Below are 72,089 nucleotides of genomic sequence, written 5' to 3'. Positions count from 1 at the left end.
CATCCATCCAAATACAAACAATTTTATCCACATTACATTCATCTACGCATAAATACATATAAGTTTAACATCATAAATAAAAAAGGAAAAAAATTAGCAACAATTTTCTTTTTGTGTCTTTCATCTGAAAAAAAAAATTTTAAACCAACAAAACTTTATAATTCAGAATCATGAAGAATTGCATAAACTTCTTCCAAAAAAGTGGACACTTTTTAAAAATAAAACTGATCATTAAAATAAAACTAATGCAAGCAAATAATGTAAAAAAGTGTTTCAATTCAAGTTAATAGAAACAACAATAAAAATTAAAGCTTTGTAAAAAGGGGCATGTGTTAAAAGGGATACATTCTTGTTTCTTACCATGTGATTGGGCTACATTATTACAGCAATTGGATTTGGGTTCGGGATCAGGTTTAGGTTTGGGTTTTCAAGTTTAGGTTTAGGTTTAGGTTAGGGAGTTGAGATTAGGATTAGGTGTAGGTCTAGGTTTAAGGATTTGATAATACATTTAGGTTATAGGTTTAGGTTTAGGTTTTAGGTTTTAGGTTATAGGTTTAGGTTTAGGATTAGGTTTTAGGTTATAGGTTATAAGTTTAGGTTATAGGTTATAGGTTATATGTTAAGGTTTAGGTTATAGGTTTTGGTTTAGGTTAAGGTTTAGGTTTAGGTTATAGGTTTAGGTTAAGGTTTAGGTTTTAGTTATAGGTTATAGTATATAGGTTAGAACTTTAGGAAATTGAGAATAGGTTAAGGTTAAGGTTTAGTATTAGGAAATCGGGTCCGGGTTCGGGATCGGGTTTAGGTTTGGGTTTTAAAGTTTAGGTTTAAGTTTAGGTTAGGGAGTTGACACTACCAAAAAAATGAGTAAAGGCTACGGACTATAGAGATCTATAGCTACGGCTTTAATCTGTAGCTAATTAGCTACGGATTTAATCCGTAGCTAAAACATACTTAATCTGTAGCTAAAACATACCTCCCCATGGGACCTTATTAGAGACTGACGATGCTTAAGGGGCTCCATGGGGCCCATTGCAATATATTTATCTTATCTAATCGGTCCATCAATTTTGAAATATTATTGCAGTACATGAGTCCAATAATTAGAAAGATCAAAAGTCTAAGTGGACCACACCATGAGAAAAATGAAGAAATAAATTTATATCGTTAATATTTGGTGTGGTCCACCTATATCTTAGATCTGACTCATTTTTTGGATAAACCCTAAAAATGAGCCGTTAAAATGAATGGACGAACTGGATAATTAACATACAGGATGGTGGGCCCCACGTGTCCTAAAATAAATCACCCCTAAAATCTCATCCGCGAACCTCTCCCGCGCACCCCATTTCACAAAAGCAGTTCCCTCGCGCTCCCCCATTTCACGAAAGCAATTCCCTCTCTCTCTCTCTTGCCCGCCCGCGACTCACACTCCCTCTCCTGCTCTCTCTCTCTCTCTCTCTCTCTCTCTCTCTCTCTCTCTCTCTCTCTCGCACTCAACCCTCTCTCGATCTCTCGCGTTCCTTCACCATCTCTTTATCTCTCAGCCCCATTTCCCTCTGTTGCCCAACCTCTCCGTCTCTCTCGCTAGGGTTTTCAAAACCCCCTTTCGCTGCAAAAAGGAGAAGAAGAAGGAGAAGGAGAAGAAGAACGGTTAGTCTCTCTCTCTCTGAGATGGATCAAAAATCCCAATGAAGTTTTAATTTATTGCAGCTGCCGATGGCCACTTATGATGTGGGGAGATCTGGACGGAGTAATAAAATGTACAAATATACTTCTTTGGGCGATGGGTTTCAGCGACTAGGTCACCGGATTTAATGGTGTGGTTTGTCGGAATTAATGGTGTTGGGGTCTTATGAGAGAATGGAGCATAGGCTTTTCACGGCTGGAGACTCTTCATGTAATAGGTATACTTTTCTTTCCTTGATTTATCTTCACCTTGTATTATTCATGGGTTAATTTGAGACTAGATAGACTGCTGCTCAAGTAATGATTTGAGTTTTGCCTGCACGGTTGGAATTTTGTAGGAATGTGGGTTGATTTGATTGATTTTTGTAAGACATGCGTCTCTTTTATGGTCTTTATGTAAATAAAATCCAGATGAATTTCAATCACACATTATTTGACATGGGAGCCATGTTAGATTAAGTCGGGGTTTCAGTTCATTTTGGGAAATGGAATGCATTTGTATTATTTGGCACATTCCCACTAGACAACAGAAACATGGATCCCATATCAGAAACTGCTAGTGATTGGAAATCAGAATCCTTCTGGATTTTGTCAACACAAACAGACCCTTCTATAGCCATCTATCTAGATCAATTGTAATTGGGAGTCGGAATTGTACATAATCTATTTATATATCATAAAATGAATGAGATTTGATGCGTTTATTTGAAATGGACCACTGACTTTTACTCCGTACATCTTAGGATTTTGGTTGAGCATGCTATGCAGGAAATGGGCCATGCTCTAATAGTACTGGTAACAAGGTGATAGCGTTTTGCTGATTGTTGCCTTCTGTTTTCACTCGATATTTGAGGGCATTGCAATTGTAGTTGCAGGTAAGATGAGATACATGCATAAAGATGCAACTTCCTTGCAAAGCATGCTAGCAGTTCAGAGAAAGTTTAATCAGTTTGTGAATTTTTTATGCTGTTTTGACACAATGTCAAAAGTGGTGTTTAGATATGAAACCCCTGCATCAATCTGAAATGAGGGTTTTGAGCCCTGTTTGGATACCACCTGCAATTGCCGATTGGTAGTCACCTATGATTTAGGTGACAAATTGATTAGACCCCAAAACCCAAATATATTTAGATATCTTTGTAGAGCTTTTATACAGTTTTGACATAAGTGCAAACATTCCCTGGAAAATGTACTAGAAATTACAAAAAAAGGGCTAACTTACTAAAAAGCAAGACCCATGGAGGAAGCAAATGAAAATGGGTCTAGACTAATGTGATAGTCCATGACCATTTATAAAATGGTGGTGAATCTTTGATTGTAGATGTGGGATAGTCGTAGTTTGTAGTTTTTTAGTTATAGGAATGCATGAAACATCTATGGAAACCTGTCTATCAACGCTAGTTTGTAGTTTTTCAGTGATTGGAATGCATGAAACATTGATGGAAACCTGTCTATCAACACATGGACATGCATATTTGCTCATTCAGGGCCTGTTTCAACGCATCCTCAAAAGGGGCATTTTGATGGCTAATTGCTGTTTTGAGCCAACCTCCATGGATTCATTTCTGCCAACTCTGTTGGGTCAAATGGGAGCTAAAAAAATCCACTCGCTGATTGGTTTTTGGCAAGTCGACAAGGTCGACCCAGGAAAAAAAAAGGCCACTTAGCAGACCAGGTGTACTTAAAATATCCATATAAGGTGACCCACCTATATAAGGTGACCCACCTTCTATCTCTCTAGTGTTTATAAACATGGTGATAGTGCTTGCACTGGTCTTGCTGGTTTGGAAAAGATATCAAAACCAAATATCCAAAGGCCAAGATGACAGGGTTTGGATCTCCTTGTGGAGCTTGCAAGTTCCTAAGAAGGAAGTGTTCTTAGGAACTTACATTTAAATCATTATCTCATCCAAAGGCCAAGATGACATGTTTGGAAAAATATGTTTCACTAAGTTAACTTACATTTACATCATTATCTCATTTTTTCCTTATATATTTCGATATTTATTCTTTAAATGTTTATGATTATGATTGGGTGGGTAGCTGAAAGCCCTACCAACTGTCATCCATGATTTGCCAGTAACTCCAAATGCTACCTCAATAACAGAAGAATAGTTCTCTTATATGTTTGAATATTTTCAAATCTTTCATGATTCCACAAGCAATTATTCATCCAGAAGCAATCATTTTTAAATATTTGATTTGTTAGCTAGTTTAGGCAGCCTTTATTGGGGAATGTAATGCATCATGAATGCCAAGAAGCTGGAGCTGGAGTATTCATGTATTTGAAGTGTTGCTTAAATGGTTCAAGAGAATCTATGTTAACCTTTGTCTTTGCAGAGAATTGGTTCCATTTCTAATTAATGATTTTTATAATCAAAAGGATGTTGCAGGAAATGAACCTAGAAGATGAAGCATTTTAATGGTTATTCATTGACTTTTTTACATCTTGGAAATGACTTAGAAGATGAAGCTGAGGAAGATGGTGCCAATGTTGATCTTGACTCATGAAGGAAGGGGAAGTGTGTCGTTCTATAAACATCTACAAGCCAAGTGAGTTTGGATTTCTTTTTTCATTGATTCAGTATCTCTTGGATTGCTTTATCTGGATTAGGCTACAGAGTTTCCCTTTTTGACACAGTGTCAAAAGGTTAATCTATTGGTTAATGTAATTTAGCAATTAGTAGTTTGTATTGTCTGGTGCAATGTGATTTTTGTATGGTCCATCATACCATCCATAACAGGGCCACTAGATGCATGGTGTACAGATCTCATCTTCTTCATGTGTGCCACTTTATGGGACTGTTCAGTATACATGGAAGGCCAATGGAAGCTACTAACACCATCCTCATTATAAAATCCTAATAGTGAGCTGCCATTAGAGAAACTCTGACATGTTCAAAAACTCAAGAACTTAGATTCGATGTTCAGCCGGGTCTTAAAGTGATTAGATCTTACTGTACATTTGATAACATGTATACTTATATGTTGTTGGTTTTGATGATGCTAATTATCCATGATATGTAAAAACAGATGGTGGTGAGAAAATAAACCCACACTCAAAGGGCTGGGATCATCTGATTTAGCCCACCCTTTTTTGTAGTCTTTGTGAGATGGCATGTAATAACCATGTTGCATGCCATGCCACCTAATTTGCGATTCCCTTAATTGAAAGTTTTGATTGTTCATTAATTCAAAAGGTCTCTCCATGGACATGGATTGGTTGGAATCTTCTATGGGTAGAGTGTCTAGTTTCTAGCAGCGGTCTAGATCTAGAGTGTCTAGTTACCACCATATGTACGGTCTGGATCAATGAAAGTTGGGCTTACATGGCCCTCATCTATAAAGATTACTGGTTTTTTCCCCTAACTTTATATGTTGAAGTAAATGACATGAATTGGTAGTGATTGTTTTTCTTTACATTGAATTCAACTATATTTTACCTATATGTAAATAGTAAATAGTGAAATTCCTGGATTCTCTACCATTTTGCTTGCTGCAGAGATCTGCTAAGATGACAGAGCCTTCTAAGCTTATTCATGTCCGAAACGTTGGCCATGAAATATCTGAGGTATTTCAAACCATCTCTTTGTATTTTGAGCGTTGAAACTCTAATTGCAATTTGTCTTCACAGTTGTTGCCTTTGTACCTGTTTCTGTTTTTCAGAGTGATCTGCTTCAGCTAGTGCATCCTTTTGGAGTTGTCACTAAGCTTGTGATGTTACGTGCCAAAGATCAGGTTTTCTTTCTGGGGTCCTAGTTGTTTGGAACTCTATAGTTATTACATGCATGCTTATGCTCCTAGACTGCCTGCATTTAGTTGTTTGATCTATATCAGCCAATTTGTCAGCCTCTTCTTCAGATGCAAGACATGGCTTCTGTCGTCAATGCAACCAGTTTTAGGTACTCAGACCCCAATGGACCTAATTGTACTGGGTTTTTGTATAGGTGTTTCATTTGTTTGTTGCTTGAGCCATTCTAGGTAACCAGTCCTAAATGGACCATAAAAAATAGATGGAAGATCTTTCAATCCAAATTTCAGGCTGGAGATATTTGTTGAACTGCCTAATGCAAGTGTTGGGGTCCTAGCCTCTGTTTGAACATGTATGATCATGGGAGTAGTAGCCTCAACTGTCTACTACAATCTTAAGCTAAGGCATCCCACTCTAGATATGCCCTTCATAGACAACGACTTGGCATTGCTTTTCCAACCGATGCCTATGCTTGGAATCAGTATTGGAGTCGCTTTCAATGTGGTTTTTCCTTCATCCAGTTTGAAGCAGTATTGGAGTCATGACTCTAACTCTCATCTGTTTCTTGCCTTTGAAACTTTACCAGTGGTGCAATGTTGTTTGGTGGAAATTCAGCCTTTGAAACTTGCCTCATTTTGTCACATTATTCAAATTGAGTGCATTTGCTTTGACCTGTTTATCTAGTTTCAGTTTATAGGCCACCGATCAAATGGTTAAGATTGTTTTCATCAGTGATATCCATTTTAACCTTTTGTGCATCTTTCTGTGAAAAGATTTTGGTCCATTTCTTCCCCCATCTATCCATAAGACACCAGTCACCTAGCACTTGATCGTACATATCCTCAAGATACTGGCATGACAACAACTCTCCTAAGATCTAGAATCTTACAATGCACTTCAATTGCTAAAGAAACAAATATTTAAAGCCTTTTTCACACTTTAAAACAATGGGTTTCCTTTAAATTTTCTCCAAGCTGACTACCGAAGGGAATTCTGTAAGCTAACAATGGTGAGCTCAAGATGAATCTCAGGCTTTCCATTTTCCTTTATTTTGTATTTGACCTTCCTTTTTTTGGCAATGAACATATTGCCATCTTGTCTTTAGAATTTCATCAGAGCTTTTACTTATGCGGAAGATGAGTTTGTGGTTGATAGAAATTAAATGTAAAAGTTGATTTTTGTTTTTCGTTATTTTTTTTCCTTTAAGATTTATGTTTCCTTAGAGGGTGTGGAGCAAGAGAAGGTGGAAACTGTTTTCAAGCCAATGTTTGTTGATATTAAATTCCATGGCATTCAAGGGAAGAATTACCATTATGCCATACTGAAGTTGAACAAGGAGATTGTGCCTGAGCAATGCAAGGTGGTTGTTAAGCCCAACTGAGTCAGTCACAGTCTAAAGCTTCAAAAGGGAATTGGCTTGATTCGCACTTAAAAGATGATAAGGTAAATGCCAGTTTTTCATTTCCTCTTTCTTATTGTAAACCAACAATATCTTTGCATCAATACCATGGAGTTTAATAAACTAAATGTGTACCAGGCGATGTTGGGTCATCGTTGAATCTTGAGGAGGCGATGCTTCTAAAAATGTCAACAGTGACTAGATTTGGTGTTATCTATTAATACCTTTAAAGTATATGGATCTCTAATAACTTCAACTTCCAAGAAGCATTTAATTTGGCAGGTGCTATTTGCTTTAAAGTATAGGTGGATGTTGTACATTCATGTATTGATTACTCAAGTATGACGGTTATGCGCATTCTTTCAGGTGGATGTTGCATGTGGGAGGGTTATTTCATATTTAAGCATCTGGTACGTCTCTTGTCAAGAATGCACATGTGTAGTTCATCAAACAATACATTATGTGATATCGTGTGCATGATATCTATGTTGTAATTTTCCTCATGTATTTTGCTTAAAATCTATGTTTATGCATGATTCTCATGCATTAACATGGATTTGGGCAAAAAGATCGAAATGAAAAATTTGAGAAAACAGAGGAGATTTTCTTATATAAAGTAAGTATTTGGGACCAAGTGGTTACGTATTTGCTCCATTAAATTTGCTCAAAATTAATGGAGCGCCGATGTGCGTCGGAGCTATCCGGATGAGTGGGGGTCCCTGGAAGGTGGGAACCGTTATGACCATGATGAAGCTGTCCATTTCCTATGGACAAGATTGAGGGGCCTGGCCATTTGGACAGTGCCATGTTTATGTATTTGATTGAAATTAATGGAGCAGACCGGATGTGCGTGAGCTATTCGGAAGAGCGGGTTCCCGGAAAGAGGGAACCGCTATTATGACCATGATGAAGCTATCCATTTTTATGGACGGCATTGGAGGGGCCTGGCATTTATGTCGGATGGCCGTATTTATATCTATATTTGCTTTGCAGGGACCATACCTTAACCTAAACTAAAACCTAAACTTGAACCTATACCTAAACTTGAAAACCCAAACATAAACCCCATCTCGAACCCAAACCCGATTTCCTAAACCTAAACCTTAACCTATTCTCAATTCCCTAAACCTATGTCTTATAACCTAAACCTAAACCTAAACCTAAACCTAAACCTTAATTTATACCTATAACCTATAACCTAAACCAAAACCCATGACCTAAAACCTTAACCTATAACCTAAACCTCAACCTTAACTTAAACCTATAACCTAAACCTGAACATATAACCTTAACCTAAAACCTAAAACCTAAACCTAAACCCATAACCTAAATGTATTCTCAATTCCCTAAACTTAAACCAACACCTAATCCTAATCTTAACTCCCTAACCTAAACCTATACCTAAACTTGAAAACCCAAACATAAACCCCATCCCGAACCCAAACCCGATTTCCTAAACGTAAACCTTAACCTATTCTCAATTCCCTAAACCTATGTCTTATAACCTAAACCTAAACCTAAACCTAAACCTAAACCTTAACTTATACCTATAACCTATAACCTAAACCAAAACCCATGACCTAAAACCTTAACCTATGACCCAAAACCTCAACCTTAACTTAAACCTATAACCTAAACCTGAACATATAACCTTAACCTAAAACCTAAACCTAAACTGATAACCTAAATGTATTCTCAATTCCCTAAACTTAAACCTACACCTAATCCTAATCTCAACTCCCTAACCTAAACCTATACCTAAACTTGAAAACCCTAAACCTTGACCTATAACCTAACCTAAACCTATACTTATAACCCCAAAACCTATTACCTAAACCCATTCTCAAATCCAAAACCTATAACCTAAACCTGAACCTATTATCAAATCCCAAGACCTATAACCTAAACCATAACCAAAACCTATAACCTAAAACCGAACCTATTCTCAAATCCCCAAAACCCAAACCGACACCTAAACCTAAACCTAAACCTAAACCTATAACCTAACCTCAACCTAGACGTAAACCTAAACCTATAGCCTAAACTCAAATCCCTAAACCTTAACCTAGACCTAGACGTAAACCTAAACCTATAGCCTAAACTCAAATCCCAAAACCTTAACCTATAACCTAACCTAAACCTATACTTATAACCTAAAACTATTCCCAAATCCTAAAACCTATTACCTAAACCTAAACCTAAACCTAAACCTATAACCTAAACTCAATTCCCTAAACCTCAACCTAAACTTAAACCTAAGCCTATAACCTAAACTCAATTCCCTAAACCTCAACCTAGACCTAATCCTAAACCTATAGCCTAAACTCAAATCCCTAAACCTTGACCTATAACCTAACCTAAACCTATACTTATAACCTAAAACTATTCCCAAATCCCAAAACCTATTACCTAAACCTAAACCTAAACCTAAACCTATAACCTAAACTCAATTCCCTAAACCTCAACCTAGACCTAAACCTAAACCTATAGCCTAAACTCAAATCCCTAAACCTTAACCTATAACCTAACCTAAACTTATACTTAAAACCTAAAACTATTCCCAAATCCCAAAACCTATTCCCTAAACCAAAACCAAAACCTATAACCTAAACCCGAACCCATTCTCAAATCCCAAGACCCAAACCTCAACCTAAACCTAAACCTAAACGTATAACCTAAACTCAATTCCCTAAACCTCAACCTAGACCTAATCCTAAACCTATAGCCTAAACTCAAATCCCTAAACCTTGACCTATAACCTAACCTAAACCTATACTTATAACCCCAAAACCTATTACCTAAACCCATTCTCAAATCCAAAACCTATAACCTAAACCTGAATCTATTATCAAATCCCAAGACCTATAACCTAAACCATAACCAAAACCTATAACCTAAACCCGAACCCATTCTCAAATCCCCAAAACCCAAACCGACACCTAAACCTAAACCTAAACCTAAACCTAAACCTATAACCTAACCTCAACCTAGACGTAAACCTAAACCTATAGCCTAAACTCAAATCCCTAAACCTTAACCTAGACCTAGACCTAAACCTAAACCTATAGCCTAAACTCAAATCCCAAAACCTTAACCTATAACCTAACCTAAACATATACTTATAACCTAAAACTATTCCCAAATCCCAAAACCTATTACTTAAACCTAAACCTAAACCTAAACTCAATTCCCTAAACCTCAACCTAAACTTAAACCTAAACCTATAACCTAAACTCAATTCCCTAAACCTCAACCTAGACCTAATCCTAAACCTATAGCCTAAACTCAAATCCCTAAACCTTGACCTATAACCTAACCTAAACCTATACTTATAACCTAAAACTATTCCCAAATCCCAAAACCTATTACCTAAACCTAAACCTAAACCTAAACCTATAACCTAAACTCAATTCCCTAAACCTTAACCTAGACCTAAACCTAAACCTATAGCCTAAACTCAAATCCCTAAACCTTAACCTATAACCTAACCTAAACTTATACTTAAAACCTAAAACTATTCCCAAATCCCAAAACCTATTCCCTAAACCAAAACCAAAACCCGAACCCATTCTCAAATCCCAAAACCCAAACCTCAACCTAAACCTAAACCTATAACCTAAACTCAATTCCCTAAACCTCAACCTAGACCTAATCCTAAACCTATAACCTAAACTCAAATCCCAAAACCTTAACCTATAACCTAACCTAAACCTATACTTATAACCTAAAACTATTCCCAAATCCCAAAACCTATTACCTAAACCTAAACCTAAACTTAAACCTATAACCTAAACTCAATTCCCTAAACCTCAACCTAAACCTAAACCTAAACCTATAACCTAAACTCAATTCCCTAAACCTCAACCTAGACCTAATCCTAAACCTATAGCCTAAACTCAAATCCCTAAACCTTGACCTATAACCTAACCTAAACCTATACTTATAACCTAAAACTATTCCCAAATCCCAAAACCTATTACCTAAACCGATTCTCAAAACAAAAACCAATAACCAAAACCAGAACCCATCATCAAATCCCAAGACCTATAACCTAAACCTTAACTTAAACCTATAACCTAAACCCGAACCCATTCTCAAATCCCTAAACCTATAACCTAAACCTAAACCTAAACCTATAACCTAATCTCAACCTATACCTAAACCTAAACCTATAGCCTAAACTCAAATCCCTAAACCTTAACCTAGACCTAGACCTAAACCTAAACATATAGCCTAAACTCAAATCCCAAAACCTTAACCTATAACCTAACCTAAACCTATACTTATAACCTAAAACTATTCCCAAATCCCAAAACCTATTACCTAAACCTAAAACTAAACCTAAACCTATAACCTAAACTCAATTCCCTAAACCTCAACCTAAACCTAAACCTAAACCTATAACCTAAACTCAATTCCCTAAACCTCAACCTAGACCTAATCCTAAACCTATAGCCTAAACTCAAATCCCTAAACCTTGACCTATAACCTAACCTAAACCTATACTTATAACCTAAAACTATTCCCAAATCCCAAAACCTATTACCTAAACCTAAACCTAAACCTAAACCTAAACCTATAACATAAACTCAATTCTCTAAACCTCAACCTAGACCTAAACCTAAACCTGTAGCCTAAACTCAAATCCCTAAACCTTAACCTATAACCTAACCTAAACTTATACTTAAAACCTAAAACTATTCCCAAATCTCAAAACCTACTCCCTAAACCAAAACCAAAACCTATAACCTAAACCCGAACCCATTCTCAAATCCCAAAACCCAAACCTCAACCTAAACCTAAACCTAAACCTATAACCTAAACTCAATTCCCTAAACCTCAACCTAGACCTAATCCTAAACCTATAACCTAAACTCAAATCCCAAAACCTTAACCTATAACCTAACCTAAACCTATACTTATAACCTAAAACTATTCCCAAATCCCAAAACCTATTACCTAAACCTAAACCTAAACCTAAACCTATAACCTAAACTCAATTCCCTAAACCTCAACCTAAACATAAACCTAAGCCTATAACCTAAACTCAATTCCCTAAACCTCAACCTAGACCTAATCCTAAACCTATAACCTAAACTCAAATCCCAAAACCTTAACCTATAACCTAACCTAAACCTATACTTATAACCTAAAACTATTCCCAAATCCCAAAACCTATTACCTAAACCTAAACCTAAACTTAAACCTATAACCTAAACTCAATTCCCTAAACCTCAACCTAAACCTAAACCTAAACCTATAACCTAAACTCAATTCCCTAAACCTCAACCTAGACCTAATCCTAAACCTATAGCCTAAACTCAAATCCCTAAACCTTGACCTATAACCTAACCTAAACCTATACTTATAACCTAAAACTATTCCCAAATCCCAAAACCTATTACCTAAACCGATTCTCAAATCCAAAACCTATAACCTAAACCTGAACCCATTATCAAATCCCAAGACCTATAACCTAAACCAAAACCAAAACCTATAACCTAAACCCGAACCCATTCTCAAATCCCCTAAACCCAAACTCTGACACCTAAACCTAAACCTATAACCTAATCTCAACCTAGACCTAAACCGAAACCTATAGCCTAAACTCAAATCCCTAAACCTTAACCTAGACCTAGACCTAAACCTAAACATATAGCCTAAACACAAATCCCAAAACCTTAACCTAAAACCACAACTAAACCTATACTTATAACCTAAAACTATTCCCAAATCCCAAAACCTATTACCTAAACCTAAAACTAAACCTAAACCTATAACCTAAACTCAATTCCCTAAACCTCAACCTAAACCTAAACCTAAACCTATAACCTAAACTCAATTCCCTAAACCTCAACCTAGACCTAATCCTAAACCTATAGCCTAAACTCAAATCCCTAAACCTTGACATATAACCTAACCTAAACCTATACTTATAACCTAAAACTATTCCCAAATCCCAAAACCTATTACCTAAACCTAAACCTAAACCTAAACCTATAACCTAAACTCAATTCTCTAAACCTCAACCTAGACCTAAACCTAAGCCTATAGCCTAAACTCAAATCCCTAAACCTTAACCTATAACCTAACCTAAACTTATACTTAAAACCTAAAACTATTTCCAAATCCCAAAACCTATTCCCTAAACCAAAACCAAAACCTATAACCTAAACCCGAACCCATTCTCAAATCCCAAAACCCAAACCTCAACCTAAACCTAAACCTAAACCTATAACCTAAACTCAATTCCCTAAACCTCAACCTTGACCTAATCCTAAACCTATAACCTAAACTTCAAATCCCAAAACCTTCACCTATAACCTAACCTACACCAAGACTTATAACCTAAAACTAGTCCCAACTCCCAAAAGCTATTACCTACACCTAAACCTAAACTTTCCACTATAACCTAAACTCAATTCCCTAAACCTTAACCTAAACCTAAACCTAAACCTATAACCTAAACTCAATTCCCTAAACCTCAACCTAGACTTAATCCTAAACCTATAACCTAAACTCAAATCCCAAAACCTTAACCTATAACCTAACCTAAACCTATACTTATAACCTAAAACTATTCCCAAATCCCAAAACCTATTACCTAAACCTAAACCTATAACCTAAACTCAATTCCCTAAACCTCAACCTAGACCTAATCCTAAACCTATAGCCTAAAATCAAATCCCTAAACCTTGACCTATAACCTAAACCTATCCCTATAACCTAACCTAAACCTATACTTATAACATATAACCTAACCTAAACCTTGACCTATCCCTATACCTAAACCTACACCTCATCCTAATCTCAACTCCCTAACCTAAACCTAAACTTGAAAGCCCAAACCTAAACCCGATCCCAAACCCGAACCCGATTTCCTAAACCTAAACCTTAACCTGTAATCAAGTTCCCAAAAGCTATAACCTATAACCTAAACCTTAACCTAAACCTAAACCAAAACTTATAACCTAAACCTTAACCTATAACCTAAACTTAATTATAACCTATAGCCTAACCTTAACCTAAACGTATAACCTAAACCTAAACCAAACCTAAACCTATAATCATATGGTGAGACCATTTCTTTTGTGTCAATTTCATTCCTCTTTGAGTTTTTTTTTTTTTTTAATTCATTAAGAAAAAAAAGTGGTTATGCGTGATGCACTTCTTTCACTGTCTTTCTTTTCTCTAATGGGCATTCTAATTTATGAATGACATGACTGTTTGTAGGATGATGGAATATACGAAGCTGCTGAAATTCGGTGAAGTCGAGCACATTTCTCTAATGAAGCCAAAGATCTGTATTTTCAGCATTATTGTATTTGTAACTGTAATTGATTGTAATTGTAATTAATTGAACGAAGGATTGTAATTGTAATTGAATGAATGAAGGATTGTAATTGTAATTGAATGAATGAATGATTGTAATTGAATGAATGAATGATTGTACAGGTGGTAATTGAATGAACAGGTGGTAATTGAATGAACAGTGATTTAATTTTTCAATGTACAAAATAGCTACGGATATTGACCGTAGCCACTAGTCAGACAGGTGTAGCCTTTTAAATTTTGACATATTGCTACGGACTTTCAGCTACAAAGAATATCCGTAGTTGTTTAAAGTTTTTGCTACAGATATAATTGCTATGGATTATATCTGTAGCTATTTAACATATAGCTACGGATTAAATCCGTAGCCAATAATCAGATAGGTGTAGCCTTTTAAATTTTGGCCTATTGCTACGGATTTTCAGCTACAAATAATATCTATAGCTGTTTATTTTTTTTGCTACAGGGGAAAAGGCTACGGATTAAATCCGTAGCCATATGTCTAAGGCTACGGATTTAATCCGTAGCCATAGGTTCCAGACCTATCGTTATGGTACCTACGACGACGGTCGTGTTACGGACTAGCTACGGACTTAATCCGTAGCCTTAGGCCTATGGCTACGGATTAAATCCGTAGCCTTTGCCCGTTTTTTTGGTAGTGTGAGATTAGGATTAGGTGTAGGTTTAGGTTTAAGGATTTGAGAATACATTTCAATTTTAGGTTTAGGTTTAAGTTTTAGGCTTAGGTTTAGGTTATAGGTTTAGGTTATAAGTGCAGGTAATAGGTTTAGGTTTAGGTTAGGTTATAGGTTAAGGTTTAGGGAATTGAGAATAGGTTAAGGTTTAGGTTTAGGAAATCGGGTTCGGGTTCAGCATTGGGTTTAGGTTTGGGTTTTCAAGTTTAGGTTTATGTTTAGGTTTAGGAAATCGGGTTCAGGTTCGGCATCGGGTTTAAGTTTGGGTTTTCAAGTTTAAGTTTAGGTTTAGGTTAGAGAGTTGAGATTAAGATTAGGTGTAGGTTTAGGTTTAGAGATTTGAGAATACATTTAGGTTATAGGTTTAGGTTTAGGTTTAGCTTATAAGCTATAGGTTTAGGGAATTGAGAATAGGTTAATGTTTAGGTTAAGGAAATCGGGTTCGGGTTTGGGATCAGGTTTAGGTTTGAGTTTTCAAGTTTAGGTTTGGGTTTAGGTTAGGGAGTTGAGATTAGGATTAGGTGTAGGTTTAGGTTTAGGGATTCGAGAATACATTTAGGTTTTAGGTTTAGGTTTAGGTTATAGGTTATTGGTTTAGGTTAAGGTTTAGGTTTAGGTTTAGGTTTAGGTTATAGGCTATAGGTTTAGCGAATTGAGAATAGGTTAAGGTTTAGGTTTAGGAAATCGGGTTCGGGTTTGGGATCGAGTTTAGGTTTGGATTTTGGAGTTTAGGTTTAGGTTTAGATTAGGGAGTTGAGATTAGGATTAGGTGTAGGTTTAGGTTTAGGGATTTGAGAATACATTAGGTTTTAGGTTTAGGTTTAAGTTATATATTATATAGGTTTAGGTTATAAGTTATAAGTTTAGGGAATTGAGAATAGGAAAAAGTTTAGGTTTAGGAAATCGGGTTCGGGTTCGAGATCGGGTTTAGGTTTGGGTTTTCAAGTTCAGTTTTAGGGTAGGGAGTTGAGATTAGGATTAGGTGTAGGTTTAGGTTTAGGTTTAGGGATTTGAGAATACATTTAGGTTTTAGGTTTAGGGATTGGTTATAGGTTATTGGTTTAGGTTTAGGTTTAGCTTAAGGTTTAAGTTTAGGTTTAGGTTATAAGCTATAGGTTTAGGGAATTGGGAATAGGTTAAGGTTTAGGTTTAGGAAATCGGGTTCGGGTTTGAGATCGGGTTTAGGTTTGGGTTTTCAAGTTTGGGTTTAGGTTTAGGTTAGGGAGTTGAGATTAGGATAAGGTGTAGGTTTATGTTTAGGGATTTGAGAATACATTAAGGTATAGGTTTAGGAAATCGAGTTCGGGTTTAGGATCGGGTTTAGGTTTGAGTTTTCAAGTTTAGGTTTAGATTTAAGTTAGGGAGTTGAGATTAGGATTAGGTGTAGGCTTAGGTTTAGGGATTTGAGAATACATTTAGGTTTTAGGTTTATATTTGAGTTAAGGTATAGGTTTAGGTTCCGGTTTAGGTTATAAGCAATAGGTTTACGGAATTGAGAATAGGTTAAGGTTTAGGTTTAGGAAATCGGGTTCGGGTTCGGGATCGGGTTTAGGTTTTGGTTTTCAAGTTTTGGTTTATGTTTAGGTTAGAGAGTTAAGATTAGGATTAGGTGTATGTTTAGGTTTAGGGATTTGAGAATACATTTAGGTTTTAGGTTTAGGTTTATGTTATAGGTTACAGGTTTAGGTTTAGGTTTAGGTTTAGGTTAAGGTTTAGGTTTAGGCTTAGGTTTAGGTTATAAGTTATATGTTTAGGGAATTGAGAATAGATTAAGATTTAGGTTTGGGAAATCGGGTTCGGGTTCGGGATCGGGTTTAGGTTTTGGTTTTCAAGTTTAGGTTTAGGTTTAGGTTAGGGAGTTAAGATTAGGATTAGGTGTAGGTTTTAGTTTAGGGATTTGAGAATACATTTAGGTTTTAGGTTTAGGTTTAGGTTATAGGTTATAGGTTTAGGTTTAGGTTAAGGTATAGGTTTAGGTTATAAGGAATAGGTTTAGGGAATTGAGAATAGGTTAAGGTTTTGGTTTAGGAAATCGGGTTCGGGTTCAGGATCAGGTTTAGGTTTGGATTTTCAAGTTTCGGTTTAGGTTTAGGTTAGGGAGTTGAGATTAGGATTAGGTGTAGGTTTAAGTTTAGGGAATTGGGAATACATTAAGGTTTAGGTTTAGGAAATCGTGTTCGAGTTCTGGATCGGATTTAGGTTTGAGTTTTTAAGTTTAGGTTTAGGTTAGGGAGTTGAGATTAGGATTAGGTGTAAGTTTAGATTTAGGGATTTGAGAAGACATTTAGGTTTTAGGTTTATGTTTAGGTTATAGGTTATAGGTTTAGGTTTAAGTTTAGGTTAAGGTATCGGTTTAGGTTTCGGTTTAGGTTATAAGCAATAGGTTTAGGGAATTGAGAATAGGTTAAGGTTTAGGTTTAGGAAATCGGGTTCAGGTTCGGGATCGGGTTTAGGTTTTGGTTTTCAAGTTTAGGTTTTGGTTTAGGTTAGGGAGTTGAGATTAGGATTAGGTGTAGGTTTAGGATTAGGGATTTAAGAATACATTTAGGTTTTAGGTTTAGGTTTAGGTTATAGGTTACAAGTTTAGGTTTAGGTTTAGGTTTAGGTTAAGGTTTTGGTTTAGGTTATAAGCTATAGGTTTAGGAAATTGAGAATGGGTTAAGGTTTAGGTTTAGGAAATCGGGTTTGGGTTCGGGATCGGGTTTAGGTTTTGGTTTTCAAGTTTAGGTTTAGGTTTAGGTTAGGGAGTTGAGATTATGATTAGGTGTAGGTTTTGGTTTAGGGATTTGAGAATACATTAGGTTTTAGGTTTAGGTTTATGTTTTATGTTATATGTTTAGGTTAGGGAGTCGAGATTTGGATTAGGTATAGGTTTAGGTTTAGGAATTTGAGAATACATTTAGCTTTTAGGTTTAGGTTTTTGTTATAGGTTACAGGTTTAGGTTTAGGTTTAGGTTTAGGCTTAGGTTTAGGTTATAAGCTATAGGTTTAGGGAATTGAGAATAGGTTAAGGTTTAGGTTTAGGAAATCGGGTTCGGGTTCAGGATCGGGTTTAGGTTTTGGTTTTCAAGTTTAGGTTAGGGAGGTGAGATTAGAATTAGGTGTAGGTTTTGGTTTATGGATTTGTGAATACATTTTGGTTATAGGTTTAAGTTTAGGTTATATGTTATAGGTTTAGGTTTAGGTTAAGGTATAGGTTTAGGTTTCGGTTTAGGTTATAAACAAGTTTAGAGAATTGAGAATAGGTTAAGGTTTAGGTTTAGGAAATCGGGTTCGGGTTCGGGATCGGGTTTAGTTTTGAATTTTCAAGTTTAGGTTTAGGTTTAGGTTAAGGAGTTGAGATTAGGATTAGGTGTAGGTTTAGGTTTAGGGAATTGAGAATACATTAAGGTTTAGGTTTTGGCAATCGGGTTCGGGTTCGGGATCGGGTTTAGGTTTGAGTTTTCAAGTTTAGGTTTAGGTTTAGGTTAGGGAGTTGAGATTAGGATTAGGTGTAGGTTTTGGTTTAGGGATTTGAGAATACATTTAGGTTTTAGGTTTATGTTTAGGTTATAGGTTATAGGTTTAGGTTTAGGTTTCGGTTTAAGTTATAAGCAATAGGTTTTGGGAAGTCAGAATCGGTTAAGGTTTAAGTTTAGGAAATTGGGTTTAGGTTCGGGATAGGGTTTAGGTTTTGGTTTTCAACTTTAGGTTTAGGTTAGGGAGTTGTGATTACGATTAGGTGTAGGTTTAGGTTTAGGGATTTAAGAATACATTTAGGTTTTAGGTTTAGGTTTAGGTTATTGGTTATAGGTTTAGGTTTAGGTTAAGGTATAGGTTTAGGTTTCGGTTTAGGTTATAAGCAATAAGTTTATAGAATTGAGAATAGGTTAAGGTTTAGGTTTAGGAAATCGGGTTCGGGCTCGGGATCGGGTTTAGGTTTGGATTTTCAAGTTTAGGTTTAGGTTTAGGTTTGGGAGTTGAGATTAGGACTATGTGTAGGTTTAGGTTTAGGGAATTGAGAATACATTATGGTTTAGGTTTAGGAAATCGGGTTTGGGTTCGGGATCGGGTTTAGGTTTGAGTTTTCAAGTTTAGGTATAGGTTTAGGTTAGGGAGTTGAGATTAGGATTAGGTGTAAGTTTAGGTTTAGGGATTTGAGAATACATTTAGGTTTTAGGTTTATGTTTAAGTTATAGGTTATAGGTTTAGGTTTAGGTTTAGGTTAAGGTATAGCTTTAGGTTATAAGCAATAGGTTTTTGGAATTGAGAATAGGTTATGGTTTAGGTTTAGGAAATCGGGTTCAGGTTCAAGATATGGTTTAGGTTTTGGTTTTGAAGTTTAGGTTTAGGTTAGGGAGTTGAGATTAGGATTAGGTGTAGGTTTAGGTGTAGTGATTTAAGAATACATTTAGGTTTTTAGTTTAGGTTTAGGTTATAGGTTACAGGGTTATGTTTAGGTTTAGGTTAAGGCTTAGGTTTAGGTTATAAGCTATAGGTTTAGGGAATTGAGAATAGGTTAAGGTTTAGGTTTAGAAAATCGGGTTCAGGTTCGGGATCAGGTTTAGGTTTTGGTTTTCAAGTTTAGGTTTAGGTTTAGGTTAGGGAGTTGAGATTAGGATTAGGTGTAAGTTTAGGTTTAGGAATTTGAGAATACATTTAGGTTTTAGGTTTATGTTTAAGTTATAGGTTATAGGTTTAGGTTTAGGTTTAGGTTAAGGTATAGGTTTAGGTTATAAGCAATAGGTTTTTGGAGTTGAGAATAGGTTATGGTTTAGGTTTAGGAAATCGGGTTCAGGTTCGGGATAGGGTTTAGGTTTTGGTTTTGAAGTTTAGGTTTAGGTTAAGGAGTTGAGATTAGGATTAGGTGTAGGTTTAGGTGTAGGGATTTAAGAATACATTTAGGTTTCTGGTTTAGGTTTAGGTTATAGGTTACAGGTTTAGGTTAAGGCTTTGGTTTAGGTTATAAGCTATAGGTTTAGGGAATTGAGAATAGGTTAAGGTTTAGGTTTAGAAAATCGGGATCAGGTTTAGGTTTTGGTTTTCAAGTTTAGGTTTAGGTTTAGGTTAGGGAGTTGAGATTAGGATTAGGTGTAGGTTTAGGTTTAGGGATTTGAGAATACATTAGGTTTTAGGCTTAGGTTTAGGTTTAGGTTTTATGTTATAGGTTTAGGTTTAGGTTTTGGTTTAGGTTTAGGTTATAAGCTATAGGTTTAGGGAATTGAGAATAGGTTAAGGTTTAGGTTTAGGAAATCGGGTTCGGGTTCGGGATCGAGTTTAGGTTTTTGTTTTCAAGTTTAAGTTTAGGTTTAGGTTAGGGAGTTGAGATTAGTATTAGGTATAGGTTTAGGTTTAGGGATTTGAGAATACATTTAGGTTTTAGGTTTAGGTTTAGGTTATAGGTCACAGGTTTAGGTTTAGGTTTAGCCTTAAATTATAAGATATAGGTTTAGGGAATTGAGAATAGGTTAAGGTTTAGGTTTAGGAATTCGGGTTCGGGTTCGGGTTCGGTATCTGGTTTAGGTTAGGGTTTTCAAGTTTATGTTTGGGATTAGGTTAGGGAGTTGAGATTAGGATTAGGTGTAGGTTTAGGTTTAGAGATTTTAGAATACAATTAGGTTTTATGTTTAGGTTTAGGTTATAGGTTACAGGTTTAGGTTTAGGTTTGGGCTTAGGTTTAGGTTATGAGATATAAGTTTAGGGAATTGAGAATAGGTTAAGGTTTAGGTTTAGAAAATCGGGTTCGGGTTCGAGATCGGGTTTAGGTTTGAGTTTTCAAGTTTAGGTTTAGGTTTAGGTTAGGGAGTTGAGATTTGGATTAGGTGTAGGTTTAGGTTTAGGGATTTGAGAATACATTAGGTTTTAGGTTTAGGTTTAGGTTTTATGTTATAGGTTTATGTTTAGGTTTAGGTTTAGGTTATAAGCTATAGGTTTAGGGAATTGAGAATAGGTTAAGGTTTAGGTTTAGGAAATCGGGTTCGGGTTCGGGATCGGGTTTAGGTTTTAGTTTTCAAGTTTAGGTTTATGTTTTGGTTAGGGAGTTGAGATTAGTATTAGGTATAGGTTTATGTTTAGGGATTTGAGAATACATTTAGGTTTTAGGTTTAAGTGTAGGTCATAGGTCACAGGTTTATGTTTAGGTTTAGGCATAGATTATAAGATATAGGTTTAGGGAATTGAGAATAGGTTAAGGTTTAGGTTTACGAAATCGAGTTCGGGTTCGGGTTCGGGATCTGGTTTAGGTTAGGGTTTTCAAGTTTATGTTTAGGATTAGGTTAGGGAGTTGAGATTAGGATTAGGTGTAGGTTTAGGTTTAGAGATTTGAGAATACAATTAGATTTTATATTTAGGTTTAGGTTATAGGTTACAGGTTTAGGTTTAGGTTTGGGCTTAGGTTTAGGTTATGAGATATAGGTTTAGGGAATTGAGAATAGGTTAAGGTTTAGGTTTAGGAAGTCGGGTTCGGGTTTGAGATCAGGTTTAGGTTTGAGTTTTCAAGTTTAGATTTAGGTTTAGGTTAGGGAGTTGAGATTTGGATTAGGTGTAGGTTTAGGTTTAGGGATTTGAGAATACATTAGGTTTTAGGTTTAGGTTTAGGTTTTATGTTATAGGTTTAGGTTTAGGTTTAGGTTATAAGCTATAGGTTTAGGGAATTGAAGATAGGTTAAGGTTTAGGTTTAGGAAATCGGGTTCGTGTTCGGGATCGGGTTTAGGTTTTGGTTTTCAAGTTTAGGTTTAGGTTTAGGTTAGGGAGTTGAGATTAGGATTAGGTATAGGTTTAGGTTTCGGGATTTGAGATTACATTTTGGTTTTAGGTTTAGGTTTATGTTATAGGTTACAGGTTTAGGTTTAGGTTTAGGTTTAGGTTAAGGTTTAGGTTTAGGCTTAGGTTTAGGTTATAAGCTATAGGTTTAGGGAATTGAGAATAGGTTAAGGTTTAGGTTTAGGAAATCGGGTTCAGGTTCGGGATCGGGTTTAGGTTTTGGTTTTCAAGTTTAAGTTTAGGCTTAGGTTAGGAATTGTGATTAGGATTAGGTGTAGGTATAGGTTTAGGGATTTGATAATACATTTAGGTTTTAGGTTTAGGTTTAGGTTTAGGTTAAGGTATAGGTTTAGGTTTCGGTTTAGGTTATAAGCAATAGGTTTAGGGAATTGAGAATAGGTTAAGGTTTAGGTTTATGAAATCGGGTTCGGGTTCGGGATCGGGTTTAGGTTTGGATTTTCAAGTTTAGGTTTATGTTTAGGTTAGGAAGTTGATTAGGATTAGGTGTAGATTTAGGTTTAGGGAATTGAGAATACATTAAGGTTTAGGTTTAGGAAATCGGGTTCGGGTTCGAGATTGGGTTTAGGTTTGAGTTTTCAAGTTTAGGTTTAGGTTTAGGTTATGGAGTTGAGATTAGGATTAGGTGTAGGTTTAGGTTTAGGGATTTGAGAATATATTTACATTTTTGGTTTATGTTTAGGTTATAGGTTATAGGTTTAGGTTTATGTTTAGGTTTAGGTATAGGTTTAGGTTTCGGTTTAGGTTATAAGCAATAGGTTTAGGGAATTGAGAATAGGTTAAGGTTTAGGTTTAGGTTTATGTTTAGGTTTAGGTATAGGTTTAGGTTTCGGTTTAGGTTATAAGCAATAGGTTTAGGGAATTGAGAATAGGTTAAGGTTTAGGTTTAGGAAATCAGGTTCAGGTTCGGGTTCGGGTTTAGGTTTTAGTTTTCAAGTTTAGGTTTAGGTTTAGGTTAGGGAGTTGAGATTAGGATTAGGTGTAGGTTTAGGTTTAAGGATTTAAGAATACATTTAGGTTTAGGTTTTATGTAATAGGTTTAGGTTTAGGTTTAGGTTTAGGTTATAAGCTATAGGTTTACGGAATTGAGAATAGGTTAAGGTTTTGGTTTAGGAAATCGAGTTCGGGTTCGGGATCAGGTTTAGGTTTTGGTTTTCATGTTTAGGTTTAGGTTTAGGTTAGGGAGTTGAGATTAGGATTAGGTATAGGTTTAGGCTTAGGGATTTGAGAATACATTTAGGTTTTAGGTTTAGGTTTAGGTTATAGGTTACAGGTTTAGGTTTAGGTTTAGGCTTAGGTTTAGGTGATAAGATATAGGTTTAGGTAATTGAGAATAGGTTAAGGTTTAGGTTTAGGAAATCGGGTTCGGGTTCGGGATCGGGTTTGTGTTTGGGTTTTCAACTTTAGGTTTAGGTTTAGGTTAGGGATTTGAGATTAAGATTAGGTGTAGGTTTAGATTTAGGAATTTGAGAATACATTTAGGTTTTAGGTTTAGGTTTATGTTATAGGTTATTCGTTTAGGTTTAAGTTTAGGTTATGGTTTAGGTTATAAGCTATAGGTTTAGGGAATTGAGAATAGGTTACGGTTTAGGTTTAGGAAATCGGGTTCAGGTTCGGGATCGGCTTTACGTTTTGGTTTTCAAGTTTAGGTTTAGGTTAGGGAGTTGAGATTAGGATTAGGTGTAGGTTTAGGTGTAGGGATTTAAGAATACATTTAGGTTTTAGGTTTATGTTTAGGTTATAGGTTACAGGTTTAGGTTTAGGTTATATGCTATAGGTTTAGGGAATTGAGAATAGGTTAAGGTTTAGGTTTAGAAAATCGGGTTCGGGTTCGGGATCAGGTTTAGGTTTTGGTTTTCAAGTTTAGGTTTAGGTTTAGGTTAGGGAGTTGAGATTAGGATTAGGTGTAGGTTTAGGTTTAGGGATTTGAGAATACATTAGGTTTTAGGTTTAGGTTTAGGTTTTGGTTTAGGTTTAGGATATAAACTATTGGTTTAGGGAATTGAGAATAGGTTAAGGTTTAGGTTTAGGAAATCGAGTTTGGGTTCGGGATCGGGTTTAGGTTTTGGTTTTCAAGTTTAGGTTTAGGTTTAGGTTAGAGAGTTGAGATTCAGATTAGGTATAGGTTTAGGTTTAGGATTTTAAGAAAACATTTAGCTTTTAGGTTTAGGTTTAGGTTATAGGTTTAGGTTTAGGCTTAGGTTATAAGATATAGGTTTTGGGAATTGAGAACAGGTTAAGGTTTAGGTTTAGGAAATCGGGTTTGGGTTCGGGATTGGGTTTAGGTTTCGTTTTTCAAGTTTAGGTTTAGGTTTAGGTTAGGGAGTTGAGATTAGGATTAGGTGCAGGTTTAGGTTTAGAGATTTGAGAATACAATTAGGTTTTAAGCTTAGGTTTAGGTTATAGTTTATAGGTTTAGCTTTAAGTTTAGGCTTAGGTTTAGGTTATAAGATATAGGTTTTGGGAATTAAGAATAGGTTAAGGTTTAGGTTTCAGAAATCGGGTTCGGGTTCGGGATCGGGTTTAGGTTTAAGTTTTCAAGTTTAGGTTTAGGTTTAGGTTAGGGAGTTGAGATTAGGAATAGGTGTAGGTTTAGGTTTAGGGATTTCAGAATACAATAGGTTTTTGGTTTAGGTTTAGGTTTTATGTTATGGGTTTAGGTTTAGGTTTAGGTTTAGGTTTAGGTTTAGGTTATAAACTGTTGGTTAAGGGAATTGATAATAGGTTAAGGTTTAGGTTTAGGAAATCGGGTTCGTGTTCGGGATCGGGTTTAGGTTTTGGTTTTCAAGTTTAGGTTTAGGTTTAGGTTAGGGGGTTGAGATTAGGATTTGGTATAGGTTTAGGTTTAGGGATTTGAGAATACATTTAGATTTTAGGTTTAGGTTTAGGTTATAGGTTACTGGTTTAGGTTTAGGTTTAGGTTTACGTTAAGGTTTTGGTTTAGGCTTTGGTTTAGGTTATAAGTTATAGGTTTAGGGAATTGAGAATAGGTTAAGGTTTAGGTTTAAGAAATCGGGTTCAGGTTCGGGATCGGGTTTAGGTTTTGGTTTCCAAGTTTAGGTTTAGGTTTAGGTTAGGGAGTTGTGATTAGGATTAGGTGTAGGTTTAGGTTTAGGGATTTGAGAATACATTTAAGTTTTGGGTTTAGGTTTAGGTTATAGGTTATAGGTTTAGGTTTAGGTTTAGGTTAAGGTATAGGTTTAGGTTTCGGTTTAGGTTATAAGCAATAGGTTTAGGGAATTGAGAATAGGTTAATGTTTAGGTTTGTGAAATCGGGTTCGGGTTTGGGATTGGGTTTATGTTTGGATTTTTAAGTTTCGGTTTAGGTTTATGTTATGGAGTTGAGATTTGGATTAGGTGTAGGTTTAGGTTTTGGGAATTAAGAATACATTAAGGTTTAGGTTTAGGAAATCAGGTTCGGGTTTAGGTTTGAGTTTTTAAGTTTAGGTTTAGGTTTAGGTTAGGTAGTTGAGATTAGGATTAGGTGTATGTTTAGGTTTAGGGATTTGAGAATACATTTAGGTTTTAGGTTTATGTTTAGGTTATAGGTTATAGGTTTAGGTTTATGTTTATGTTTAGGTATAGGTTTAGGTTTCGCTTTAGGTTATAAGCAATAGGTTTAGGGAATTGAGAATAGGTTAAGGTTTAGGTTTAGGAAATCGGGTTCAGGTTCGGGATCGGGTTTAGGTTTTAGTTTTCAAGTTTAGGTTTAGGTTTAGGTTAGGGAGTTGAGATTAGGATTAGGTGTAGGTTTTGGTTTAGGGATTTAAGAATTCATTTAGGTTTAGGTTTTATGTTATAGGTTTAGGTTTCGGTTTCGGTTTAGGTTTAGGTTTAGGTTATAAGCTATAGGTTTAGGGAATTGAGAATAGGTTAAGGTTTAGGTTTAGGAAATCGGGTTCGGGATTAGGTTTTGGTTTTCAAGTTTTAGTTTAGGTTTAGATTATGAAGTTGAGATTAGGATTAGGTATAGGTTTAGGTTTAGGGATTTGAGAATACATTTAGGTTATAGGTTTAGGTTTAGGTTTAGGTTATAGGTTACAGGTTTAGGTTTAGGTTTAGGCTTAGGTTTAGGTGATAAGATATAGGTTTAGGGAATTGAGAATAGGTTAAGGTTTAGGTTTAGGAAATCGGGTTCAGGTTCGGGATCGGGTTTTGGTTTGGGTTTTCAAGTTTAGGTTTAGGTTTAGGTTAGGGAGTTGAGATTAGGATTATGTGTAGGTTTAGGTTTAGGGATTTGAGAATACATTTAGGTTTTAGGTTTAGGTTTATGTTATAGGTTATTGATTTAATTTTAGGTTTAGGTTAAGGTTTAGGTTATAAGCTATAGGTTTAGGGAATTGAGAATAGGTTAAGGTTTAGGTTTAGGAAATCAGGTTCGTGTTCGAGATCGGGTTTAGGTTTGAGTTTTAGGTTTTGGTTAGAGAGTTGAGATTAGGATTAGGTGTAGGTTTAGGTTTAGGGATTTGAGAATACGTTTAGGTTTTAGGTTTTTGTTTATGTTATAGGTTATAGGTTTAGGTTAAGGTATAAGTTTAGGTTTCGGTTTAGGTTATATGATATAGGTTTAGGGAGTTGAGAATAGGTTAATGTTTAGGTTTAGGAAATCGGATTTGGGTAAGGGATCGGGTTTAGGTTTGGGTTTTCAAGTTTAGGTTTAGGTTTAGGTTTAGGTGACGGCGTTGAGATTAGGATTAGGTGTAGGTTTAGGTTTAGGGATTTGAGAATACATTTAGGTTTTATGTTGAGGTTTAGGTTATAGGTTATTGGTTTAGGTTTAGGTTTAGGTTTAGGTTATAAGATTTAGGTTTAAGGAATTGAGAATAGGTTAATGTTTAGGTTTAGGAAATCGGGTTGGGGTTTGGGATCGGGTTTAGGTTTGGGTTTTCAAGTTTAGGTTTAGGTTTAGGTTAGGGAGTTGTGATTAGGATTAGTTGTAGGTTTAGGTTTAGTGATTTGAGAATACATTTAGGTTTTAAGTTTAGGTTTAGGTTATAGATTATAGGTTTAGGTTTAGGTTTAGGAAATTGGGTTCGGGTTCGGGGTCGGGTTTAGGTTTGGGTTTTCAAGTTTAGGTTTAGGTTTAGGTTAGAGAGTTTAGATTAGGATTAGGTGTAGGTTTAGTTTTAGGGATTTGACAATACATTATGGTTTAGGTTTAGGTTTAGGGATTTGAGAATTGGTTTAGGTTATTGGTTTAGGTTTAGGTTTACGTTTACGTTTAGGTTAAGGTTATATGTTAAGGTTAAGGTTTAGGTTATGTTATAGGTTTTTGGTTAAGGTTTAAGTTATAGTTATAGGTTTTGGGAGTTGAGAATTGGTTTAGATTATAAGTATAAGTTTAGGTTAGGGTATAGTTTAAGGTTTCGAGAGTTGAGTTTAGGTTATAGGTTCAGATTATAGGTTATAGGTTATAGGTTTAAGTTATAGGTTTTGGGATTTGAGAATAGGTTTAGGTTATAAGTATAGGTTTAGGTTAGGTTATAGGTTAAGGTTTAGGGAATTGAGTTTAGGTTATAGGTTATAGGTTTAGGGTATGGTTTAGGTTATAGGTTTTGGGATTTTAGAAGAGGTTTAGGGAATAAGTATAGGTTTAGGTTAGGTTGTAGGTTAAAGTTTAGGGAATTGAGTTTAGGTTATAGGTTTAGGTTATAGTTGTTTTGGGATTTGAGAATTGGTTTAAGTTATAGGTTAAGGGTGTGGTCCCTGCAAATACAGATATAAACACGGCCTGCTCCAATTGGCCAGACCCTTCCAATGTTGTCCATAGGAAATGGACAGCTTCATCATAGTCATAACAGCGGTTCCCATCTTTCAGGGACCCCACTCAACATCCGGATAACTCCGATGCACATCCGGGTCTACTCCATCAATTTCGAATAAATACATAAATATGGCCTATCCAAATGGCCAGGCCCTTCCAATGCTGTCCATAGGAAATGGACAGCTTCATCATGGTCATAACAGCGGTTCCCACCTTCCAAGGGCCCCTGCTTAACATCCGGATAGCTCCGACGCACATCCGGGTCTGCTCCATCAATTTCGAGTAAATACATAAACATGGCCTGTCCAAATGGTCAGGCCACTCCAATGCTGTCCATAGGAAATGGACAGCTTTATCATGGTCATAACAGCAGTTCTCACCTTCCAAGGACCCCCGCTCAACATCCGGATAGCTCCGACACACATTCGAGTCTGCTCCATCAATTTTGATCTAATACATTTAAAAACAACATAATTATATCTAAAAGCATTTGGATACCTGGGGAAGGCCTCCCATATTCGTATTGTTGGTTACTTATTCCTTTGTTTATAAGCCACAATCGACCAACACTTTTTATTGCTACCTGTACTTTGAAACCAATACAAATATAACTGGGAAACAATATAAGGAATTAGAAAAAATGAATTTACCTGTACACATCATTAAATGTTTCCCTATAAGGAGGTAATATTATATCTTTGATAGCCACAACCCCTATGACAGAGAAAAATGCAACCGATACAGTCTGTTACAATTCAAAGGAGAAAAAAGATTTGTGACTTCACCGATATTCTAGTACATTACGAACAGCTGCCTACGTACCCAAAAAGTCAGATTGGGATCAAGCCACTATGTAGTTCTTTTTAATTAACTAAGTTACTAAAGGTCATGAATTTCATATTTAACAAAGTATTATTGAACATCGTCTCAAATCATTTCTGGTTGGTGCATTTAAAAAAATTCAAATACACAATTAATGCATATTCTTGTTACATCTCGTACTGCAACAAGGGGATTCGGGATCGGGTTTAGGTTTGGGTTTTCAAGTTTAGGTTTAGGTTTAGGTTAGGGAGTTGAGATTAGGATTAGGTGTAGGTTTAGGTTTAGGGATTTGAGAATACATTTAGGCTTTAGGTTTAGGTTTAGGTTATAAGTCATAGGTTTAGGTTTAGGTTAAGGTTTAGGTTTAAGTTTAGGTTTAGGTTATAATCATCTAAATTTGGCATGTCCAATTGAAGTCATCATTTAGTTCATGTAAGACCTAAGGACACCACATATAAATACAATACAGCAGATCTTCAAATATGTGACAACAACCATCAACAAAATCATATATTACAAGTAGCTACTGCTGTTTAACAAACAAAGCAGTTTCTCTCAAACATGCATAATAGGATGCCTCACAACCAAAACATTAATAAATAAATTAATGAATGACAATGGTCTCTTGGAGCCCATCTCTCTCCTTCTTGTATGTATGTTTGGACAACAGAATAATGAAATAAAGGAAGAAATGGCTATTTATAAAGAAAAGAGGTCCACTAATTTAGAAATGAATGGTTGTTTTTTCATTTAAAGGACTTAAAAATAGATGGGGTGGTTAATTTTTCTTGGATGATAGATTTAAAAGGCTCCTAAATAGGCGGGGTTTCTAAGTTTGAGAATTGATTCAATGCTCATTTGGAGCACTATGAATTACACAATTTTAGCTGCATTGGGTAACTTAGACAATTTAAGAGATAGATCTAGACCGTCTATTAAGTTTAGAACATATTTAAAGGGATACCATGAAAAAATAAGACCTTCAAAATCCTACCTATACCTGCAATCAACTAAAATGGGCACTTCAACTAAATGAACTAAAGAAACTGACATCACTGCTATAGATCATAAACAATGTGGCTCAGGAAAGAAGAAAAAAAAGACAAATTAAAAAAATACAACAATTCTCGATCAACTGAATATGAAAGGTTTTCAGTGCATGGGCCATCTAGGGTGATAACCCATCCTGTCAATGACACTTGTATGAACTGAAAACCCAAACTGTTGAATGGAGAACAAGAGCTGTAGTTTAGGAAAAAATAATGGTTAAGAAAAAAATACAGTAATGGTTCATATTCAAATGGAAAAAAGGTCGAAAAACTTATTGCTACGATTTTCCAATCTGACGAATTTTAGTGCATCGACCATTCGGGGTAAGGTTCATCATCTCTATGGTTTCAGTGGTTTGGGCTTTGGATCATTGAACCATAACCCCACTTGTACAAACTGTAATCCCAATCAGTTGAACCCTCCAACCATGCACTCAGAGCATTGTGTGTATATAGTATCTCCAACCAAAAAGTAAAAAGAAAAAAGAAATAGAGAAGAATAGAAGATGATGGCATTGAATTCATTATACAACAGCTTAAAGAAGAAGAAAAGGAAGAAAATGCATACTGAATAGAAGATGATATTCATTAGGGAAGATGCTTTTTATGACATCATCTATTGCATGCACCTTTTTAAACAATAGGCATGCATTTACTGGAATAAAAATGCCACCAACCAACATAAGGAACGTAGTTTGCATGCAGATTTTAAAAATTACTGATGGGGGCAGTTTTGTTAAGAAAGAGTTTGCCGATATATCAGATGTTGTCCCATAATACTAGATTAAAATGCAGAAAGCTAATATTTCTTATGCAAAAGCCGTCAAAATCTTCCACCAAGAGAATCTTACAAGTTACAACTTTAGTTAGGGTGTTGGTAATCTTGTTAGCTTCCCTGCTTACATAAGCAAAATAAAGGTTTGGTCTAGAAGCTTTCTCTTGATTCTCATTCAAAGAAACATCAAGTACCTAGGATGGGAAAGAATATTAGTCATGTGATTAATTGGAATATTGATTTTTTCCCCTTTCTTTCCTTTTTATTGATTTGCATTGATGCTAGACAAAGGATGCTAGACAAAGACTATAACTTACAAAAAGAAGAAAATAAATAACTTAGTTTCCGAAAAATGCCTAAATGTTCGATGCTAATGGTTTTGAATTTGTTTTTATTTGAAAAGAACATCTCTAAAAATTAACTCCCAAGTCATGTGATTTAAAGTCAACAATATACGTCTTTAACCAGAAAAGTTATCTAGGAACTCTGATTTTTACCATAGGGTGCACAGCTTCTAGAATGATCTGGTCTCTGAATCTAAATTAGGTGACATCATTTCTATTAAAGACCATTAGGTTGCACATATATAGTAACAAGCAGAGCCTAGGATTTCAACATTATTTTATAAGCATACATTTCATCGAGATTCATATATATTTTCATGGAAATCCATCTTAAAAGTCATTTGGATCATTCAAATTTTAGGATTACGTGTGCAGTTAAAGATTTCAAAAACATACACTTAATGTTGAAATTCACACACATTTTATGAAAATCGATCATAAAACTCAAAATCAAGCTACAAACAAAAGGAAACAGATATAGCCTTAAATTTCAGATTCCTGCCATGTTGGAACTCCCAATTCCCTGGCACATATGGCCCTTTGGATCATTTCTTCGCATGTACCTGTAGTAGCATTCAAGTAATGTCCTTGATTTCACCTGTTTCAGCCTGAGCTTTAAAATCCTGTCCTATTTTGGCTTCCTGTCCTACAGAAAAAGGGGACTGTAGATGTTGAGGGGCTGCTAGACCAGACCTTTCTGTTAGCAGTTTGGTCCAAATCTAAACAATGGTCTGTTCCAGTCCAACCATGACATGTTTAAACAAATAAAATGATAGGAACTGATTGCAACTACCTTCCTGTAGCACAGTTGGCAGTGTTTGCTCTATAAAATAAAAAATAAAATGGTACTTAAACACCACAACCCATTTTGAATTTTACCAATAAATAGTAGAATTGAAGCAATAGTCCAACTGGCAATATGCCCAATCCAGATGTGCAGACTAGTTTGGGTCATATGTCACTGCAAAAACAAAACCCAAACCACACAAATGGAGAGAAATGCCCAATCTAGATGTGTAGACCAGTTTGGGTCATATGTTAACAATTGTTTTGTTCAATTGATGGTTCTTTGCCATCCAAATAACACAAAAACTCAAATCATGGCCAGCCACAGGTTGAGAACTCTGTTTTTGCTTGGTGGCCCAAGCATGGAAACATGAAATCCTCCATACATGGGTTATACCCTAATGACTTGAGCAATATTAAATCCAACGTTTCTCATGGTATAGTCCACCATACATTGAAGGTCCTTTCTCTTTTTTGTGTGTTGTTGGGTTATGTTAACGGGGTTGAAATTAGTATAATCTTGGTGAAGGAGCATGGTATTCTAGAACAGGTTCCTTTGCACCATCTTGTTAACCCAATAGACAACACTCAGATTGTGTGTAGTTGCATGGGTATATGTAGGTGTTAGAAAAAGAAAAATTGGAAAGGATTGTGTTGAAAATGATCGAGAGCTTAAAAACAATTGTGTTGAAAATGATCGAGAGCTTAAAAACAATAGAGGACTTGAATGCAGCAAGCAGCCATGTGGGCATACGTTGGTTGTAAAAGAAATGAAAATCTACTAAAGAGTATGTTCAAAATGATCATGAGCTTTTAATCAAATAAGCAATAAGTCAGTTTTCTCTATATTGTTTAAGTTAAATTGGTTTTTTTTTTTGGTCAGCTTGCTGAGTTTCCTAACCATGGTTCATTGGTCTGCCATTGTGAATGCGCCCTTGGCTGCATATTTTGTCTTCAATAGGTTTTTCTACTATTTTGGGTTAATGTGCTTTATGCGTACTTCGCATTGTGCTATAAGGGTAATATTTTTTTACTTGTAGCATATTATTCATGAATTATATAGTTACCAATGTTCTATGAGCCCATAGTTTGGTGTTTTATAGCTGGATACTTGAAGCCTTTCCATGTTTGGACCATAGATGTCCACTAACCAACAGAGTTTTCAGCTTTAAGTTTTAACATAATTCCAAAGACTAGTTCGTCCAAAATTTTCTTCTTCTTTTTTGCCTCTTTTTTTTTTTTTTGCAAGCTGTTGGATTGATTAATTTGTTATCGAGTAGTCTATAACTTGTGTGAACTGCTATGTACTGTGTTACTACTGTCAATAACATGAGCTGTAAACAGCGGCATCTGGTGCTTCTTGGGAGTTCTGGATATTAGATTCATGGTGTTCATAGAAACTCATGTGTTCCTTTTCTTCTTCTTTAGGGCTGCTGCTAGGTTCAAGGGGCCAGGATTAAGGAGGATATTTGAAGGCAGAAATGAATCAAATGATAAGTAGCAAGTTGGTTATAACTTGCAAGCGAAAGCAAAAGCAACCCCGTTAAAATAACCCAATAACACACAAATAAGAGAAAGAACCTCATAAGAATTTAGTGGATTTAGTTTATGTTAAAATTGAATACCTGCCATACAAGAAATTCAAATTAAACTATCCAAATAATATATTCTAGTCCAGATGTATCATTAACCAGAAAAAAGAAGAAGAAGATTATTTTGATTATCTGACCATTGAATTGGTGGACATTGACTGTGCGATTAAAAATGAAATACATACAATGGTAACTAAGAATCAATTCTAAAGAAGCATAAATGATGAGAAAAATGCCCTTTCAGAGAAATAGATATCAGGATTCTCTATTCCCTCAGGTCATAAAATGCTTACCAATCCAACAATCTTTTTTTCAATCATTGAGGTTGGATTAGAGTTCAGTGCATTCACCAAAGATACAATCAGTTGCTTCAGCATGGACTGCTTAGATAGACCCGCTTGGATGGGTGATTTCCCTCTTTCCTTCTTGGTCCCCACATTTCTCTCTCATACACCAACCATCAAACAGGGGGTGTGCATGTCCACAATGTATTTTCCATTGCCTTCCCAATCAAACAAAAATAATTGACACAGATATAGCAACAAAAACCAAGGATTAAAAATGGATTTGGCATATCATACCATTCACTAAGAGATTTAGGGCACCCACCTATAAACCAATCCCAAACAGATAAAAAAATAAAAATCCAAAATATATGAAAAAATAATAATATCCAGATCTACAGATGAGGAAATAAATAACAAAAAATGAAAATCTTTATATTATGGCTTGAACATTCAATGTTTGAGAGAGAGAGAGAGATACCAACAACGTCGAGAGGTTGACTTAGGGGATGCTCGCTGGAAAGATTATGCTGATCGGAAAGATGCATGCGTCGTCAGATTTGGGGAAGAAATCCTTCGGAGAGTGGCAGAGAGGTTGAGAGAGAGGGAGGGAGGGAGGGAGAGAGAGAGAGAGAGAGAGAGAGAGAGAGAGAGAGAGAGAGGGCGATGGGGGGCAAGGAAGGGTGAGGGAGAGAGTGATAGGGTGAGCGAGAGAGTGAATAAACTTCTGGAACCCCAGATCACGTTAGCAGAGACATTTCGTCAAACACATGTTGTGCACACCTTAAACATTCACAACAAATGATGAATGGCAAGACTATTCTATCACTGCATCCATTGTATACATGGTATACATCCATTGTATGCGGATTTACATATCTAAAAATTAAAAACGTAAATAGAGAAATGAGTACCTGGCCAGGGAAGAGATGAAGGGCAGGGGCTACTGGCCGCACCAGTCAGGAAGAGAGAGAGAGAGAGAGAGAGAGAGAGAGAGAGAGTCGGGAGTAGGAAGAAGCTCAGAGTCGCGCGGGTGTCTAGGACCGGGATGGAGAGAGAGAGAGAGAGAGAGAGAGAGAGAGAGAGAGAGAGAGAGAGGCAGAGATAGAGAGAGGGCAGAGGGATGGTGGCGAGGGCAGAGGGAGGGCAGATTTTTGGGAGAGGGAGATTGGGCGCGGCTTCTTTTGAGCGCTCGCCCAATTTTGGAATACATTTAGGTCGGTGCATTGTGGGCCCCACCATGATGTACATGTTTCATCCATTTTGTTCATACATTTTTAAAGATCATTTTAGTGCTTGATATAAAAATTGATAGTGATATAAATCCTAGGTGGGCCACACCACAGGATAAAAATAATGAATGAATATTCACAATTAAAATCTTCCTAAGGCCCACTGTACTATTTATTTGACATCCAATCTATTGATTTGGTCATAAAAACCCAAATGAAGGGAAAAAATAAATATCAACTTGATCCAAAACTTTTATGGCCCCCAAAACGTTTTTAATGGTCAAAATTCATTCAACACTATTTCCTATAATGTGGTCCACTTGAGATTGAGATATAATCATTTTTTTATCATATAATAAAATGATATATAAAAATAGATGAACGGCATGGATGATACACATACATCATGGTGGGCCCCACAGAGCACCGACCACCAGCTAATGACCGGTGTCAAGGGGAGTAGCCAATCCGTTCCCATGATTTATTCATGTCGTCCATCTATTTTTATATATCTTGTGGGACCGACCATGATTTATTCATTTTATCCACTCCATCCATCATTTTAACATATAATTTTGGAGAAAAGAGACCCAATGGTCTATACTCAACACATACATAAGGATATTCAAGGATGACACATGTGAGTTCTGGGCCACTCATGTAGATCACCATATAATGTCTATCATACCCCAAAATTAGTCTGATACATTCATTAGGTGAGCCACACATTCATGCTGAATATGGAACATCCATAATCTTTTCTCTAACCATCTAGAAACCACTGTTAGCATTCAGTTAGTGAAAATTCTCCAACACTCAGTAATTGTAAACAGCAACAATAACATGCAAAGTAAGCCCAAATTTAACAACAAATACACAAAAAAATGCTAATGTATATAGATAATCTAAACAGATTCACAAAATACCCCAACAAATTTCAACAATCTAATAAATAAAATACATCAGATGCAAATAATGCATGTTGAAATGAAATAGAAATAATCAATTTGATCCAAGTGGGACACATATGGATGTGTTGGATTTGTGAACCACATAAAAATCCTCCTAAGACCCACTGTACCATTTATTTGACATCCAATAAGTTAATTAGGTCATACAAGGCCAGATGAAGGGGAAAAACAAAAATCAGTTTGATCCAAAACTTTTATGGCCCCAAAATGTTTTTTAATGGTTGACGCTCATTCAACACTATTTCCTGGAATGTGGTCCACTTAAGATTTGGATATATCTCATTTTTGGTTTCATACCGTAAGATGATATTTAAAAATAGATAGATGACATGGATTAAACATATACATCATGGTAGGGCTCACAAAAGTTTTGGATCAAGATGATATATATTTTTTCACTTCATCCAATTTTTTACACCTAATATATCAATAGGTTAGATGTCAAATAACCATTACAGTGGGCCCTAGGAGGTTTTTAACAATGGACATTCAATCAAAAAAAAAATCCATGGTGTGGTCCACCTGAGATTTATATCTATCTCATTTTCGGGATTAAGTCATAAAATTATCTTTTAAAATGGATGGATGGCGTGAATAAAACACATACATCATCGTGGGGTCCACATTGCATCGACTACTAGTAACCTGCCTAGTGGCAGCGTAACTAGCCAAACCACGTACGTTTCTGGATGGAAGCAGATTGCATATAGAGTAACTCGGTACCCTAAGCGTACTGAGTAAATCCTGTGGGGCCCACCATGATTTATTCATTTATTCACTATCCCACTCTTTTCTATGGTGGGTCCACTTGAACTTTGGATCTGCCCTGTCAGTCAGATGCACCATTCCATGGTGGGCTACGAGCTTAAAAATAAAGTCAATCTATGACTTGGGTGGGCCACACCACATACTATAGTTGAGAGAGTTACCCTCCCATTAAAACATTCATAATCATTTATTGGGCCCACCTAGATGTGGTTCATAGATCCAGCCCATTCATTATGTGTGTCCCACTTGGATGAGGAGTCAGACCAAGTTTCATACACATCCAAAACTCATGTGGGCCCCACCAAATGCTTTTATATATTTTAGGGATGTCTTCGCATAGTTTTAGATGCTATGGCCCACCTGAGTTTCGTATATGACTGATTTTTGGATTAAAGGGGACACATCAGATGCATGGTGTTGATGTTCTACACACATCATGGTGGGGCGCATGCAGATTAACCTCATGGGAAGTTCCTATGAGGTGACCTTATAGTACCATTTCACTATTTAAGTAACTCCTTCATGGGTGTTACTCTAACCATGTAGGGCCCACCTTGATATATTTTATGTATATCGACACCGTCCATTCACTCTATTTACTGATCAGTACCCTCAATTTGACTAGTTACTCGTCTCGATCATACTACATATGAGAAAGATATTGGGCAAACAAGATTGATCAACAATTTAAGTGAATTTTGATTTAAACATCCGAAGTTATTTACTCCTTATGTCCGGACTGATCAAATTGTTTAAAAATAGTTAAAGGTTGTTCATAATATCAAAAATATATAAATTAATAGAAAACACAAACATCAGCTTGATCCAAAACTTCTATGGCCTCTAAGAAATTTTAAATGGTAGAGTTTCAATCACACTATTTCCTGTGGTGTGGTCCACTTGATCTTTGGATGTGCTTCCTTTTTGTTTTTTAGACCTCAAATTATTTGTTAACATGGATGAATGGAGTGGATAAAATAAATAAATAACGGTGAACCCCACAGAGTTTACTCTGGTAAAGGTAACGAGTAACTCACTTAAATGTAGTGGAGAAAGGTTTCCTTAAAACATTCATAATCATATATTGGGCCTGCCTAAATGTGATTCACATATCCAACCCACTCATTATGTGTGTGCCACTTGGATGAGGGGTCAGACTAAGTTTCAACCGCATCCAAAACTCATGTGGGCCCCACCAAGTGCTTTTATATTTTTTAGGATGTCTTCAAATAGTTTTAAATGGTATGGCCCACTTGAGTTTCGTTTACCGATGATTTTTTAGATATCTCATAACATAAAGAGGACACATCAAATCCACGGTGTTGATGTTCGACAAACATCATGATAGGGCCCACAAAACTTACTAACATCAATTCTTAGGTTCTCACGAGGTCAGTAAGTTGGGTCACAATTTTAACTAGAATATTTAGCCCATTTTACATCTCTAGTCCATTCACTCTATTTTACTATCAATACTCTCAATTTGACTAGTTACTCACCTCAATTTTAACAAGAATATTTGGCCCAATTTACATGTCTACATATGAGAAAGATATTGGGCATACAATATTGATCAACAATTTCAGTGAAATTTGATTTAAACATCTGAAGTTATTTACTATTCAATTTGAACTGATTAGATTGTCCAATAACGATTAAAGGTTCAATTAGTGAATGTGCATAATAATTTAGTAATTTTATTTTTCACAAATAAATTTAACATTTTTTTTTTCAAAATGTATATTTTTTTTACTCTTTTAACTAAATATCATTTTTATTATAAATAAATTTAACATTTTTTTAACAAAATTTAGTTTTCTTCTTTAAAATATATATTTTTTTACAATTTGTCAATTTTTTCACAATTTTTTTTTAATTTTTTTAATTTTCTTTTTCAAAATATCATTTTTAAAATATTACTTTTGTTATATAAATTTTTAATTTTTCTTTTCAAAATACAAAATCTAGTTTTCTTTTTTAAAAAATATATATTTTCTACAATTTGTCAATTTTTCACAATTTTGTTTAATTTTTTAAATTTTCTTTTTCAAAATATCATTTTTTAAATATCACTTTTGTTATATAACTTTTTAATTTTTCTTTTTAAAGTACAAAATCTAGTTTTCTTTTTTAAAACATTTTTTTTTTAGAATTTGTCAATTTTTTCACAATTTTGTTTAATTTTTTAAATTTTCTTTTTCAAAATATCATTTTCTTATCGAAATTTTTTTTTTCAAAATTATCAACATTATTCAAAGTTCTTAATTTTTATTTCAAAATCTAGATTTTTATAAATTTTTTTTTTTTTCAAAATCTAATTTTTTTTTCTTAAACATTGTTAGTTATTTTTCTAAGCTTTTTAACTTTTTTTTTTTCAAAATTCATAATTTTTTTGGTTCTTAATTTTTGACTTGAGCATTATAGATAGTTTAGGACAGTCTCTAATGCAGACGGTCTTTGACAGTCTCAAATGACCACTATAAGACGGCTAAGAACCGTCTCTAATAGAGACGGTCTTTAACAGTCTCAACTGGAGTCTGCTAAGGACCGTCCCTTATACAGACTATTTTTGATTATCTCATTAAACCAGTAAAAGATGGCCGATGACCGTTTATAATTGAGACGGTCTTTGACAGTCGCAGATTACCAATAAAAGACAGTCAATAACCGTCTCTAATACAGACGGTCTTTGACCCTCTCAAATGACCGCATATGAGATGGTCAAAGACCGTCTTTAATAGAGACGGTCCTTGACAGTCTCAAATGGAGATAGCTAAGAACAGTCCCTAATACAAACTATTTTTGATAGTCTCAGATTACAGGAAAAGACGGCTAATGACCGTCTCTAATTGAGACGGTCCTTGACAGTCTCAAATTACCAGTAAGAGACGGCCAATGACCGCCTCTAATATGGACAATCTTTCACTGTCTCAAATGGCTGCATATAAGACGGTCAGAAACCGTCTCTTATTCCAAACGGTCAATGACCGTCTTTTATCTGCAGTTAATGACGATTTTTGACCGTCTTAAATGATTTGTGGACGTTCAATTTTTTTAAGACAATATTAAGGACAGTCAAGAGCCATCTAAAAGTTTAGAGACGGTTTATGGCCGTCTCTAAAGCGTCTTTAAACCAAGCAATTTTAGAGACGGTCTAGAACCGTCTCTAAATCCATCATTGTTTTCCATTTTTCACGTAGTGTATAGAATCTAGGTGTCCAGCTAGATGAATTAATTGGATAGCCTGTATGTATTACTTGGACAGTTGAGACTCAAATATTGCGTAATTTTCTCCATTTATATCTTGATTTTATGAATAGGAATCAACTTAATATCGTAATTTACTCATGTTTGTGTTGCAAGGTAAATTTAAGAGCTTGGATTGAAAAAATGTGCTAAAAGCATGAATTTGATGCTTAAGAATCACCAAGGCAAGAGATGGATCTTAGGAGACCAAGACTGAAGAATTGACATGCCAAAGATCCAAGAAAACCAAGTGAGGAATGAAGAAAATTAAAATTTGAAGTGAAGAAAAAGGAATCTTGAAATCGTTTTGAAAAAGCATATTCTGAAACTCCAAGTCATTTTGTGAAATTGCGCAGAGTGAAGTCTATTTTAACAAACTACGTAAATTTGAGGCGGTTTCTAGAATTTTTCAACTAGGTGCGAAAGTTGGAGTTCCCCACTTATAAATATGGCTTCCCAAGGCATTCGTAAGCTTTATTCAAGGCATCCCGAAGCAAGATCGAGGGTTTTTAGAAAGTTTTATCTAGGGTTTTTGAAAAGTTTCATAGTCTTAATTTATTTTTCTTTGCAAGCTTTTAGATATTTATTCTTTCTTGTTACTTTCTTTATTCTAGTTATATTTTTCTAGTTTCCTCTAGCTTGCCCAAGTTAGAAGGGAAGCACATGAGTTTAATAATTCTTTAAGTTTTGATGATTGATTATTTTTAATGATGAGATGAATGGTGAATGCATGTTATCAGTTATTTAGGTTTAGTTTTTTTATCCTCATGTGAGATTCATATGTTTCCATCATATGAGATTCACATTGATGGATAAGCTTACCCTGGATCAATTAGATTTCCTAGATAAGAGAGGTTCTCAATCTGCTACATTTCTTTGATATTCATCATCTCATAGATATTGAATTCTTAAAATCACTGGTGCTTGAGAAAATATATCAATGGTGCAAATCCATAATTTTCTAATCTTTTATATCATTTATTTGAAATGTCTAAATTATTTTATTTTCTGATTAGGCTGACTATAGTGCTTGGATCCTAGTATCCAAGCCATCATGATTTTGCAACATTAACCTATGTGTGGAACTTTGAAGCTTGAGTGTTGTTTTAATTTAATTGAATTACATCCATTTAAAACTCTCAAAATCAAATCATCAGTTTAGTTTTTATTACTTAGTTTGTTTTGCATTTGATTTTCTCTTTCTCGCAATTCATCTCTATGTGGGATCGATCCTTTATTCACGGGATAAACTTATGAACCTTTACACTTGGAGGCAAGCAATCAATTTTTTGGTGCCATTGCTGGGGAGACTGAGATAGATTAGATCTGTGTAAGATAGCTAAGGTAAGTCCTCTTCTAAACCCTTCAAAATTCCTGTAGATTTTCTATGTTATTTTAAAAGTAAATTCCATTGGGTCTTTCAAGCACTAACTGTGACATAAGGTTGCCCTGCTTAGGATTTTATTACCTAAGTGTTATGGTTGTCCTACAGTTTCCGTTTGATCACAAAGATCATCCACTGAATCTATTTTTTAGATTAACATAATTTAATTTCCACATTAGTTTTACTTTTGTTGATTTATTTTTTGTTTTGTGGTTTGAACTCTTATGGTCGACTTTGCTGCCTGGGTTGTTGATTTATTTTGCTTTGTGGATTGAACCCTTATGGTCGGCTCTGCCGGCTGAGTTGTAGATTTATTTTACTTTATGGATTAAACCCTTATGATCGGCTTTGACAAATGGGTTGTTGGTTTATTTTTCTTTGTGGATTGAACCCTCATGGTCGGCTCTACCACCTGAGTTGTTGGTTAAGTTTTTATTTTTATTTTAAGTATCATACTTGCTATTTGAATTAGTGGTATTTGTTGTATGGTGTGGATAGTTTTTGTCCCGTTGGAGTAAGGATTAAAATAATCGACTCTTTTCTAAAGGCGGACTAGTTCCAGGCCTTGATCATTCACTTAGGAGACACACTCAACATCACTTGGATTCCATGGCAGACCCAGTTGATAATCCAAATCCAAAACTGTCAGATCCAACTATAAATCAAAACAGAGAAAATCAATGCAATCCTCCTCTTAAGGATGAGAATGAAGTTCATAAGAATGTGATACACCAACCACGAACTTTACGTGAACATCTACATCCTGAGAGATCAACTTTATCATCTTGCATAATGTTCTCTGCTCACACAGCGAACATTGATTTTAAACTAAGTGTGATTCAATGATTCCTAAATTTCATGGCTTGGATTTTGAAAGCCCCTACTTGCACCCCAAGGACTTTGAGGAAGTGATTGCAATATTACAAGTAAACAATGGCGATAGAGATGTACTCAAACTTAGGTTATTCTCATTTTCTCTAAAGGATCAGGTCAAAGCATGGCCCAACTCTTGAAGACCTCATACCATCATTACATGGCACGCTTTAAGTAGAGAGTTTTTGAAAAAATTCTTTCCCGAGCACAAAACAAATGCACTGAAACATGAAATCATGTCGTTCTCTCAAAAGAGGAATGAACTGTTTTTTCAAGCTTGGGAGCGCTTCAAAGACCTTCTACTCACTTGCCCATATCATGGTTATGAACCCTGACACTTGATTGATGCGTTTCGAAAGGGGCTCACCATGGATACCCATCAGTTCATAGAGATGGTGTGTGGTGGAACCTTTCTCGACAAAGATCATAATGAGGCTTGGGATTTTCTAGAAATATTAGCAGAAAATACTCAGACATGGGATATCTCTGCTAAACCAGATCAAACTAGACCTATTCCTAGAGAGAAAGCAGGGATGTATGTCTTAAGAGAGGAAGACGACCTTAATGCAAAACTCGCTGCATTGGTTAGAAAGGTCAAAGCCTTGGAAATTAGAAAGGTTGATATGGTTAAAGAAAACACTTCCTTAGGTAATTTTTGTAGAATTTGTGGTGGTACAGACCATAACACAAATGATTGTCTAATAATCCCAGTTGTACAAAATATCACGCATGAGCATGAGCAAGCAAATGCTATAAATAACTACCAAAGGTCAATTATGCAACCACTGAGAAATATGTACAATCCAAATTGTCATAACCATCCTAATGTTAGTTGGAGGAATGAACCACAAATTAATGCGCCCAATGCACCTCAAGGCCCTCTACAAAACAACTTCTTTGGGGCACCTAACAATGCACTATATGTGCCCCCATCAAAGTGATCATCTGTGGAGGATGCAATGATCACAATCATGAACTCTCAAACTCAAATGAATCAGTCTACAATCTAATCAAATTGGAAATTAAAAAAAGTCGTGGCTAGGATTGAGACTTAACTAAATGCTAAGGAAAAAGACACCTTTCCTTTTCAACCTATGCTAAACCCTAGAAATACACATTTAATTGGAGACTCAAATCCAAGTGAGCTACATCATGAATAAGCCAAGACCATCATTACCTTGAGAAGTGGAAAATAGGTTGATAACAAGATAATGCAACTGCTAGAAATACTAGAGGATGAGCCACCATCTCAAGAGAATGATGAACCAACTATGGTTCAAGAGCTGCAAAAATGAAAGGATAAAGAGACTAAGTCACATGAGTCTCCAGTTCTGTTCCCATCTAGACTTCAGAACCTGACTGTCCCCATGAAATATCAAGAGGTATTGGATGTGCTCTAAAAAGTTATTGTCAATATTCCTCTACTTAATGTTATTAGACAAATTCCATTATATGCTAAATATCTCAAGGACTTGTGCACTGTAAAGAGAAAATTAAATGTACACAAAAAGATCTTCTTTACTAAGAAAGTGAGCGTTATCATTCAACAAAGGATCATACCCAAATATAAAGACCCGGGAAGTCCCACTATTCCTTGTATTATTGAGAATTTCTAAATTGAGCATATTTTGCTAAATTTGGATGCAAGTGTCAACTTAGTACCTTATTCAGTTTACTAACAAATGGGATTAGGCGAGCTTAAACTAACCACGATTATACTCTAACTCGCTGACCACTCTATTAAGGTACCAAGGAAAATTTTAGAAGAGGTGCTAGTCTAAGTGAAAAAATTCTACTTCCTTGTAGATTTTATTGTACTAGACACTGAACCATGTGTGAGTGCTAGCGTTCAAGTTCCCACCATTTTAGGCCGCCCATTCCTAGCAATTTCAAATGCAATAATAAATTACAGGAATGGAATGATGAACTTGTCTTTTGGTAACATGACTCTAGAGCTAAATATTTTCAATCTATGTAAGCAGCCCATTGACAATAATAAGATCCATGAGGTAAATTTCATGGACTATTTGATAGAAGAAGAGGAATTGAAATCTAGTCTGACCAAGGAATTGATTCAAGTCTTTGGGGACTTGAAAAATTCTGATTTATGATAGAAGAAGAAGAATTGAAACCTAGTCTAACTAAGGAATTGATTTAAGTCTTTAGGGATTGAAAAACTCTAATTTAGAAAAAAGTATTTGTTAAAATTTATGATGATAATGATAGCACTACCACCCAGGATATTGATATATACTAATGAAGACCACGCACTCAAATCCTATCTATCGAGGACTCGCGACCTCTACCATCACCAACCAATGTTTCAAAGCTTGATTTAAAACCATTACCAAATGAGCTTAAGTATGTATACTTAGGTGAAAATAAAAATTATCCTGTTGTGATCTCTTTATTTTTAGACAATGATCAAGAGATTAAATTGTTGAATGTTCTAAGGGACTACAAAGGAGCCTTGGGCTAGACTAATTCTGACATCAATGGTATAAGCCCTTACATATGCACTCATCGGATCCACCTCAGTGAGGACACCAAACTAATTAGACAACCTCAAAGGTGTTTCAATCCAAACATAACGGAAGTTGTAAAAATATGAGGTGATCAAATTGTTGGATGTGGGAATCATCTACCTAATATCTGATAGTGTTTGGGTGAGTCCGACTCACGTAGTCCCAAAGAAATCCGGAATAACTATTGTGTAAAATTCTAATAATGAACTCATACCAACACGTGTCACCACTGGTTTACATGTTTGCATTGACTATAGAAAATTGAACCAGGTCACAAAAAAAGGACCATTTCCCTCTACCATTTACTGATCAAGTTTTAGAGAGGGTAGCAGGTCACTCCTTCTATAGTTTTCTTGTTGGATATTCTGTATATAACCAAATAGATATAGCCCTGAAAGACCAAGAGAAAACCACGTTCACTTATCCATTTAGCACGTTTGCTTTCAAATAGATGCCATTTGGATTGTGTAACGCCCCAGCAACTTTCTAACGGTGTATGTTAAGTATTTTTTTCAAATATGATTGAGAAGTTTCTTGAGGTTTTCATGGACAATTTCTCTGTATTTGGTAGCAGTTTTGAGGAATGCCTTAACAATTTATCTCGTCTTATCTACATGTGAAGAGAAGCACATTGTCTTAAATTAGGAGAAATGTCATTTCATGATTTTTGTTTTGGGCCATGTTATCTCCAAAAATGGAATCGAGATAGATTGCTCAAAACTCGACATTATTGTCAATCTACCTATCCCCCTAATTGTTAAAGATATTAGATCACTTATAGAGCACGCCGATTTCTATAGAAGATTCATCAAGGATTTTAGTGCCATTACTAGACCCTTAACTAATCTTCTCCAAAAGGATGTCCCATTTAAGTGGATAGATGAGTGTGTAAGTGCCTTTAATAAAATTAAATCATCCCTTACCACTACACCTATCATGCGTTCACCAGATTGGATATTTCATTTTGAACTAATGTGTGATGTAAGTGATTATGCCATAGGGGCTATTTTGGGCCAAAGGAAAGATAAACGGCCCTACGTTATTCATTATGTGAGTAGAACTCTAAACTCGGCCCAAGTGAACTGCTCAACAGATGAAAATGAGTTATTTGCAGTAGCTTTTGCTTTGGATAAGTTTAGGTCCTACTTGATGGGATCCAAAGTGGTCATTTTCACAAACCACTCGGCTCTGAAATATTTTCTATCTAAGAAGGATGTAAAGCCGAGACTTTTGAGATGAATCCTCTTACTCAAAGAATTTGACTTAGAGATAAAAGATAAGAAATGAGTAAAAAACGTAGTGGCCGATTACCTTTCCAGATTGGTGTTAGATGATTCCACCGAGGAGATACATATTTAGGACACTTTTCCTGATGAACAATTATTTACAATCTCCAAATTGCCTTGGTATGCGAATATAGTGAAGTATCTTGTAATGGGAAAAATGTCATATCATTGAAAGTCATAAGATAGGAAACATTTTAAAATCGAGATTAGGAACTTCTTCTGGGATGACCCATATTTATATAAATATGGGACTTATCAGATTTTTAGATGTTGTGTCCCAGTGGATGAAGTTCAGAATGTTATTTCCTTTTGCCACATGGAAGCATGTGGTGACCATTTTTTTGCTAAGAAAACCACTGCAAAAATTGTACAGTGTGATTTTTGCTGGCCCACCATGTTTAAAGACACCCATGCTTTCTGTATTGCTTGTGATAGATGTCAATGGTTAAGAAGAGTGTTCCAATGTAACATGTTGTCATTATTCCTAATTTTACCATTAGAGTTTTTTTTTTTATTGTTGGGGTATTGATTGTATGGGCCTATTTCCATCTTCTTTTGGATTTCTTTATATATTGGTTTGTATGGACTATATTTCAAAGTGGATTGAGGTAGTTTCAAGTAGGACCAATGACAACAAAGTGGTCATGCGATTCCTCAAGAAAAATATTTTTTTCTAGAATTGGAACTCCAAAGACTATTATTAGTGATGGCGGGTCTCATTTTTGCAATAGGACATTTAAGGTTTTGATGAAAAAGTATGGCATCAAACATAAAGTGAGCACCCCATGCCACCCACAAATGAGTGGGCAAGCTAAGATTTCTAATTGGGAAATCAAACACATTTAAAAAAAAATTATAAGGCCAGATAGGAAGGATTGGTCCCTCAGACTATCCGATGCTTTATGGGCTTATATGACTGCTTATAAGACCTCGATTGGAATGTCCCCATACAGATTGGTGTATTGAAAAGCTTGTCACTTGCCCGTGGAATTGAAATATAGAGTCTACTGGGAAATAAAGAAATTAAACTTTGATATGGACTAAGCAAGTGGATAAATGAAATTAGAGTTGAATGAATTAGCAGAGGAGTTGAGGAGACTCCTATGAAAATTCTAAAATTTACAAAGAGAGGACCAAAGCTTTTCATGATAAAAACATCTTGAGGAAGAATTTTAAACCTCAACAAAAGGTCCTATTGTACAATTCCCGTTTTCAGTTCTTTTAAGGAAAATTAAGATCAAGATAGAAATGTCCCTTCATTGTGAAGAATGTATATACTCATAGGGCTATTGAAATTAAGAATCCACGTAATAACAATGCGTACAAGGTTAATGGTCAGATATTGAAGCCGTATATGGAAAACTTTTATTTGGGAGTAGAGTCCGTCCCTCTTTATGAGACAGAATATTCAGATTGATGCTCTTAGTTTGACAAAGCATTTATGAAAGATTTGTATCATATTCAAATTTTTTTAGTGTCACCTAGCAAGTGAGTTCTTCATTGCAAGTACTATCCACCCTTTCTTTTATTTTTATTATTCTCTACATTACATTGGGGACAATGTAGATTTTAGGTTGGGGGGTGTAGATAGTCATCCATGTGAGTTTTTTTTTTTTTAGATTTAAGTTTATTTTTTAGGTTTATGGGAAAAAATTTTCAATATTTTCAAAATAATATATTTATATACAAGAATGTAAACATGACATTATGCGAATTTCAAAGGCAAAGTTAATACTTAGTCTAGATTGATAGTAGTCGAAATTTTGATAACTGAAAATTATAGACTTGAGTTCAATTATCTAATCACTAGTTTAAAGTGATTTGTAATTTGATGTACTGAATTCACAATACACCCTATCTAAGTAAGGAATATGATATGTGAACTAGAATAATAAATTTTGATTCAAACAAGGTTGAATGAACTAGTACCATTGATATATGCTTAAAAGAGAGAATATTGAAGAGAAAAAAGTAATGGAAAAAGAAAATTTTATTATAGAACATGAATGCAATGACCATAACAGTCGTCTCAGTAATCCGGAGTAAGGATATCTAAGTATTCATTACTGTTACCATTACAAGTATGATACCTTAGGTTATGAAGAAAACCCGGTGGGAATATTAATCTAAGAGTGGCTTATAATAATGAGGATATGATGATAAAAGAAGAAATGATATGAAGGAAATGAGATAACTAGATATTTTATATTCTTAGGATCATTGAAAGGAGTTAGGACAGGGAACATACTTATTTCTCAAAGTTAGACTAGTGTCACTGAGCACCTAAGTATATTGGATCATAACTATTCTAAATTTTGATTAAGTTTCTGAACTCAAGGATGTGTAATAAATTAGGAAATTGAGATTCTAACTAACTTCAGATTTAGGGCAAGTATTGTTTTGTTTTGGAATCCATATGATGAATAGAGGCATAATTTTATAAATTTCTGAGTGTTGAACTATTTTTCATGTTTTCAATATTTGTGGGTAACATTTCTGAAAACCCTCACGAGACTATAACTCATCCACTAGGCGAAATCTAGGGGTTTAAAAGCTTGTTGCATACGCTAAATGCAATTAAGATTACCTGCGAAAGTGGCGTAGTTAGAAATTTTATTTCTATAATTATTTTTTATTCTTATTTTTATTTTTCTTCGTTTATTTTGCTCGGGACTAGAAAAATGTTGGTTGGGGGGGGGGCGGGGTGTGTGTTGAGACTTAAATATTACATAATTTCTCACAGTTATATCTTGATTTTATGAACATGAATCAACTTAATGTTCTATTTTACACATGTTTGTGTTACAAGGTGAATTTAAGAACTTGGATTGAAAAGGGTGCTAAAAGCATGAATTTGATGCTTAAGAATCACCAAGGCAAGGGATAAATCTTAGGAGACCAAGATTGAAGAATTTACATGCCAAAGATCTAAGAAAACCAAGTGAGGAATGAAGAGAATCAAAGATTTGAAGTGAAGAAAAGTAATCCTGAAATCGTCCTGAAAAAGCATTTTTTGAAACTTTGGGTCATTTTGTGAAATTATGCAGAATGAATTTTATTTTAGGAAACTATGCAGAATGAAGTTTATTTTAGTAAACTGCATAAATTTGAGGCTATTTATAGAGTTTTACCAACTAGGTGCAAAAGTTAGAGTTCCCCACTTATAAATAGGGCTTCCCATAGCATTCCTAAGCATCATTCAAGGCATCCTAAAGTAAGATCTAGGGTTTCTAGATAGTTTTATTTGGGGTTTTTGAAAAGTTTCATAGTTTTAAATTTTTTTTCTTTACAAGTTTTTAGATATTTATTCTTTCTTTTTGCTTTCTTTTTTCTAGTTATGTTTATCTAGTTTCCTCTAGCCCAAGCTAGAAGGGAAGCACATGGGTTTAATAATTCTTTAAGTTTTGATGATTAATTATTTTTAATGATGAGATGAATGGTGAATGCATGTTATCAGTTGCTTAGGTTTAGTTTTTTATCCTCATGTGAGATTCATATGTTTCTATCTTATAAGATCCACATTGATGGATAGGATTGACCTTAATCAATTAGATTTCCTAGATAGGAGAGGTTCTCAACCTGCTACATTTCTTTGATATTCATTATCTCATGAATATTAAATTTTTAAAATCATTGGCGCTTGAGAAAATATATCAATGGTGCAAATCCATGATTTTCTAATATTTTATATCATTTATTTAAAATGTTTAAATTGTTTTATTTTTCGATTAGGCCGACCATAGTGCTTGGATCATAGTTGTGTTATCCAAGTCATCATGATTTTGGAACATTAATCTATGTGTGAAACTTTGAAGCTTAAGTGTTGCTTGAATTCAGTTGAATTACATCCATTTAAAACTCCCAAAATCAAATCATCAGTTTAGTTTTTATTACTTAGTTTGTTTTGCATTTAATTTTCTCATTCTCACAATTCATATCCCTGTGGGATTGACCCAGTATTCATGGGATATTACTTACGAACCTCTTCGCTTAGAGGCAAGCAATCATGAACCACACATCTTCCTGGTACCATCCTAAACTTATGGTGGTAGGGATACCGCTGGATCATGCCTCTTTAATATGGTTGTTGGGGAAAAAATGGAATGACCTATAAAAAGAGTCGGCTCTACAACCGGTATAGACCTAATGGGTCAAGCTGCTCACAGGATACCTCTTGGCAAAGGAAGGTCAACCACGAAGTAGGTCGGTATAGTCATAGATCAACATGATTACTGGCTGATTTATTCTGCAGGCCAGTTCAATTATAGGTCGGCTATAGGTCAGCCATAGGTCAGCTATAAGTCAGCATGATCATGGGTCAACTATAGGTCAGCCATAGCTCGGCACAGCCTCTGACAAAGTCAGTAGGCAATATCGACAGTGAGTGAATGCTAATCTTTCAAGACCTCAAGTGAATTCTGATTTGTCGAACAGCTCGGTATTGCCTACCTCTAAGGTATCACTCGCCTTTGCCAACTGACCATTACCTGAGCAACTGACCTGAAGTTCTCTCTAACAGCCTGAGGATCTCTCCCAAGATCTTCAGAGGATAAGAACGGGTCCCGAGAATCTTGGATGTCCGTTATCTTAAGGAAATCCTTGGGGGATCTGGATACCCGTGCGGGGAGATCTCCAGAATATCAGTAGTCTTAAACAGGAAAAACTTCCTTTTATGCGATCTTCCCTCTCATATAAATAGAAAAACTTCTAGCCATCATAAGGTATGCATACTCTATCTAAAACATGACTAGTGACTCTTTTCTAAAGAGATCATCTCCTTCAAAGACCCAAGGTCCTAACTTGGGCATCGGAGGGTCCCCCATACTAGCCAGAGTCTCCTTTGTCTTTTTGTTTTTGTGTGCAGGTTCTCGAAAGTCTAATAAGGAGGGTCTTCTAGAAAACTGCATTAACAATGGTTATCTTCCCATAATATTATTATTTGGTAAAATATATTTTCTATAGGATTTTTCAGGTAAAATCCTAGCAAAATGCCTTAAAGAATCGGATTTTACAAAGTAGTGCCTCCATCTATGTCACAACCAACTTGATGCTTATTAAATGAGAGAAATGAAAAAGGCAAGTCTATTTGTAAGGTGAGCCAAGCCATAAAAAAATGTCCACCATTTAAAATATTCTAATTTAAGTATAGTCCATTTGATAATTTGTTTTACTATGTTATCAACATGGTGTTGTGCATACTTTTAACAGATTGGATGTTATACACATACTATGCAGTTCCACAGGTCTTGATCTTCACTAAGAAAGAGTACTTTTGCAATTTCATCTCTCATAATGCACATCACTGTATAATATTTAATTGTGGAGGCATTAATTAGTAAAATATAACCTTTAAGAATATTGTAAAAATCCCATTCTTATTCTACTCCATCCTTGAAAAGGAAAAAAGAAAAAAAATGAAAAAAAAAATATCAATGATATTATTTGCACTTAATATTATGTTTTTTTCGAAGGAAGATTTTGATCTCAAAAATGAGATTAGATTATCAAATTACCATTGTATTTCTAAACATGCAATCATTGTGCAATAATGGTATTAATTCTATCTAATGTAATTCCATACCATTTAATCCCGTGTACCGAACATGCCTTTAATGAATATTTCTAAAATGCCTATTTCCCTCAAATATGAGCTTTTAAGAGGCTAATAGGGACGTTATTGGTGTGACTGACATGTATCGTTGGGCACCAAAACTGATAAGCATCTGGGAAAAATAGGTTATGGAAGATAACTTTGAACCTTGGTGGGATTGTGTCCTAACTCGATAAGACTAATCAAAGTCATTTCACTAGTTTGGTCAGCTAAACATAATTCACAGTTCCCCAATTGGATTCAGTCTCCGATGAATGATAAAATTTGAAAAGTTGAGGGTCATATTCTGAAGATAGGACAAAAAGCTTACCATTAAGCTCTGGGTCAACACTAGAAAGATTTTGTATACCAAAGCTAGGTATTTTTATCTCTTTATTGTATATTTATGTCTTTATCTCTATCTCTATCATGGATGCTCATGGAGTGCTCGATGACATCGAAGATCAGTTTGATGCCATAGAAGATGGATGCAATCGAAGAAAATCAGATTTTTATGTTTTGTCTATAAACTATTTAGGTGTTAGTTCGATGCCATCGAAGGATAAGTTTTGATGACATCGAAGAGTATTCAATGACATCAAACGAATCACGCATATTTTTACAGAGTTGTAATTTTGTGGGATTTGTTTCTGATTTTGTTTGGGATTCTTTCATAGCTTATATATGGGTGTAAATGGGATTGGGAGGATATTATAGGGTTTCTAATTCATCCAAAGGGTTTCACGGGTGTAGCAATGGTTTGATTCAAAGTTGTTCTCATCAGGTAAGCTCTCTTCTTTTGTAATTTCTGCTTTCATAGTAATCATCTGTTGCTTTGTGCCGTGGTTTTTTTCCGCAAGGGTTTTTTACGTTAAGTTGTTGTATTCTGTCTGTGCTTGTGTGGTGCAATTGGATTACTTTTTTGAATTCATCTCTGTGTGCTTCTGCGGTCCCCCAACAAGTGGTATTAGAGAGAACGTTGGGGCACTGGCTTAAATCTGTAAGGAGAAGTATCAATGGCTAGAAATCTTAAGTATGATATTGAGAAGTAATCAAGAAAAAATAACTTCAAGTTATGGAAGATTAAGATGATTAACATATTAACTCAGCAAGGGCTAGATGAGACTCTTGGGGAGCGACGTGCATCTATGGATGACGATGAATGGAGGACTCTAGATAAGAAAGTTAAATCCTCAATCTGATTGTATCTAACAGATGAGGTTCTCTACAACGTCATGAGGGAGAAAATTGTAGCGGAATTGTGAGTGAAATTAGAGGATATTTATGCAAAGAAGTCCCTTGAAAATTGCTTACACTTGAAGTTCCAGTTGTTCAACTTCAGGATGATAGAGGGCGGGGATGTTGAGACCCACATCAGTAATTTTAACAAAGTTGATTTGCAAGTTGCTAGACATGGAACAAGTGGTCAAAGATGAAGATCATGCATGTATTTTACTATATTCTCTTCCAGCATTGTATGAGTCTTTCAAGGACTCTTTGTGCATTAGTAATACGTCATTAAGTGTGGACACCATTATCTAAGCCCTTCAAGGAAAGGTCATGAGAAAGAAAAACGGTAGCATGAGGGCCTCTACTGATGCACTGCTTACTGAGCGAGATATAGGATCTTCACAGTCGAGATCCAAATCCAAGGGTAAGGGCAAGGGAAAGTTAAAGTGTTAGAACTGTGGAATGGCTGGGCACATGAAGAAGGATTGTGTAAATCCTAAGTAAAAGAAAGAAAAATCAGAGCCTACTTCTAAGGAAGCTAACTCTGCCATGTCTGATAAAGAGACAAGCGGAGGTAATGTGTTGTCAATGTCCATGATTGGACACTTATGCGATGATTGTAGAGACGAGTGGATCCTTGACATAGGGGCTTCATATTATGTGATTCCTCATCAGAGTTGGTTCGCTAGTTATAGGGAGTGCGATGGTGGACAGATGTTCATGGGCAATGATAATGCATGTAACATTTTGGTTGTTGGTGCGGTATGTATCAAGATGTCTAATAAGATTAAGCGTACTTTAACTGAAGTCAGGCATGTTCCTAATATGAAGAAGAGTTTGATTTCTCTTGGTGCACTCAAAGCAATAGAGTGCAAGTTCACTGGTTTTAATGGTGTTCTTAAAGTTTCAAAAGAGGCACTCGTGGTTATGAGAGTGTAAAGGTATGGTAACCTTTTTAGGTTGATTGGGAGCACTTTAATAAGTGAAGATGCACTGGTTGTTGTAGATTCCATGTTTTCATGTATGCGGCATGCTCGTCTGGGCCACATGAGCCAGCAGGGCATGAAGGTACTTTCTTATTATTATTTAATTCCAGTATTTAAGAATTCTAATTTAAATATATGCGAGCATTGTATATATGGTAAACAACCTAGTTTATCCTTTAAATTTGAAAAACATGTTTGTATGGAAGTGCTTGTTTATGTACACTCTGACATAGGGGGTTGTCGCCTGTGGTTTTTGCTGAAGGGTCATCATGGTTTTTTTCATTTATTGATGACTACTTTCGAAAAGTTTAGGTTTATTCAAAGTTTTCACCAAATTCAAACAATGGATGGACATGGTGAAAAAACATATAAGGTAAAAAATAAAGGTTTTAAGGAGTGATAATGGTGGTGAATTTACTTATAATGAATTTAATGAATATTGTAAAGATGAAGAGATTATTAGGCACAATACGGTGCACCACACACCTAAGAAAAATGGTGTGGCTAAGTGGATGAATCAGCCTTTCTCATAGAAAGCCCGATGCATGATTAATAATGCCATATTGGGCAAGAACCTATGGACTGAGGCTGTTAACATGGACTACTATTTGGTGAATCGGTCCCCTTCTACGAAAATTGACTGCAAGATTCCAGAGAAAGTATAAAGTGGTCATAAGGTTGACTACTCAGATTTGCTCATATTTGGTTATAGGGCTTAGTCTCATGTACTGTCAGTTGAAAGATAGAAGATAGACCATAGAGCTAAAAAGTACATTTTTATTAGATATGATGTTAGTGTGAAAGGTTACAAGTTATATGACAATGTCATGAAATTATATTAGGGCCGCTACTATTGAAGTATGTATATATGTTCACGTGTCCTGGAGGGGGTGAATAGGACTTTTAAAACTTTAATCCAACTAAACTACGAATTCTACCAATTTAAAATATGTCAAGTAAGATTATCAAGAAGTTATCATATTCAACTTCTAAGATAGTGAGAAATCTAAGTGTTGTATTACATCAAACATGTATTGTGCATAATCTAAACATTCCAACAGTTAATACATATGAGTACAAGCAATCATCACAAACCCAGCAATATATAATGGTTTGGCTATGTGCATACTCCACTCCCGGCTGATGTAATTCGCCTTAGAGTGTGGCGGATTTCACTATCAATGGTTTTAAATTAGGTTAACCATAAACTTTTATAACCTACACAAGGTTAATTAAGAAGCCTACACAAGACATCCTTAGGTGCTTACACAAGGCAACTCATTATGCCTATGCAAGGCAAATTTACTATGCCTACACAAGGCAAATAGCCATGCCTACATAAGGAAATAAGTCCTACACAAGGATACTATACATATTCTTCATTCGGAGGCCTACAAAAGGTCTTAATGAGTTTGAAAACAAACTTTGAAACCAATTCCTACACAAGAAAGAGGCTTCATACTCTATGGACTCTATTACTTACTTGTAAGTGAGTGAGCCCCTTGCCAGTACATGTTGGTGAAGATCTTCCTATTGTTAAAGAGTTTTCAACTCCCTTAAACCACAACCATTTGTTGATGCTACAATCAATGCTCCAAGGTTATTGGTTTAGGGTTTGGTCTGATCTTCTCTAATAAATGATTTATCTTTAAAGTTTTGAGAAGATTCGCATGAGCTAAGCAGTCAAGTATTCCGGCATAATGATTTACCATTAAAGGATGTTGATGAAAACTTAATGAATGATAGAGTTCATAATTCAATCCAAGCAATGAAGATGAGAACAAATGCTTGAGCTATGGATTGGATGATGAACTCTTATGGGAAAGTGGACTTGAGGATGAGGGTATTAACTATTACAATAACTCTCCAAGCTCTCTTCGAATCTTGCTCATTTTAACAAGAAACAACCTAAGAGTTTATATAAAGAGGAATCCTAATGGTAAAAAACATGGGCAGAAATCTGCTCTTGTCGATGCCATCGACTTCATGCACTAAAGTTTTTCAAATAGGTGTGGGGCAGATTCTGTCTGATGCCATCGAGCATACTTCAATGCCATCGAAGATGTCTTCGATGTCATCAAGACATATTTCGATTCCATCGAGATTTTCTTTGTAAGGATCTCTTTAGTTGTTGGATAGTTTTGTCCCATTTTTTGATGCAATCGAACAGACCTTCGATTCCATCGAAATTTGAATGTTGATGTCATTGAACTGTGTTAGATGCAATTGAAAATATTAGATTTTCCTAGAAAGCTTGCTGGACAAACTGGTCCTTATATCGATGCAATCAAACGAGCTTCGAAGCCATCGATAATTTACTCTCGATGCTATCGAAGAAGGTTTAATTACATGTAGAAACACTTGGAGTATTTTAGAAATGGAGGGAATAAGTCCAAGGTCGATTCAATTGAGGTGGGTTCGATGCCATCGAACTTCATTCGATGTAATCGATAATACCTAGCATATGTTCAGTTTGTTGCTGGACTGTTTGTGCTTGGTTTTGATGCAATCAACTATGTTCGATGCCATTGAAATTGTCCTTAATTGCATATTAATGCAATCGTCAGGAAATTAATTTTTACTTGGATTAGCTCATTTTTCCTCCAATACTCAAAGTAAAAAAACCAAGCTTACCAAAAGATATCTAGAAGTAGTTGTGAGTAAGTTAGGTTCTTTTATTTTGGGGCATATACCTAATTAGGGTTTGTTTGGGTAGATGAGGCTTATTTTACCTTTTAAGCACATTCATATATCTTCATCTTGATGAGTCTTGAACTTATGGTCTTCAATTTGGGACTCACTTGACAGACAAACTTATCATTTATGTATATTGACAAATAATGGCACATTCAGGTCATACAGAAAATCATCACTAGTCATGACTCATGTTCAACGAAAGCTCTCTATTCCGCAAGAATGATTAGGAAGAGCAAAAGGAACCAAAGATCTTGGTTGTAGACATCCAGATTGATATAGGAGATACTCAAGTAGAAATAGATGCGCATACAGAGGTACATGAGCAGGTGGAGCAACCACTTGTGAGAAGAAATCTGCCTAGAGATCGCATGTTACTTGCAAGATATATGGACGACTATAATATCGCATATGCCCTCATTATAGATAAGAGGGACCCGTTTACTATTCAAGAAGCTCTTGATGAGCCTGATGTAGAAAAGTGGAAGGCGGCAATGGACTATGAGATGGACTTTTTATACAATAACAGTACATGAGAGCTAGTGGAGCTTGCAGTGGGCTGAAAAATGATCATATGCAAGTGATTATTCAAAAGGAAACAAGATAGATACAAATCGAGGTTGGTAGTGAAGGGTTACACTCAGAGAGAAGAAATCGACTTTATAAAGATATTCATGCTAGTGGTTAAGAAAGTGTCCATCAGATTCATGTTGGCACTGGTTGCCTAATATGATCTCGAGCTAAAACAGATGGATGTGAAAACTACATTCCTATAAGAGCAGATCTATATAAAGCAACCGAAAGACTATGAAATTAAAGAGGCAGAGAACAAGGTTTGTAAGTTAATAACATCGTCGTACGACTTAAAATAGTATCCTAAGTAATGGTATAAAAAATTTAATTCTTTCATGTTGAGTAAGAAATTTACTAGGAGTGAATATAATCATTGTGTTTATTACAATACAATGAGTGGTGACAAGTTCATCATCCTGGTATTTTTTTGTTGATAATATGTTGATCGTCAGTCATAACATGTCAGATATTAATGTACTGAAGACTCAGTTATCAGGGATATTCAAGATGAAAGATCTGGGGCTGCAAGGATGGTTCTCGGCATAAATATTCAAAGAGACGGGAAGAGGAGCCAGCTTTGGTTATCACAAGGAGATTACCTTGAGAAGATATTGATCAAGTATGAGATAGACAAGGCAAAGCCGATGAGCTTTTCCCATGCGGCTCACTTCAAGCTTTACAAAGAACAATGTCCTAAATCAAATGAGATAAAGAAAGATATGTCTCGTGTGCCTTATTCGAATGTTGTGGGCATCTTTAGTATGCCATGATTTGTACAAGACTAGATATTTCATACGCAGTCGGTGTTGTGAGCAGATACATGTTAAACCCTGACAAGTAATATTGGGAAGTGGTGAAATGACTACTTCGACACATTTGAGGTGTAAAAGATTATATCTTAACTTTTGAAAAGACAGGGGCAAAGTTGGTAGGCTTTGTGGATTCAGATTACGTAAACAGTATGGATTCCAGAAAGTCGACTTCAAGTTACTCATTTATACTACAGAGTGAAGCAATCAATTATATGTCAAAGCTTTAGTCTATGATGGCTCTTTCCATAATTGAAACTGAGTAAATGGGGGTGGCAGGTTTTCAAAGAAGGTGTTTAGTTAAGAGGCATGATAAATCAGTTGGGGCTTCAACGGGAGGCCGTGCTGGTTAATTGTGACAGTGAGAGCATTATCAAATTGGTTAAAAACTTTACTTATCATTCTCGTACTAAACACATTAATATTCGTCTCCATTTTATTCGATAAGTGCTTGAGGAAGGAGGCATAACTCTAGAGAAGATTCATACCAACATAAATCTGACGGACATGCTCACCAAGGTGGTTTCTACAGAAAAGTTCAAGTTCTATGCAACTTGTCTAGGCTTGGGATGACATAAAAGGAGGAAACAGTGTAATGCTCGTATTTTAGTCCGTACCATTCTTTAGACTTCCGCGATCCTCCCTGTTGAATTCCGGTAACCCGCGACTTGTAATCAACATTTATGTGGAATCCTGAGTCGCACCCTATCAACCCGACTCGACTCGACCCGAAACTTGTCCCCTAGTGACTGCGTCGTCGCCGTGGTTCCAACGTCACGTCTTGTGCACCGATATTGTGATACCCAGGCTAGGAGTTGTGGGCCTGTGTTTATTGAGGAAAACGCCGACATTATGAATCCCAAGAGAATTTTTACCATCCATCACATTAATCAATCTAATGCAAGTCAAGTATACAACCCATCCCTCTTTTACACAAGTCATCCCCAAAGTTAACTCTTTCTCTCTCCACCTATCCTTTTTCTTACACACACCCATCCCTCTCTTACACTACCATCCCTCTCTCCCATCCATCACTCCATCCCATCTCATTCTCTACCCAAAAAAATTCATAGCAACTAAGGAGAGAAATCCTAAGGAGAGAAAAGAGAAGGCCCACCTTCCTACTACCCAATCTCACCATCTAACCCTTCAATCTTCATCATCCTCCATCAAAGTTGAAGCCTAGGAGCTAAGCAGTCCAAGGAGCTAAAGAAGAAGACAACGATGAGTGATCTTAGGATTTCCACATTTGATCTTGATGATTTGAGGGCCCACATGTGGTGAGACCCATTTGATGCATGTATTGAGGGGCCCATAGTTGCAGGGTCCCTCCACCACGTCGTTTCTCTCTCTCTCTCTCTCTCGTTTTCTCTCTCTCCTTTTTGGTGTTGATGATATGTATGGCCCACTTGATGATGCATGCATGGGATGTCCATTGTCCAGAATTTTTTGGACAATCCAGATGGGCTGGATGTCTAGCTGGTGGAGCCCACCTTGCTGTCCGGGTCAGCCATGGATGGGGGAAAAACACAATGATTGGCTTGATCCATGGCTGTGTGGCCCACTCTGATGGACCCCACAGTGATGTCTGTATCATGTCCACATCGTCCACAGTTGGGCCCACCTTATTGGACTGTCCAGCGGACTGGCTTGCTGCCTGTCCATCTGGACAGGCCTGCATGAAGGAAAGTACAAATATCATCTGATCCAAGGCCGGTGGGTCCCACACGTGTGGACCCACCTGATGCGTGCATTATATCCATGCCATCCATCACGTTGGAGCCCACCTTGATATGTGTTTTATATCTAGACTGTCTGTCAAACGGACCTCCAGGGGCTGGACGATTAAAAATAATAATAATTATTATTATTATAATAAAATAATATTATTATATTATGGTGGGCCCCACGTGGGACCCACCTGCCGTGGAAGCAAATTTGGCTGGTGTACTTTACATCAGCTATATAGCTGTTGTATTGACATTAGCAAGCTCTGTGGGTCTGATCATGGGGTATGTGTTATATCCAACCGTCCATCCCTGGAGTGGGGTCCACCTTGATGACACATGTGGCCCATCACGTGGGACCACCATGATTCATGTGATTTATCTACACCATCCAGCTCACTGGACGATGGGAACCCACCTGTGATGTATGTTTTAACCAACGATGTCCGTCCATTTACTGGACATGGGACCCACCCACACGTGCTATACGTGTGGGGGTGGGGCCCACCTTAAGGTATGTGTTGTATTAACACCGTCCGTCCGTTTTCTAGGACGTGTGACCCCCCATGATGTATGCGTTGTACATCCATGCTGTTCATCTGGTGGGGCCCACTTTGTGATGCATAAGGCCCATGTTGATGTATGTATTCTGTATGTACACCGTTCATCTATGGACGGTGTCGTGTGGGGCTGACCGTGATGTATGAGTCTTATCCACACCGTTCATAGGATGGGTGGGGCCCACCTTCATGTATATATTCTACATCTGCACCATCCATTTGCTGGGGATCGTGGGCCTCCTGATGCATGTATTCTATATCCAGTCGTCCATCAGTTGCTGGACGTGAACCCAACCTTGATGTTTATCTACACCATCCATGGGACGTGGGGTCCACCATGATGTGTATTGTATTCAGGCCTAGCTTATAGGCCCATCTTGCAGGCCCAGCTTGAGGTATATGATGTGCATGTGGCCAATCTATTTTGTTGGATTATGGGCCACCTCATGAGGCCCAATGTGATGTATTTATGGCCCATATGACAAGGCCCGATGTATGTATATATGGCCCATGTGATGTAGCCCAATGTGATGTATATGGGACCCATATGGTAAGGCCCGATGTGATGTATATGTGGCCCTTGAGTGATGCCCATTGTGATGTATATTAGGCCTTTATGTGAGGCCACTGGCCCCACTATATGTTTGACCTTATGAGGGCCATTCCTTGGGAGCAATGTTAGTTGAATGTCCATATTGATGGGCAATGATGTTTAAATGTCCACATTGTGACCTTCCTTTAGGCCTTGTTAGGCCTATTCTCATCATTTTCTAAGTGGGTTGACCCTAATCATTGGGCCCCATTTGCATGATTCATCTATTCACATTGGCTATCCCAAGATATTGAGCCCCCATTGGTTGTTAATAGGATTATTTCTTTGATCTTAGAGTCCATCTAGGACTTATTTGGGCTCCCTAGGGCATCTAACGGGTTATATGATAGTATGGAGAAGGAACCGTTTCTAAATCCTTAGGTATTTAGGTAAGGCCGCCTAGGCCCAACCTTGATATAAGGAGAGTTCATCCTCATCATAAACGAAAGGATCCGTGCTATTAGATTTGGTATATCTACAGTTGAGGACTAACCCTCATGTTATGGATCTACTGTTCATCTATGGACCCCACCTTGTATAAAGGCTAGTTATCAATACCAATTATGAGTATGAGATAATATAGCATTATGATTGTATGAGGCCCTTGTGTGAGGACCGATTGTGATATATGAGGCCCAATTGTGATGCGTGAGGCCCACCATGTGTGTATGTGGTTATGTGCACACCACTCATTCATTTACATGAGCCATGGGCTACCTTATACAGGCCCACCATGATGTGTGTATAATCATGCTTAGTGTACTTCATGATACATACCCATACACATCATCCATATGCTTGTTATGAGGAGTGATTAAGCATAGCATGTGCCATTGGGATGATTATTTATAAGACTCCCTGAGAGGCGGAGTTGCCTTACATGAGCTCGTGGTACGCATAGGTTCTATGCATGACTGGATGGTATGACTCACGCATTTCGCATTTTGTATTATGAGCACAATACACTTTAGCGATATAAGGGTCGTGACCTCCACAAGCACATTGTGGATAACCAGATGGGATACCGAAAATATTTAGTTCTAGCACTATAAGCACTTTTGATGTCCTTGGGTGAAAGTCCTAGAATCCTCTTGGTACCAGAGGATACTCCAACGTTTAAACCAAGTGAATATACGAGTGTCTAAGTACCGAATATCAGTAGGCAGCGTCTTTTACTGTGTCGTTGTCAATTGAAAAGGGGTGTGACCTTACCCGCCTGAGTGAGGGGGTAATATCTAGGTTGAGTTTGACCAGCTTGAGGAATGAGTCCACTATCGACGAGCCGGGCCTGATATTGGCAAGCGGATAGTGAGGTCTCTTCAACTTATCCAGTTGTGTGCTCGGATAGGGGTGGCAAGCTAGCTGTAACACCCCATACTTTTCAGTACTCATGTGTTACTAAATTTACACATGCACATGTGTGTGGACACATGATCTATAAGTGGTACACTACTCGATTTCTACAATTCATTTATCATAACCAACCCATTCGAGACCATCCTGCCCTTGATCGACCTTGACTTCTCATTGTGGGATTGTATTATTCAACTTGCAATTGAAGTGTACAACGTTGCACGTGAAACATGTCAGATCGACCTTGGCCCTAAATCAACATGAGCAACCCTCATCATGACCATCCATAGTGGACCATAGAAGCGCCCCGATCACTCCAACACTTAATTCCCCCAATCCAACCACTAGGTTATAAGGTGATCACATGGAGTGACCCACTTTTATGCTAGGCAATCCTAATCTCAAGTAACAAAACCAAAATGATGCATAGGAAGTAGATCCCACATCTTAAATATATACATATAATAAATAACAACAACAATAGTGATACTAACTAATATTTAAAATCATGAGATGGATGGTCCCAATAAACTAACCCACAACATGACTATGATATATATATATATATATATATATATATATATATATGTATATTTACATGTAATAATAATAAGAAATAAAATTAAAAATTTAAATTAGTATATTATTAGAATAGAAACACATGATGGTGTGCTTAGTCACACAAATGATCTCTTAGGACATTTTCACTGTTAACAGTCATATTGGGGTTGATCTGAACATCGGGTCGATGCATTCGGCACCTAAAAGCCATGATTCAGCTAGTACGACCCTCTAAAGCTTTGGATCCAACTCATCTTTGGCCAAGCGTCCTGAAATGATACGTATAACAGAATGGATGGAGTGGATTTATCATAGACATGGACCCCACGTGGTGGGGTGTGTGTACACAGCTAGTGCACACTCGCTGTGCACCAGACAAGTCAGGCCAGTCAGACGTCTCTGACCTGTGCATCTCCAAAAATAGAGAGATTTTTTCTCTCCCTCTATTTTGCCAGCCGACGGACAGGCGTCCGTTTGGGACGTCCGTGGCCCACCATGATCAACCAGCTAGGAGATCCAAACCGTCCATCTTGTTGGGTGGAAGGTGAAGACCAAAGCCATAGCTGTACCACCTGATATTACACACAGGTTTGCACACGAGGACCAGCGTAAAACAATCCCACAAACACATGTTTCCAAAAATGGAAGCTGCTCTCATGCCAGCAGGGCAATCCGCATGCCTTTACATCCTCTCATCTCAGTTGTTCCTTGGAGGGAAATCCTGATTGTCCAAGGCTAGGTTTTAGGAAAGAAAGAGAAAGAATGAGGGAGAATAGCCGGCCGCTTCAAGCTCGAACCCATCTCCCAAATCATCACAAACCTCTAGTTCTTGCATTCCTGAAGCTTTCTTAGACGTATAAAAGGACTCTAGGAGAATCGAAATGGAGAAGGAAGGTTTGGATCGTGTTCCGCCATTAATGGTGACTCCTTCGTTTGAAGTCGAACCGGGTTCGGTCTGGTTCAGGCCAGCAACCCTGTTTTCGCATGGGTTCGGTCCACTCTAAATCTCATAAAAGGCTAGGAAAATGGAACGATGAAGAGAGAAAGGGAGTTGGTGCGTTGTTGCACCAGCTCGAACCAAACCAAGCAGTTGTAAAAATTGAGCAGAGTCTGCCTGAACTCGTAGGCCATGCTGGATGCTTCCAGCAACAGAAAGAGAGAAGAAAGAAGAAGAAAAGCATGAGGAGAAGGCAAGAAGGGAAGAGAAAAGGAGGGAGTGTGGGTGTGTACAGCAATAACCAGGCACGACTAAGTCGCTGGCGCGACTCGTCCGACTCACTGGGTTAGGCCGTGCTGGCCTGGTTGGGCCCAGTTCATCCCAGGGAAACAGTAGAAGAAAGGAGGAGTATGTGAGAGAAGAGAGGAAGAAGAGGAGCAGAAAGAGAGAGAAGAGAGAGAGGGAGATGATCTGGCTGGCATTCGGATTAGGCCCGAACTCGAGTGGGGCCCGAGCCATGCAACTCATCCCTGAGTTGGCTGGGCTCATGCCACCGAGTCTCACAGCCATTGATGGATTTTTCCAGCTAGAAGAAGATGGAGAGAGAGAGAAAGGCAGGGTAGTGGGACATGGTTCGTCGTTGGGAGCCATGGTTTAAGTTGACGCAGGGCTGAGTCTACTCGCTGAGTCATGTTGTGTTGGAATCCAGTCGGATCCAGGTTCTTTTGCTGGAGAAAGAGATGGAAGAAAATAAAGAAAAGGGAAGGAAAAGAAAGAGAGAAGAGGGAGAGAGTCACCAAGTCGACTCGGTTGAATCGGATCGTTGATCCTACCCATCCTCCTGAGTCAACTAACGTAAGTTAACTCTTCCTCCCAAAGTAGATTATTTTGGTTTATTTTTATCATTTGTATTGCCATGATTACCATGGTTATTAAACATAATTAGCCACTAGTAAATTTCTCATAGTGGTATTAGTTATTATAAATAAAACTACAATTATTAGACATTAGAATTCTACTCACCGTTCCTAAACATTATCATCAATAGTAGGAGTGTATTGATCTCCACCATCATAATGATTATTATTATCATAATGAGCTAATATTAATTATGCCATTAATGTTAAGAATTATGTTATAGTTAATAAATTTACATGGTAATTAATTTTACATCAACTAGAATCCAAACCCTAAAATCTGGCCTAGACCTAAACTTTAAGATAAAATCCTAGGCCTAAGTAACCTAAACCCTAGGTCTATAATTTAAACATAAATGATGAGACCATATCACCTATTATCAGTATTAGATTTATTATTATGACTATATTACCATTTTCCCTTACGAGGTTAGTATGATTCTTGTTAATACGATTATTAATATTAGTACTCATTATATTATTGTTAGTAAAATTTTTATTATTATTACTTACATTATTTAAGAGGTTATTAGTCATTATAAGGATATTAGATAGTGTTGGTATATCTAAATATCAACTTATGAACCATCATTATTAATATGGATGGATTAAGACTCCTATCATGAATAGTATTTGGCCCACGGTACAATAATAATAATAATAATAATATCTTGGATTCAAATCCTAGGATTTAAGCAGTTAACTAAGCCCTATGATGAAAATCCTAATTCTACACTAAAACCCTAAAAGATAACCCTGGGTAGTATGTAGAACTTGGGTCTAATTGTACATACTGATTTATGGTAGGATTTGATTTTAAGGAAACACGCATTCCCTAGCGATGCTGATAGGCGATGCAAACTATAAGGTGATGATTCTTCCCCTTAAGCTTTCCATCTTTCCATTAGCTTAAGTTATAGTTTTATTTTAATTCATAAATGATATCTCCATTCTATAACCACATGTGTTAATTGTTAGAATTAAGTTGCTACATCACATGCTTATTGTTTAGCTTGTATATTTAATTCATGCTATTGGATTACTTGTGGATTGCTTCTGGAACTTAAATAAGTACATCAATGGGAAACCACCACTTTTAATGTACACCCATACTTGGGATGTAACTCGATTGACGGTGATTGCAATGGACCTTCAATCTAATGGTTATTGAGTGGTGGTCTAGATGGATCATTGGATATGAGCCTATCATCCAGGGTTGTTATGTCTAATGGTTTTTAAGGATGGTCTTTATCATATGGCTTTGATATTCACCCTATGTGGCATATTTTAATACTCACCCTACGTGGTTTTATTTTGATATTTTTCCTATATGGGTTCGATGTTTTATACTGTGCAATCATGCGATGGTAAGCCCAATATAGTGTAATATGATTAGCCACTAGTCGATGAGTTTTCATTAAACATCCTAAGATGATAGTCTCATGGGTCGGGGATGGTGGTCATGGGATACCATGCCCGTGCCGTTGGCCTACGCTAGGCCATGTGCTCCCTGTAGTGACTGTGAACTTATTTAAATTGGCTGGTTGCAATTGAACTAATAATGGGTTGGCTAATCATGCATGCATAGCACAGACTAACATCTATTGCTGTCATATGTGATATACGGATTCGCCTGACTAGATGTTTTCCCTGGGGCACAAACCATCATCTATTGTCATTGTACGTATTTGCCTGTCTGGATGTTTTACCCGAGGCACATACCGTCTGGATGTTTTACCTGGGTCGATGATTGCATGGGTGACGACCCAATGTCCGTCTAGATGTTTTACCCAGGACAATGATTGCATTCACGCATCCATGCATGTAATAAGACTGCATTTATTCTGTTTTGGTTGTCTGGATGTTTTATACTATTTCTTACCTAATGCGGTGGTGTGTAATCTTGAGAGAAATTCACATTAAGTTGGCCATTCATCTATCAAATATATAACCGTATAGGTAGCATAGGTGGCCTAGGTGAAATTCATGTTTATATTGACGAAGAGCAAGCTATATTTGACAGAGATGCATGATTGTAATTACTAAGGGTTGCTATAGGATTTCATATCCCAAATTTATTGTAATTTACTTTATTTCACATGTAATATTATTTCATTTTGTAATTATAAGAATGGGGACATTGGTTTCTATAAGTCATTATGGGCAGCTCTTGTATATTTCAAATGTAAATAAAATTTACTTTATGTTGATTTATCCATTCTACGCTCATCTGCTTACTCTGTTAGTTGAAAAAAATACTCGAATTTGACAATCCTTTAAGGTTAACACTCGGGTTTTTGGGAAATGGGTCGTATACTCGGGTCCTGAAAAGTCGAGGCATTACACTGGCGTTGAGTATACTAAACCTGGTGATGATCCTAAAGATGTACGGTACTGATATATAGACTTACTGAGTAGGAGTTGCATACTCAGTATTTTACTCATTCATTCATTTATTCACTATCTACTCGGGCTGGTGGTGCACAACTAATTTGTTATGTGTACTTTCACTGTAGTCAAGATTTCGGTTGGGGCGCCCAACTAACTTGAGATTAGGAGTTTACCACATTGAGTCTGGCTATTCAAATTTAGGTATGGGACTAGTTTGGATAGAAGTCCCTTGTGGTGGACCCCATAGCCTATGATACTATGTACTATCATCCCAACTTCACACTCTAGCTTGGTCATTTCTTTCGCACCGCATATTGCATTGCATCCCCAGTATATGGTATTTAGTTTACCACGATCTCACATGTCATAGCCGATCTACATTGCATACTCTAATATTGTATGATTCATTAACTTGTCAGTATCTCCAACATTGTATGATTTATAGAATTGTATTAAATACTTGGCACCTGCATTGCACAAACAAGTTCACCACCCTCTAAGCTTTCTATAAGCTTATGCATGATAAATGTGTGCAGGTAACGATAGGACGCAGTTGAGCTAAGGCAAGGCATGCGGCCGAGCTTCTGGCAGATCACTTTAGAGATTTTGTTATGTATTTCCCTTTTAGTATTGTAATCTAATGTTTATATTACTGGATATGTGATGATGATGTTGCCTTTGTGATTTGGGTACACTTGTAGTTATGCTCCTTTATTTATAAAAACATTTACACTAAAAATCCTCCATGCAGGATCCCAGGATCGGAACCTGGCATATGAGCATTGGAAGCTGAGAATGGGATACTATGGGGACTGTCGACACCAGATTTGGTGATCGAAAATTCTGTGAACCCGTTTTTCGAGTTTGGGGTATGACACACAGTGTGCATGAGAAGCAATGGTGAAGCTATGATGCAGGACAGAGATAAGAGAAGATGATAAGAAGCTACATGTTTGGAGATTGAAGATGTAATGGAAATTGTTGTTTTTATGCCTTAAATTGAGTTAGAAATAGGGCCTGTCGATGACATCAACACATTATTTGATGTCATTGAACAATGATCGATCCCATTGAGATTTTTTAATTTTATTTAATATTATATATATTTACAGTTGGTTATTAGACTAACTGGGTGCTTTTTCGACACCATCGAAGCTCCATGCAAGTGGAGAAAATTGGATTTTCATGTTGTCTCTAAACTGTTTGGTGTTAGCTCGATGCCATCGACATGACTTTGATGCCATCGAAGGATTAGTTTCGATGACATTGAACAGATCGTGTAGATTTTTGAAGAGTTACGATTTTGCGGGATTTGTTTCTGATTTCATTTGGGATTCTTCCATAGTTTTTATATGTGGGTGTAAACAGGATTGGGAGAATATTCTAGGGTTTCTAATTCATCCAAAGGGTTTCAAGGGTGTAGCAAGGGTTTGATTCGAGGTTGTTCGAATCGGGTAAGCTCTCTTCCTTTATAATTTTTCCTTTCATAGTGATCATGTGTCGCTTTGTACCGTGGTTTTTTCCTACAAGGGTTTTTCTATGTGAAATTCTCGTGTTCTCTGTATTTGTGTGATGCAATTGGATTACTTTTTTAAATTCATATCTGTGTGTTTCCGCGGTCCCCCAATAATATTTTCATCCCTCACAGGAGGAAGGTGTGGGAGTTTTATCCTTTACAAGAGAGCAGTTTCATCATTTCTCAATGAGTCCATTGATGATTATACATTCTAACATATTCAAACTCATGCTTTTGTCACAGAGGGTAGACATTTTTAACCAATAAAGGATGAAACAATATTCGATCTTAGCTATTTAATATGGTTTTAATTTAAGATGACTAGTTACTATTTATCACTACTATTAACATTTAATATCTAATTTTATTTATATATGGTTTTAGTTTTAGAGATATACTCAAGTACTCTCAAGGCACTATGAGTTATAATGCTCCTAGTTGCATTGGGACACTAAAAAAATCCAGTCGATGGATTTAGATTATCAACTAGGTCCAAATAGAAAATATGACCATTTTAAACATTTGATTGTTAGTCTTAATATGGATGGTCAATATCATCAGCATGAAAATAGGTCCGATCACATTTTGATTAGTTTATTTGTTGGCCCCATCATAGATTGCGTGTCATTTTAAAGAGTCAATTTCAACGGGTAACAATCTCAGTTCAAAAGAGGAAATCTACAAAATTAATAAGGAGAAATCAGGGGTGGATTTGACCATCCAATCATTGTGAATTTTGCATAGTGGTCCATGTTGAGTGTGAAATATTGCATATTTCCCCCTACAACTTCACCTCTTAGCCCTAACAAAGGATGCATCAAAATAAACTAACGCAAGATTGTCCCACAATTCCTGCCAAAGAGTTTGATGAGATAATAGCCACTTTTAATTTTCCTAATGTGTCTGAGGGCAGGATCAGATTGAAACCTTTTCCCTTCTCCTTAAAAGAAAAAGCTAAGACTTGGTTGCACTCACTACGACCACAATCCATTGGCATATGGAACAACATGACGAGAGAGTTCATAAAGAAATTTTTCCCATACCATAAGATGAATACCATTAGGAAGTCGATCATGAACTTTGCCCAAAAGGAAGATGAGACATTATTCCAATATTGGGAGTAGTTCAAGGATCTTGTCAGTTCATGCCCACAACATGGCTTTGAAACGTGACGCATAAAAAATTTCTTCTATGATGGATTGACATCCTTTATGCGCCAATTGGTCGAGATGATGTGCAATGGGGAATTCATGAACAAAGATGTCGATGATGTGTAGGACTACTTTGACAACACTCGCTAAAAATGCGCAATCATAGGACATCTCCCCAAAACCCAGCACCACTTCTAAACTTACTCAATCAAAGGAGAAGGGCAGAATATATATTTTGAAAGAGAAAGATGATATAAATGCTAAAGTAGCCAATCTCACAAGAAAATTGAGGCCATGAAACTTAAGAATGATAAGACTAAGGCAGTTGTTTGTGGAATTTTTGCTTGTAACGTACATACAATTGAAAATTGTCCAATAATACCTGCTTTTCAAGAAATATTGAATGAGTAATCGAATACTGTGAACAACTACCAAAGACCTTTCAGTGGACCCACCTCAAATACATATAACTCAAGTTGGAAGAACTATCCAAATTTCAGTTGGAGGAATGAACAAATTGCTACCCCTCAAGGGATCCTTAACCAAATTCTGAATCAAAGGAACCCTCGAGAGGATCTGGTCTTAAAATATATTCAAAATCAAGAGCTTTTTAATCAAGGTATGCTACAAGCCTTTCAAGGCCTTACAAAGGCCATGCAAGGGATTGAGATGAACAAATCGATTAGGGAGAAAGGGATGCTTCTAGCCCAACCTCTCCCCAATCTAAAACCACAATGTGAAATAAGTGACCCAACCTCTTCAAATTAGATGGAGCAAGCTAAGTCTATCACCACTCTTAGGAGTGGAAAGATAATTAACAGATCTATTTTGGTAAGGGCTGAAAAGCTTAAGGACCTAAAAGAAGATAATAATGATAGACTTAGCATTACTCAACATGGGTTAAAACTGAAACCTCAAAGTACGCAGACTGCATCATTCCCTTAATGGTTGATTGCACCAAAACGTCTAGCTAACTCACAAGATATTCTAGAGGTGTTAAAATAAGCGAAAGTCAATATTTCTCTATTGGATGTCGTTAAAAAAATTCTTTCATATGCTAAATTTTTTAAAGATCTATGCACTACCAAAAGACAACAAAACATACAAAAGAAAATCTTTTTGAAAGAAAAAGTGAGTGTCATCCTCAAATAAGATGTGCCACAAAAATACAAGGATTCCAGTAGCCCAACCATCACTTGTGTAATTGGGAACTACCAGACTGAAAATTTAATCCCTTACTCGATTTACGAACAATTGGGTCTAAGTGAATTAAAACTTACCTAGACCACATTACAACTTGGTGATCGTTCAGTCCGTCTACTGAGAGGGATAATCGAGCATGTGTTGGTCCAGGTCGACAAATTCTATTATCCGGTATATTTTATCATCCTAAATACTTAACCCATCGTAGATATGAGCACTCAAATCCCTATCAGTCTTGGTCGTCCATTCCTAGCTACATCAAATACCATAATTAATTGTAGGAATGGAGTTATGGGTTTATCTTTTGGAAACATGACGTTGGAGCTCAATATCTTTTTCGACATGAGAAAACAGTTTGAAAATGTTAATGATATCCACGACATTAACATGATCGACTCTTTCGTGAAAAATAGAGCAACCCTGAATCTATACTCTGATCCTCTAGAGATGTGCGTGGCCCGCTCCCTTGACTTGGATGATGACATAATTAGGGAGATGGATGTCATGCGTAATGCTACACTGGTACTTAAAGTTAATCGGAGGAGGCAACAATTTGAGAAATTGCCCCAAACTAATGTAATGCCTCTACCATTTAGTCTCAAGGCACTAAAGCTTGACCTGAAATCATTACCTACTGATCTTAAACATATTTACTTAAGTCAAAATGAGACATGCCCGGTGGTGATTTCAACCCACGTTGAAAAAGAACAAGAAAGTATGCTTATTTCTACTCTTAAAGAAGATGGAGTCATTAGGCATATCATCATAGACCTCAATGTGGAGAATAAGCCTCCTTTAATTGAATGTCTCGACTCTTTAGAAGTTTCCTTGGCACACTTTGATAATTCTAATGACTATATGATTCGAGACATAGTGAATGACCAGTGAGAAAATACCTTCGTAGTTGATGTTGACCGAGGGAATCAATTCTCTAAAGCACCTCCTTTCACAGATCTTGAGCGTTTACCATTAAAGGAAGAGGAGCTGAAAATTGAACCGAAGTCTAAAAATTTAAAATGTGTTGAGACTACGCTGCATAATGAGAATTTTTCTGAATTTTACTTGTTTGCAGTCTCTAATTCACCGTGGTGCACTAACATTCAAAATTTTTCTATCACGAGTGAATATTATTTACTTTGGATACCTCAAGGGATTAAAAGAAATTTTTTGTTAAGGTTCATAAATTTCTCTAGACATTCATGCTCCAAGGCATCCAAGCCTATTATAAAAGGGCTTTTGGATGATCTTGTTGAGAAACTTATTGAGAAATTTATCAAAATATTGGCCGTAGGAGGAACCTTGCTGCATGATTAAGTAGTTTTTCCTTGCTTTCCTTGTTTATGATTAAAATTTATTACTTTCATAGGATTTAGGATTAAGATAGTTTGTTTTGAGTTTGTTTAGTCTTCGTGCTAACCCATTTCATGTTGAGAACTTTGGAAAAGTTTCAATTCTCCTTCTTCAGGTACTACATTTCCATCACTACTCATATCTTTTCGTTGTCTCATGTGCATTGCATGCTTATATCTTTTACATTGAGGACAATGTAGATTTTAGGTTGGGGGTGTGGATTAGGTAAACTAATCAATATTTTCTTAGTTGTTGAGCAAAAATTTTGAAATTTTTTAATTTCTCAAATTAAAAACCTATTTGACAAGTGATAGTTTGTGTAATTAAGAATGCCTTGAGTATAATGATAAGGTGGAGATTCAACTTTAAATTGTTGGAGTTTGATCAACCAAGTAGACTATCGTCTAAGTTCTTGCATTTAATTGACTAAGAGGAAGTTCGAATATCATGTTGATATAAGTCACAAGACACTTTCAATTTGCTTTTTGTGAATGGTGCTAGAATCTCTGATTGTTAGTATATGTATCATTGATAGATGTTGAGAATTGAGTCTAGAGAATTTTATTTACCCTAAAAAGATGAAAAGAACCAGTTAAAAAATAATAAGATTGACAAAAAGGTCATG

At 36.3% G+C, this 72,089-nt stretch overlaps 1 long non-coding RNA gene and 1 other non-coding gene across 2 annotated transcripts; both read right to left on the bottom strand.

The window, feature by feature from the left end:
* Positions 1-32,864: 32,864 nt before the first annotated feature.
* Positions 32,865-33,742, bottom strand: LOC131233534 (uncharacterized). Its single transcript, XR_009165273.1, has 2 exons — positions 33,521-33,742; positions 32,865-33,257 (listed from the first exon to the last, which is right to left on the bottom strand). It is a non-coding gene; the product is annotated as an uncharacterized LOC131233534 (long non-coding RNA).
* Positions 33,743-41,731: 7,989 nt separating this feature from the next.
* On the bottom strand, positions 41,732-41,838 carry LOC131234180 (small nucleolar RNA R71). The gene has a single exon (XR_009165588.1). It is a non-coding gene; the product is annotated as a small nucleolar RNA R71 (small nucleolar RNA).
* Between the last annotated feature and the right edge of the window lie 30,251 nt (positions 41,839-72,089).

This window comes from Magnolia sinica, chromosome 18, assembly GCF_029962835.1.
Source record: "Magnolia sinica isolate HGM2019 chromosome 18, MsV1, whole genome shotgun sequence".
In the NCBI taxonomy this organism is placed as follows: Eukaryota; Viridiplantae; Streptophyta; class Magnoliopsida; order Magnoliales; family Magnoliaceae; genus Magnolia; species Magnolia sinica.
This window is presented reverse-complemented; position numbering and strand designations above follow the sequence as displayed.